This window comes from Cydia splendana, chromosome 6 (genome assembly GCF_910591565.1).
Source record: "Cydia splendana chromosome 6, ilCydSple1.2, whole genome shotgun sequence".
Taxonomy (NCBI): Eukaryota; Metazoa; Arthropoda; class Insecta; order Lepidoptera; family Tortricidae; genus Cydia; species Cydia splendana.
In genome coordinates, this window is record NC_085965.1 from 4,583,525 (window position 1) to 4,655,613 (window position 72,089).

Consider the following 72,089-nt stretch of genomic DNA (forward strand, 5'->3'; position numbering starts at 1 on the left):
TTATGTAATTAGTTCTATGTTTAAGTGTTAAACTTGGGTAGGGATGGCTTGAATAAATAGCAATTCTCGATTTATCAAACGATACTTTCACTTTACAGAAGTATTTGGATATTTTGATACGGTAAATGTGCAGTTTCAGCTTAAAATAGGTCAAATGCGGTTGTACCAATTTTATTACTATACCATGGCTATTAAAATGTAAATCTAGCAGTGGAAGCATCTCCCTATAACGATATTTGTCTATTTTATCGTTATTAGTTTTGATTGTGATATTGAAAAAAGTGCAGGAACAAGTTGCCCCCTGCATTGTTTTAATTATGGGTGGCTGCTAGTCTAGTCTATTTCTGACTTGACTTAAATAAAGTAGGTATAAACTACAAGTTTAATATTATGACGTGAAATAAACGAATACAAGATTATGATAAAAAATGATACAAATTACTAATATTTCTTTTATATGTTATAAAATAGTTTTTTAAGAAGTCTGGGAAAACAGGGATTTATTAACTTTACTGATCAGAGTGATAACTAGAGGGCGAAATTTCACACAAAAGGTATGGAGTCGTTTTTATAATTATTATTTTAGGCTTGAATAATAAAATTATTCATTTACCTAATGTACTTAGTATGGTACCTACTCGTAAATTGGAAGTAAGTACTTAACATTTATTTTCATAAATCGATTTCAGGAACACCTAAATGTTATGTCGTTAATGTTTTGGGTTATATTTCAATTTCTTTTAACAAAGTCACCATTCATCGATATAATATTTTTTACCATATGCAACCTTTCTTTTCAAAAAGTTACTAATTTACAAATTTATGACACATTTAGAAACTAATTATTTGACATTGTCAATTTAGACAGCTGCTTTACATCTATATTATCTGAATTATTATTGCGTCGGCTAAATATTTAAAACCGAAAAATATCAAGATGAATAAGCCATGTGAAGCAACAATTCTGCGGATGATAGAACCGTACGAAAATCTTATATATAATGAAGAAGAATGTAGCATTCACTGTATTTCTTGCTCAGTGGATTTAAAGCAGTTGAAAAAATATAATGTCGAAAAACACGTTAACAGTAAACAACACCAAATTAACTGTGGAAACCAAAATGGCACCTTTGCCTATGATTTATGCGTTTTCCTTATAGCGTGTAACATCCCATGGAAAAGAGTTAACCATCCAGAATTTAAAAAGTTCTTTGGAAAATACTTAGATAAAGACATAAAACTTCCCGAAGAAAGTGTTTTGAGAAAATACTATCTTACCAGAATATACAATGCGACCGTCAAGCAAATACGAAATATATTTTTCGATTCCAATTTATGGCTTGCGGTGGATGAGACTCTTGATAATTTCGGTAATTGCGTAGTAAATGTAATTATAAAATCACTTGATGATGCTTTACAAAGGCCATATTTGTTAGCGTGTAAAGTCGTTAGTACTGTAAACGCGAACTCAATTGCAGCGGTGGTTGACGAAAGCTTGATTTTTTTGTGGGAGGATCATTTTACAGATAAGGGGCTGTCCATAAATTACGTCATCGATTTTTGACGATTTTTGACCCCCCCCCCCCCCCCCCCCCTATAATCATCCAAAAATCATGCTTCAAATGACCCCATTTCCTCCTACTTCATGCTACCGTCATCCGATGTCCAGACCCCCCCCCCCCCTAATTTGAAATGACGTAATTTATGAATAGCCCCTAATATGAACAAGTTTTTAATATTCTGTTCGGATAGCGCAGCGTACATGCTTGCTGCCGGCAAGATTTTGAAGAAAAAGTACACTAAAGTACGCCACGTAACTTGTTTCGCTCATGGACTACACAGAGTCGCGGAGCAGATAAGATCTGAACATAAATTGGTCAATTCTTTAATATCTAATGTCAAGAAGATTTTTTTTAAATCACCACACCGCGTCCGATTTTTCAGGGACCATGCGCAGAATGTGCCTTTACCGCCGGAACCCATTATCACTCGTTGGGGCACCTGGTTAAATGCAAGTTTTTACTACGATAGATATTTTGACGTGATTAAAAATGTTGTGATGCAATTGAACAGTAAAGAAGCTATTGCCATTAGAAAAGCCCAGAAGTTGTTTGAAAATGAAAATTTAAAAAACGAGTTAAGCTTTATAAAAAATTGTTACAAAATTATACCTGAATCGATAGAAAAATTAGAATGCACTAAAATTCCGATAGAAGAAAGTTTTCTGGTAATAGATATAGTTAGGAGTATTTCAAGCCTCCAAGGAAGTGAAACCGTGCGAAATAAACTCGAATTGGTTCTAGATAGAAACCCAGATGCTGACGAATTAAGGAATATGATTACAATGGAAAATTATAAACAAGTCCTTAAACATGCAACCATGACATCGGTAGATGTAGAGCGATCGTTTTCCACTCATAAATGGATCTTCAATAAATTAAGAAACCGATTCACTCCGAAAAACCAGGAACATGTGGCCATAGTCCAGTCATTTTATAACATGGATACGCACTTAAGTGTAGATTGTGAGGAGGACCTCGAACACATAATTCCAGTCCTCAATTGTAATTGAATGGTCTTGAAAATAATATATCGTTTGGCAGGTATAACTTCTTAGTCTATAGTATTTAGTACCTAATGATAATGTTTTGATAAGAAAACATATTATTATGTATTATAGATATTAACAACATATTACATTATATTTGTATGCTCGTAAGATAATTTCTATAAGTTCCTAAAAATTATTATGCAAAATTAATTTTTGATAACACATTTATTACGTTAAATAATACAATTTTAAGCTTATTTCAATACAGTTGTGTGGTAGCAAGAAGAGAAATCTAATCTTCAAGGATGGGTATTCCACAGCCGTCTTCAGATCCAAATCTTTCTATCCTTCTTCTCGTTCCTCTAATTCTTAGAGAGACAGCTCTGATGATTGATATTTGTATTTTGACTTTTATGCAAAATTAATCATTTATTCGTTATTTATTTAATCATAAGAATACTTAGGCGACTCCATACCTTTTGCGTGAAATTTGCCACCGGTACTCCGCCCTCTAGTGATAACCCTATATTCTAGCGGCTTACCACACACACTTCTATTCAGTTTATTTAATGTCCCACTGCTAGGCAAAGACTTCTTTTTATTTATTTTTTATTTTTTTATTTCTACACGTACAACTATTTTACAAGCTTTTATTTAGTTTCACCTTGTCTGTCTGTCTGTAATGAAATCTTGCAAGTTAAATTTGATCCACTTCCCGGTTTCCGATTGAGCTGAAATTTTGCATGCATGTATAAATCGGATGACAATGCAATATTATGGTACCATCGAGCTGATCTGATGATGGAGACAGGAGGTGGCCATAGGAACTCTGTGATGAAACAACGCAACCTAATTGTGTAAGGGGTTTTTAGAATTGTCTTGCTCCACCTCCCATCATCTCAGAAACAAAAGTTTTGGAAATAGAAAGAAAGAAAATACATTTATTTATGACAAACAAACACAGATGACAAATATACAATGTATACCATTTACCTGAGTATATGGTTTAAATTTCAACTCGATACCTGACGAGATTAAGGGTCTTGACAGACAGACGGACGGACAGGCGGACAGACAGACGAACAACAAAGTGATCCTATAAAAGGTTCCGTTTTTTCCCTGTTGAGGCAGGCGTGGCTCATACCGCGATTTCGTCGCGTCGCTACAAGTTCATGCGATCCACACCAATTTTGGTGTCTAGCAGTAGTGGTTGCACCCCTCACCCCTACGGAACGGACGCCTGCTCACGCTTGCATCTCGTAATAGACGCGTTTTGTTAGAGAGTGAACCTTCTGTACTAGTACTATTATTTATTCTGTGGTTGAGGTACGGAAACCTAAAAAACAATTAAAGACCGCAGAATGCGGCCATGTCCGACGTAAGTTGATAATAAGAGTACGGTATCGAGTGACTACCCTTGGAATGCTCCTTCAGCCCGCTCCCGACAGGGTAACTGACACCTACACTTAGCCGAGTGCTTCCAGTAGTGACGTGCCCTTTTACGGGAACATTCCCGAGAAAATGTTAGGAGACATAAAAAAAGATTCCATTTTGGAAATTTGTTTATTTATTTAACCTTTATTGCACAATAAAATAAATAACCCGTGCGTAGCCGGGTGGGCCGCTAGTTTAAACTATAAATCGGTTTGGGCGTGGGCATAAATTGCGCTACAATAATCATTTGTCAGTCTCCATAACAGTTCTGGCAAGCAGCACTTGATCGTTGACAACAATTATAATATCGAGAACTAATTTACTGTACCTACTGTGCATCTACCTAATATATATTATAGTGACCGTGCGCGTTGGTGGGTCTGCCATCTTGTGGATTGAATCGGAAACATATGTGCACATGTACATTGCCAAAGCGAGTGCTACATCTACCGTTCTCGTTGGTACATTTCCTTCTGCATAGTAGGTTCTGCCATCTTGTGGGTTACATCGGAAGCATAAACGTCACATTTACGCCTCGCGCCAAAAATCTGACGGCTCCTATGCTGCCCCCTATAGTTCATGCACGCCCCCTATAATGGCATAGTTACTATCAAAAGAATTTAAAACTATAACTACAATCACCATGCATTTTACGCTAATTACGTAAATTAGCAATCATAATATTATTATATCCGTATGTTAAGAAAAATGTCCCTTGACCAAACATATGACAACACACATATATTGCATAATGTAATGTTAATGTAAAAACAACATATATGCTTGGGAATATTCCAGGAACTAACGGCGCTAAAAAGTTAATATATTTTGTTATTCTAACCTCCTAAGGCCCATATAAACGAAAAATTCAAAATTTGCCACTGAAATTTAAACCTTTTGTGAAAACGGTTGAGGGAGGCAACGGGCGACCCCCGCGCGGGCAGCTTTCTCGAACAGAGAATTTCAATCGCAATCCAGCGCGGGAACGCTGCCTGCGTGTTGGGCACCCTCCCGAGGGCACCAAATTTTAATAGGTATTTTTAATTATTAGATTTAGTTATTTAAATTTTAGTTTTATATTCCTGTTTATGTCTTAGTAATGTATATTTAATAAATACCTTTTGTGAAAGAAATAGAGTTGATTTTGCGTTGTTGGAATTGAACGAAACAAAGCAAAAGCGACTGTTCCAATCCTACTCAGGTGGCTCTTTGAGCTGTAAACCTAAGTGTTGTGAGATTTAACACTCATAAAAACATTTTAAAGAAATAAATAAAACCTACATTTAATTTGTACATTCCCTTAAATGAGCAAATCGTGGCACATCACTATTGCAGAGATGGCAGTGTGAAAAAGAGAATTCTAATAATTAACTCGAAATAAAATATCTTGAAGTTCATTGTGAATTTAAATACAATTTGATATTTACCAGTAGCTTTTCGGTGATCCTTTCATTGTGATGAAACTGGCATAATACTAAGGGCTCATTTAGACGGTGCGAGAACTCGCATGCGAGTTTCATTACATTGCGTTATTTGATCGGTCGGCTGAATTGTTGTAACCTCAATGGTCCGCAATGTAACTAAAATCGCATGCGAGTTCACGCGTGCTCGCATGTGATTTTAGTAATTTAGGGCTCATTTAGACGGCGCGTGAACTCGCATGCTATTTAAGTTACATTGCGGACCATTGAGGTTACATCAATTCAGCCGACCGATCAAATAACGCAATGTAATGGCTGTGCAAATAACTTACAATTAAACATAAACTAATAACTAACTGTGTGATAAAAAAAAGATATATGATTTAAAAATATGACATATTAGTTATAATATATTTTTATGCCTGACATGTAAAATTCTGTGACTTTTACCAATAAATTTCTAATTCTGATTCTGATTCTGAATGAAACTCGCATGCGAGTTCTCGCACCGTCTAAATGAGCCCTTAGACTCTACATGAATGAGTCCTATTCAGGTTTCCTCTGCTTTTTGGAGGGTCGCTTTCATACTTACGCCAGTTCTTGAGATTAGGTCTTTTAGATAAGACTGGTTAAAATGAAACTTAAGAAAGTTAACAGCAGGAAATAAAATTAAAAACAACTTACACGAAATAGCGATTTGTTCGCATTGTGTCGTACGCACCGGAGCAGAGGGCATGGATAACATCCTACGTCCACACAGATATGCCACTCGAAACTAAATATAAAGCGCCCTAAGTGCCTTCAGACAAGGTTTATTTTTCCAACCCTATCGGTCCATTACCATCCTACCTTATCATCGTAAGCTTTTTGACAAATCGTCTTTTAATGTCACCACACACCACATTGCAAGACGATTTGTCAACCACCACCGCAACCGCACTGTTGTTTGCCACCGCTAATTTCAAAGGATCTGGTGTTGTGCACTCTTAACTGTCCATTGGTGGATCTTATGCCTTTTGTAATAAGGTCTACCGATGGACAGTTAAGATGTTGCTGTTTGTAATACTGTGGATATTCACTCAAAAGTTTGATCTTCCCAACGATAGTCCATCTTACACTGCCAATCCATACTTTCTAAATTCGATATCCTTCACCGCACCTAAAAGTTTTGTGACTCGACCATTCCACTCATTCCTAATGAACCGACTAGCGTAGCTCTGAGCTCGACGCTCTTTGTGTACATGCACCTACTATTTAATTATAGTGACGTATCTACTGTTTTAAACATATTATGTAATCTGTGACGCGGGCTAGAGACAACCGACACGTACTTTAGTCATTAATCCAGGCACGGGGAAATTTTTCACCCTTTCGAGGATACGAGAAAAACCTTTTTATATTTTCGACCCTTCTCAATTTAGATTTGGGTAGGTTGTCATATTAGTCATGAAAAAATAATAATAATAAAATATGTTTGATTGGGGAAGGCAACTGTCACATTATTTGTCCATGGCATTGTTGAGTTCCATACAATAATAAACGTAACATCCTCAAGAGTACCATCTACGTCTAACCACTCCGACTCGAGTACTCTGCGGTCTTTAATTGTTTTATTTTCTTTGACGAGTCGGAGTCCGAAAACTTTTCGACCTGCCCCAATGTAATTAATCTTCTAGTGGCAGATAATATCAAACACTTTGTTGGTTAAACCACGTCGGGTGCAAAGAAGCATACAATCCGCCTGAAGGTAAGCAGACACTGTGGCATATGAACGCCTGTGTGACTTCAGTGAACATGCGCGTAGCGGTCCCTTTTAAAAACCTACATATCTTTTTTAACCAATAGACTCCAGGTGTTTGTAAAAAAGTGTTTGCGGCGAATCGTAGGAGTCTACTGGGCACGGACCATCTCCAATATTAAATTATGAGAATTGACCGGACAAAACCCTTTAGCTAAGGAGATGTTGGCCCACGATGTTGGCCTGTCCATAAACTATAGTAAAACTAAAGTAATGCATATTCATTCTCCTTATGTTAAAATTTATGACACACCCAGGATCGTGGCCCATGCGCATGCATGCATGCAGCGCAGTCCTGCTGCAGTGATAACTGCGAGTCTTTGGAAGTTGTCAACAACCATACTTAGTTGGGATTAAAAATTGACACCGCATTTAATTGGGGTCCGCATAATAATAATGCATACAATGCATACGCATATAATGTGTGTAATAGGCTAAGGGCTATTCTCAGCAATCTTTGTACAATTAAACAAAAAATGCCTTATAACATACTCCGTTTATTGTATATTGCTATGGCCGACTCCATAATTAAGTACGGCATATCCAGCTATGGGCGAACCTATAAAACTTACTTACAACGAATACATAAACTACAGATTAGAATATTAAAAACTATAGTTCCGCTAAAAATAAAACAACAATTCAGATATAATTATGAAAACTTGTTTAGTTATTGCAGGGTGCTAAATGTATATGATAAGGCTAAACTGGCTGTAATCTTAGAATATAAGCATTGTCTGGGAGAGCTGAAGAGATATAATAGACCAAATAACCTTCGCAGTCTACCCAATGAACCTAATTTTATGACTACTAAAAATAATAACGAATATGGTAATAGAACCTGGTCCTCTTATGTCCCTAAAGCTCTAAACAGCTTTCCCAGTCATGTAATTGAAAATATAGATAAGAAACCTAATAATATTAAGGCTATTGTTAAAAAGGCACTGATAGAGATAAATGTAAAAAGACTCAGTAGCATGTAAAAACACTTAATGGTAATGTTCAATAATTTTGATAGGGGTTGCTCCCCATGTCCCTTAGTTCTAATAATCTTAAAAATGTAAGATTAGTTCTAAGTTAATTGTATGTAAATTCTATTTTAAAAATAAACAGTTTAAATTTTTTTTTTCTTTTAGATACTTCTGCGGAAATGGCGCTGGATAGGACATGTTTTACGAAGGCCAAACAACCACCTATCCAAGCAAGGGCTGACCTGGAAAATTCCCGGAAAAAGAGGGCAAGGTCGCCCACGTACCACCTGGAGGCGCACAATGGAAAAAGAGGCGACGTCAGTTGACCTCGGCTGGGCGGAGCTGGAGGAGGCCGCTCTGGACCGCGAATAATGGAAATCCTTTCTGAGAGCCCTATGTCCCTGATGAGGGATAACAGGATGTCATCAAACAAATTATATATTTTCGGGTAGTTATAACATTTATTCATTAACCAACCAAATACAAAACCACCTGGATCTGTCACTGAACGAACTGAATTTAACCTACATTATTTGATCATCTAATGCAGCGGTCGGCAACCTTTTAGCAGCCAAGGGCCACATAGCAGTTAGGGGACGCGGGCAGCACGTTGTCAATATTTATGACTTTATCAGACATTGTCATTTGTCAATATTATATACAAAATAGCCAGGGAGGCTCGCGGGCCGCTGGTTGCCGACCGCTGATGTAATGTGCAAACATTGGTAGATGAAAATCTACCCTCAACTGACTTAAGAAGCCATTTGAGGGTAGATTTTGTTTACTCTTTTTTAAATACCTAAAGATACAGACTATAGGTACAGGAGAAACAAACAAAGCAATAATTAAAATCAAATATTTACAGTTTACACATGAAACTTGTATACCTACTTTGACATACCTACCCGTGAATGCGAAATCACAGTCCGATTAAGTAGTATAAGGTCTGTCACCTTGTGTCTAAAATTGGAATCATTACTTTTTGCTCAAACATCATCAACAATTATTCAGCAAATAGGCCAAAAGGCCACTTTTACACGTCAACATGGAATTTACTTACATTCAATAAAAAAAAAACATACCAAAAATTATAAAAGACATCTAATCGCAAATATCAATTCAAACTAAAGTATGTATTACAATTGACATTGACAATTTGACCATTAATATAAATGTTATTGTTATTACAGTATCGCCAACCCCGTCATCCGTGAGCGCATCCCCGGAGCATGCGAACCAGTCGAACCCTGAGCTGTCCCGCTACCTGGACCGCAGCTACTGGGAGCAGCGCATCTCCAGCCAGAGCGCGCCCACCGCGCCCATCTCACACACCACCAGCGACACCTCCGAGGTACAGGGGCCTTACCATGATGTCCATATTGCGATTCTGCTTAGGACCTAAACTGAATCGCTAAAGGACGAAGGTACATAAGTTCACCAGTCGAATCCTGAGCTGTCCCGCTACCTGGACCGCGGCTACTGGGAGCAGCGCATCTCCAGCCAGAGCGCGCCCACCGCGCCCATCTCATACACCACCAGCGACACCTCCGAGGTAATACAGGGGCCTTACCATGATGTCCATATTGCGATTCTGCTTAGGACCTAAACTGAATCGCTAAAGGACGAAGGTACATAAGTTCACCAGTCGAATCCTGAGCTGTCCCGCTACCTGGACCGCGGCTACTGGGAGCAGCGCATCTTCAGCCAGAGCGCGCCCACCGCGCCCATCTCACACACCACCAGCGACACCTCCGAGGTACAGGGGCCTTACCATGATGTCTTTATTGCGATTCTGCTTAGGACCTAAACTGAATCGCTAAAGGACGAAGGTACATAAGTTCACCAGTCGAATCCTGAGCTGTCCCGCTACCTGGACCGCGGCTACTGGGAGCAGCGCATCTCCAGCCAGAGCGCGCCCACCGCGCCCATCTCTCACACCACCAGCGACACCTCCGAGGTACAGGGGCCTTACCATGATGTCCATATTGCGATTCTGCTTAGGACCTAAACTGAATCGCTAAAGGACGAAGGTACATAAGTTCACCAGTCGAATCCTGAGCTGTCCCGCTACCTGGACCGCGGCTACTGGGAGCAGCGCATCTCCAGCCAGAGCGCGCCCACCGCGCCCATCTCATACACCACCAGCGACACCTCCGAGGTACAGGGGCCTTACCATGATGTCCATATTGCGATTCTGCTTAGGACCTAAACTGAATCGCTAAAGGACGAAGGTACATAAGTTCACCAGTCGAACCCTGAGCTGTCCCGCTACCTGGACCGCGGCTACTGGGAGCAGCGCATCTCCAGCCAGAGCGCGCCCACCGCGCCCATCTCTCACACCACCAGCGACACCTCCGAGGTACAGGGGCCTTACCATGATGTCCATATTGCGATTCTGCTTAGGACCTAAACTGAATCGCTAAAGGACGAAGGTACATAAGTTCACCAGTCGAACCCTGAGCTGTCCCGCTACCTGGACCGCGGCTACTGGGAGCAGCGCATCTCCAGCCAGAGCGCGCCCACCGCGCCCATCTCACACACCACCAGCGACACCTCCGAGGTACAGGGGCCTTACCATGATGTCCATATTGCGATTCTGCTTAGGACCTAAACTGAATCGCTAAAGGACGAAGGTACATAAGTTCACCAGTCGAACCCTGAGCTGTCCCGCTACCTGGACCGCGGCTACTGGGAGCAGCGCATCTCCAGCCAGAGCGCGCCCACCGCGCCCATCTCTCACACCACCAGCGACACCTCCGAGGTACAGGGGCCTTACCATGATGTCCATATTGCGATTCTGCTTAGGACCTAAACTGAATCGCTAAAGGACGAAGGTACATAAGTTCACCAGTCGAACCCTGAGCTGTCCCGCTACCTGGACCGCGGCTACTGGGAGCAGCGCATCTCCAGCCAGAGCGCGCCCACCGCGCCCATCTCACACACCACCAGCGACACCTCCGCGGTATAGGTCGATTCACAAGAGCTGGCATGAACGGAATGAATAAGCAGTGGCGGATTTGCCATAAGGCCCAGTAGGCCCGGGCCTAGGGCGGAAAATTGTGACAAAAAATTCGCTGATGAGAACAAGAAATATTTAACTCAAAATGTAGTCAATATGATGGGTGATGAGAAAGTGGCGGCTACAGGGCCTGGGGCCTAGGGCGACAAAGACTGCAAATCCGCCACTGTGAATAAGTGAATGCTTGAATGAAAATATTGTCTATCACATTCTCTCTCTCTCTCTCTCTCTCTCTCTCTCTTTAGCCTTTTTCTACCCTTCGGGTGTAGGCCTCCTTCATTTTATGCCATTCGTCACGGTCCTGTGCAACCTGGAGCCACTTCTTCCCCGCAGTCCTTTTGATGTCGTCGTCCCAACGCATCTTGGGTCTACTTTGAGGACGCTCTTCCCCCCATGGTCGTATATCACATTATAGTTCGTTTTTTTATTAGCATTAGAAAAAGACAACGCGATCTTGACGTGTCTTTTAATTGAAAATGGCTTTTTAGAAATCAGTAACTATTACTTATGAAAGCAAAAGAATGTAAATAATCGTATATGGTTCATGATTGTTACATACATATTTGCCGTGACCTATTTTTCAATTAAAAGATACTTCAAAATTGTTTCCCTTTATTCTAATGCTAAAAAAACGAACTATAATCAATAACATGGTGGCTCTGACTGTGTACCTATACAAGTGTCACTCATACAGTTAAAGTTTCATTCATTCCACGATGATGTACAGTCAAGTTTGACGACTTCCGGGTCGCGCGCCATCTTGATAGTCACGCGTCGTGATTAATTCCTCTGTTTTTTGCTCATTAATATTGTTTAAAGTGTAATATCGATAGCTTATTATACAGTAAACTAATGTGGTAGTGTGCAGTGAATGGAGAATGAATCTTGAAATGCGTTTAACTACCATTTTGGAGTCAACGGCCGGTAGTCGACGTGCTACTTGTAAAGTCTAGCTATCGCTTTACAAGAGCTAATAAAATCACCGTACACTGTCTTGTACTAACCGTACATATTTAGTCGTCGTATTTAGCTCCTAATACCTTGATACTGGCGAAATAGTCCCACTGGACTGAAGCCATAATTTTAAAAGAATGAATGAATGAATGAAAATCGTTTTGACAGTTCTAAAAAAGAAACTGATTTGACTAGTAGGAGAATACCCTATTGATGGACTGATCTACGTCCTCCTGTAAACTATGAAACTTCCCATAAAATAAAATTTTGCGGACGAATGGTTATACAGACGTTTTGGTGATATGTACCATGTAACCTTATAGTAATGTCTTTAAATATATAGCAAAGATATATAGTCTGAGACGTTTTTTTTTTTTCAGGAATATGTCAAGCCGGCCACAAGCAAGGCGCAAGAGAGAGACGACAATGAGGACAAAGAAATTGACGAGTTCGTGGAAAAACTCAAGTCTCAAGTCGAGATTTTTGTTAACCGAATGAAGAGTAACTCTTCCCGGTACGTTATATTAATGTGGGGGTCTTGAATACAAAATTTGAATTTTGCGCTTTTTTGTACTTACAAATTGGGTTTGCCAGAGTATACAGGGTGGCTAAAAATAACTGCATTCCCATTGCCAGGGAGGTTTTGGGATTATACTGAGCAACTTTTACTACGGGACAAACCCCGAAATCGCGAAGAAAAAAATTGGCTGTTTTAGACATTTTGGCTGGTCCATTTTGTATGGGAGGGTAATTCTTTGTTCGCGATTTCGGGGTTGGTCCCATACTGGTAGTAAAAGTTGCTCAGTATAATCTCAAAACCTCTCTGGCAACGGGAATGCAGTTATTTTTTAGCCACCGTGTATAATCGTGTGAAATGTATATACATACTAGCTATTTTTTTTATATACTTACTAGCTGTATTTTTTGTTATTTTTGGTACGTTCCACGGTCCCGCATACCATATAGGTACAGACCTAGATAAAATACCCCTAAATTAGTAACAATTACACAAGTCAATACAACGTTGGCTTTCTTAAAAACAAGTTATGTATACCTACTCATTAGGACTATTTGCGTATTATCTTTTAAAGTGTCATTCTATGGAAATTGCTAACTATGTAAACAAAAATCACTAGTAAATTTATAATTCAGAGACAATTTCAATATGGCGGTTTGTTTACATAGTTAGCAAGTTCCATAGAATGACACTTTAGTTGTTAATATTTTATTGTGTTATTTTTATACAGAGGCCGATCCATCGCGAACGACACATCCGTACAGTCCCTGTTCATGAACATAACCGCGATGCACTCCCAGCTACTGCGCTACATTCAACAGCAGGATGACAAGCGAGTGTATCTCAAAGCCTTCAGGTATTAAGGGGTCCACAGATTACCAGTTCGCCGGACGATATCAGCCTGTGAGCTAATCGCAAAAGGTAACACTGGTAACAGTGGCGAATAACTGACAGGCTGATATCGTCCGGCGAACTGGTAATCTGTGGGACCCTTTAAATAGTGTTGAGTCGCTCGCTCACTCGTGAGGCACCTCATTTGTACCACTCATTTTGTTAATTTGTCGCAGTACTTCATACCGCAAAAATGTCTTACATCACTCCTCTATTCATTTTACTCATTTACTCGCGCGCATCACAAACACCTCTTGCCACACAAATCATTCACACACTTCAAATTAAAAAAAACTCTTATCCTTTCAATTTCACTCGCGACCTTCAAAACTCATACGCTCCTCATAACCTCGCAAGAGAGTCCCTGGATCGCGCGAGGCGCTCGAGGTGCTCGCCCGCTCGCCGACACTCAAAACTCAAATGAAGAAACGAGTAATGGACGTAATGGTCCACACTGTCAACTGCCGAACTACAAACCTTATTGCAACGACAAAAGGTCCACCGAGAAAAGCATTGAGTTTGTACCGCTCACCGCCTCTCTGTGACATGAACACCTCAATCCTTTCAAAATGAAACAATGAATTAGAAATACCCAAAGAGGGAGTGTGACAGACACGCGCCGTACTTCAATATCGCCTCGCGTCACCACCGAAAATACGTTAAAAATTAAACACGAAAGACAACAAGCGTAAGCGCTGCAAGCTTTCATACATCTTACGCCTTTTTGATCCTAACTTACGTGTCAAAATGGCGCGAGAAATCAGTCTCAAAACGAATTTCGACGTGTTGCTTCTCTGTCGCACTTGTAAATTCGTACGTAAGTGTGACAGGAAGGCAACATGACGAACTTGGTTCGCGGTACGCCCTCTGTATACCAGGCGGGCATTTACGAAGCTTGCTTAGAAACAGAAATCCCTTAAGTAACTTAAATATTATTGAAATATAATACGGTAGCGTACACAATTTATGATAATTTCAATAAGTTTCAAGTTTATTAAATAAAAAGTAAGTATAATTTTCATAGGTAAAATAAAAATGTAGATGTAAATTATACCGATTTGAATTTGCAATACTTTTTATTAACATTCTTTGTAAACGTCGAACTGTCAAGTTATGATTATGACATATTTATATTTATTTTGTTCGTACTTCGTTCACTACCTAGTTAATTTTAGTTCTCTAATACCTAATACCTAGTGATAATTCTTATAATCATAACAAAATATGGACATAGTTTTTGCCAGTAAATATACCCGCGGATCTTCCTTGGTGCCTTTTGCATGAAAAAATGAAGTGTAAATGTAGCCGGTGCGGCAGGCGCGAATGGTGCTTTGTTTATTATCATATTGATGATATTACTGTTAAATTATCTGAGGTGGTAAGTTAGTCACTTCTATATAATAATGACTAGTGAAAATATTGAATTTGTTCTCCTTAGTTTGTTAAAAATGTGGTAGTTTTATGGTTAATAGGTACTTATGAAATATATCACTACATATTATAAAACAAAGTCCCCCGCCGCGTCTGTCTGTTTGTGGGTTTGTTTGTATGTTCGCGATAGACTTAAAAACTACTGGACGGATTTTCATGTGGTTTTCACCTATCAAAAGAGTGATTCTTGAGGAAGGATTTGCTAACCCGTGCGAAGCCGGGGCGGGTCGCTAGTGATTATTATACTTAAAATTATATCAAGTAGCAAGGAGGAGGTCTCAACAATCTAACAATAAAAAAGAGCTACATTAGAACAAGTTTCATAAAAGCAGCAAATTAAGTTAGGTACTTTATGTTCTTAGTTTGATTCTAAAATTATCTTTCTCCTAAAAGTTCTATTCTTAACCTCCAGAATTGCACTCCAATTAAATATTACTACTTATTTATTTATAAAGGAAGTGATGAATACATAAATATGTATATACATTAAATATTTTTGTCGCCGTTGGAGTTAATGGAATAGTCGACGCTGAATATATGCTAGTACCTCACCTCATTTGAAGTAAGACATTGTAACACCTCATTTTAGAAAATGAGGTACTCATACAAACTCATTTTAAATTGATGTCCTACCCATCACTACCTTTAAACATTCTTCAGTTAAATAATGGTAAAAATGAGCTTTGCTTTTCAGGCTTAGTTGTCATATTGAGAAGCCGACATATTTAGACTTCTGATTCTAAATAGTTTTGTAAAGTTCTTTTGTCCACACGACTGTCACTGACATTTGAATCTTTCACTGGATTTTTTTCTAAAAATCTAACTTACAGTTAGACCAAGCTAAGTATTAGCAGCGAGTTTGATAGCTCAGACTATGCGAGTGTTATAACGACATAATTTCATAGAAGTTTGACTTCTAAAATAACCCTTGCACAGTTTGGGCTATCATAATCGCTGCTAACTTAGCTTGGTCTAACTACGATTCTTGCAATTTTGTTCGTAATTACTTTCCTAATAATTAATATCGTGTTACAGTGTTTTTCACAACACTTCCCAAAAATCCAATTGTTTGGAGTCATAGCTCCGTCGCTTAGTCATTTTAAACGATATAAGTTGGAAATCGATTCGGCATACATCATGAGCGAAAATAGTGTAATTAAATCATGTACGTACGATATACTCTTTCAGGACAAAATAAACCAGATCCGCGACAGCCGCGCAGCGCTCGACACGCTCCGCGCCGAGCACGCGGCGCGCTTAGCCGCGCAGGCCGAGGCCGCCGAGCGACAGAGACAGATGCAAATGGCCGCCAAACTGCAGGCCATGCGCAAGAAGAAGCACGAGTATTTGCAGTACCAACGCCAGCTCGCGCTTCAGAGGGTGCAGGTATAGGAGAATTCCATTCGTGTTAGGTACAGCGACAGCGAATATGTATAGACGAAGCTGTAAGAGCTTCGTCTATAGTTGTCTTAGTACATTTTTGACTTCAAAAAACGGTCGATATGACTGATACTTTTCTGACTAATATCTCTTCTATAGCTTCCGAATCCCCGTAGCTTTGAATTACGCAATACACAATGTGAATATTTAAAAAAAGTTGTGATTGGTCAATAAAACGTGGGGTCATTTTTGAGCTCTGGTCAGAGTTCTATAGTTATTCTAGTTGGTTGGTGTTGCATACAATCACTGCTGTTTAGGGTGGTATTCCGCCTGTCCAATGTGCATTGCGTCTCACTCTCTCATTAAGCAAGATGTGAGATGCAAATACACATTGGACCAAGATTTTGGATAGATGGAATACCACCCTTAAGGGGCCCACTGATTAACAGTCCGCCGGACGGTATCGGATCGGCCTGTCAGTTAGAACAAAATTTTGACAGTTCCGAACAACTGACAGGCCGATACCGTCCGGCGGACTGTTAATCAGTGGGCCCCTTAGCTAGCAGTCGTTAAAGCATTGGCGTCGTTACTATGTCGGAGTTAATAAATAATAATATAAATTTTAATGAACTATTCTAGAATGTGCAGTGTTTTTATTAAGTCTTTTCTCCTTTCAGGAACAAGAGAGAGATGCAAATGAGACAGGAACAACAGAAACACCAATACATGATGGCATCAGGCACCGGTTTCTTCATGCCAGGAGTCACCATGCAGCAGTACCAGCCCGGCTTCCCCAACCAGCCCATCTACGCCAACCCACAGTTCCACCAGATGATCCCGCAGACCACAGACGGTACTATCCCCCCAACCGGTCAACCTCAGATATCCCAAGCCATGGCTCTCAACGCCAACCAAATTGCAGCAATGTCACAGTCCCTGCCTCAACACAGCAATGCCTTCGCCATGCCCACCTCAGCTATGACCATGAGCCAAGCTCCAATGACTTCCCACATCCGACCAAACATGACCCCGCAGCAAATACAGCAAATGATGATGCATCAACATCAGATGAGAATGGCCCAACCTGGGCAGAGCGTCCCACAAATGTTCCCAGGGCAAGTACAGCAAAATGGACAGGCACAGCCAAAGAACCAACCGCCAACATCCATGATGGCTTCTATGTCTCTCGGACAACCAAACCAGCCTCAACTACACTGTTAAAAATTATGTAATTTTACATGCAAAAATATGACATTTTACGTAATTCTCGTAAATTTTTACGAGAATTACGTAAAATGTCATATTTTTCCGTAAATTTCCCAGATTTTTCGGGAATTTTACAGGATTATGTAATTTTTTTGCATGTAAAATTACATAATTTTTAACAGTGTAACACAGGCTAACCCGATGCTCGGAATGCAATTGTCAAACATGAGAATGCCCATGATGCAAGGCCAAAACCCACAGTTTCCGATGAACCAACCAAATAGTCAGCAACCTCATATGCAGCAACCCCATATGCAGCAACCCCAATTGCCCGGGCAACCCATGTCGTTACCGGGACAGCAAGCACCAAACCAAAGTATGCCGCAACCTAATAATAATCAGAATATACAGCAGATACCACAAAACATGCAGTCTATGTCAATGCACGGGCAACCTGTGCCAGGACAGCAAATGAACATTCAAGGCCAGCAACCACAGAGCCTTCCTCAACAGCCAATGATGAACGCGGGACAAACGCCCATCCACATGGGCCAGCTAGGACAAAATCCGCAGATGATACAGCAAATGGGTCAAATGCCTCAACAAATGTCTCAAGGGCAACAAATGCCTCCAAATCCGACGATGCCTCAAAATCCGACCATGCCTCAAAACCCGGCCATGCAAATGGCGCCCGGTCAGCAAGTACCGCCTCAACAAATGCCAAACAACCAAGGCCAACCGGTGTACCCTTGTTTTGCCGACAAACTTTTCATCGAATATTATTTCATCGACAACGATTCATCGAAACGTTAGTACTAGTAATTTTGTTTGGCGTTATTTTGTTTCATATACTATTTATTTAAATTTTTCTTACTGCGTAGAAATACTATTTAACGAATATTACTTGATCGCTAATTCGTTTCAAATTATTGTAATTGGCACAACTACTAAACATTGCAATTCATTTGTTGGACGTATTACTTTAAGACATTTTTATATGTCGTACTACACATTTATACATTTTTCTGTTGTAAGAATTTTAGATTTAGGTTAGGTTAGAACTGCGACCCCACACAGAAACGAACGGCTATCAAAGTCGGTTTAGGTTAGGTTAGAACTGCGACCCCACACAGAAACGAACGGCTATCAAAATCGGTTTAGGTTAGGTTAGAACTGCGACCCCACACAGAAACGAACGGCTTTCAAAGTAGGTTTAGGTTAGGTTAGAACTGCGACCCCACATAGAAACGAACGGCTTTTAAAGTAGGTTTAGGTTAGGTTAGAATTGCGACCCCACACAGAAACGAACTGCTTTCAAAGTAGGTTTAGGTTAGGTTAGAACTGCGAACCCACACAGAAACAAACGGCATTCAAAGTAGGTTTAGGTTAGGTTAGAATTGCGACCCCACACAGAAACGAACGGCTTTCAAAGTAGGTTTAGGTTAGGTTAGAACTGCAACCCCACACAGAAACAAACGGCTTTCAAAGTAGGTTTAGGTTAGGTTAGAACTGCGACCCCACACAGAAACGAACGGCTATCAAAGTAGGTTTAGGTTAGGTTAGAACTGCGACCCCACACAGAAACGAACGGCTTTCAAAGTAGGTTTAGGTTAGGTTAGAACTGCGACCCTACACATAAATGAACGGCTTAAATTATTGTTACCAACCTATTTATAATTTGGCAAAATGAAAATTTCAGCCTTGTTAAATTATATCTTCAAAATTAGAGCGCAAACTTAAAATTGCCGCTTTCTCAAAATTATGTAATGTCCAGATAAACAATTTTATATCTTAAACTCCCACATAGCTATAATCGCGCAGAGTGAGCCGACTGACGTGACTGCTTTTAGTTTCGATTACGAAATATTACAAATTGAAATAATTTTACGCGTAATAAATTTTATTAAATACAATCCAAAATGAAATAAGAAAACCCGTAAGAAAATACCACGATATAAACTATATACAAAATAATTCAAGTACTAATTAAAAGTCCCCCATTTAAATTTACTAGTGTCGATTCTTCGACGGAATAACTTGTCGATGAAATGAAAATACTTGAAACGTTGTCTTCGAAATAACATTCGATGAAATGTCTGTCGGCAATTCAAGGGTAAACCAGGCCAACCAATTAAAGTGCCGTCACAAAACTTCACCAATGGCCAGCCGGCGCCGCCGCCCAATCAGCTGCCGCCCAATCAGAACCAACCACCGACTCAACCACAAACGCCTGTCAAGTCGGAGAGCAACAACAACACAGCGGAACTCATCAGCTTTGATTAACACTGCTAATGAAGTGCTAGGGCCCATAGACAACACTTGGAAGTTTTATTCACTTGCTAAGGTTTAATCATATAGAGAGATAGGGACACACTTGTATATTAGAATGAGAAATTATTGCTATCTCATTTTAAATGCTTATGGAAGTAAAACTTCCAAGTGTGAAGACGGAGCATTATTGACAATATTGTCTACCTGACTCATTTTATGCAGCCTGGCTGTCAATAGTTGAATCTATAAAATTCGATTAGGCAGGAACATATATGTTTTATGTTTTGACATACGGGGCCTAAATATGCATGCAAGTTGCAAATCGGCGTGCGGCCCTCTCACTATTTTTATTGCCCTACCTACAAGTTGATTTCGGCCTCATAATAGCAGTGTAGTCGGTAGATTATATTGTGCAATAAAATTGATCGTATATGAGAGGCCTGTATAGGAGATTATTAAAATGACTAGCGATCATCTGTACGTAACGTAAAATTAATACGCAATAATAAAAAGCACTTAGAATTCACAGTAAGATATAGCGTTTCTGAAATTATAATACTGATAGTATAATAAATGTTTTTATATTATAACTTACTATAATATAATATGATATATTCACGCTTTTCATTTTCATCAATATTTCAAGTTTATTGTATTTACCGATCAAACATTACAATTTATGTTTCATAATTGATAGGCAAATTATTAGTCTTCATTTTAAATTCACCTTTCATTTGGTGTAGTTCTTTAAATAAACCATTCTTATGGCCTTTGTAACGTATGTAAATGTGTAACATGTAAAATATTTGTCATTTTATAGGTTTAGATAATACAAGAATTATATTTAGAAATTGAAAATATTTTTGTTTACCGATTTTTTTATTTGCTGATAGATGTTTTGTTATTTATCTAAGTTATGATTTATGATGTATAAATACAATAAAACATTTAAAATATTTATTTTTTGTACTGTTTTTTTAATACCCAAAATCATATCCCATTCATACCCTATCTAACAGAAATTATTTACTTAAGGTAAATCAGTCTGTAAAATTCCGTACACGAGCGAGTGTTTCAAACAACATATATAGTTTGTCATAGGACTGTCTCATTTCAATCATAGACAGAGAGAATCATACTATCTTTGTCTTACACTAGTACTAGGACCCAAAAGAAAAGGATGAGTATAGTTCTCCTGGTTCTTATTGATTGACAAATTGGTTTGACCAACTATACCTACTTATCTTCATCGGTAGGTACCTACACTTTAATAAACTTCAACGATAAAGAAGTAATTGTTTTTAGTCAAAGTAGGTAAATAAATAAACCTATACCTACTAGCTTTGACCTTGCACTCGTAAATTGTGTCGCTTAACTTCAAACTCGGAAAAATCCATTCGACCCTCAGCAAATATCTATCTACCATATTACCAGCTATTACCTTTTCTTATTAAGTTAATACCAAAAATTCACGTTCGGCATTCGTATTTTGATTCGGAGAAATGCGGATACGGAAGTGATGGTGGGTCATATTTTATAAAACGATTAAAACTGCTTGGAACCTAGAAGCTATAACAGACGGGCATACCGGACCGCGACATTGGTCCGGTCAGCATATCTTTTTCTTGTTCTCAGTTATAGCTGCGTCCTTAACGGACGTACGGCGGACTACCTTCTACCTACTCGATCGAACACACCTCGGACTGAATCAAAAAAATGATAATGTTGAGAAATAAATAATTGATGTATTAGTAAATGATACTTATCAATAAATAAAGAATAATATTAATTAACGCTTGCACAAACAGAATAAAAAACCGATAATATTTTAATGGTACATGACATCCCTATGTATTTAAATGGCGGGAAATGAAAATCACTTGACAGTTGATAAAGCAAGCGAGTTGTGACTTGTGATTGAATGTGAGGAAATAAAAGCAACTGTTTATTTAAAATTTCATGGGTTTAATTATTAATATTCAATTATTTTATTAGAACCAGCGCCAATCGTGTCGTGTCGGAGGTGTCGTAAACTTTACAAATATGGATGAAGAGGGCCAAGACGGGCCCTTCACGGTATGGCAAATGTTCAATGCGCCGACTATGGTGCTCTTCAACAACTTGGAAAACGCAGCTGACGGTCTTGAAAGACTGTTAAATTCAATACTCAAGCTATCAGGGTAAATACATGTAATTTTTTTTATTGTAGAGTTTGCTTGATTATCATAGAATAAAGTAATACCTACCTATATATTTTGTTGTTGAAATTGTATTTTGTTGTTGGAATTGGCTAAAGAAGACAATTTTGAAATGTATATATTTTCAGTGTTTCAGAAGTCCTAGTGCCTCGGCCAGGATCGACAAAGTATCCTGATGTGTATTACAGCGCCTTTAATACCTGGTTGATAGGACGGCTGTTCTATGTGTGGTCAGTAAAGGAGCTAAACAGGTTAATAATAAATAAACAGATGTCAGATTTAATTAAATACCTCAAGGCATTTCCATAAATATGAAGTTCAAGTTAGTACAATACAAGCTTTAGTTCAAAATATAAAACAGATAAACATTAATATTTTAGATCTATCTATTTTTTCAAATGGTTACCTATAGCAAATTCTATACTAATAACAATGTAAAAACACTAATACTAGGTTCAATTGGTACTTTGCTATTTTACTCGTACTTATATATTGACAATGAATGAATGCAACTTATTTTCAGAATAAATAAATTAAGTAAAGATGCACAGTTGAAAATTCTACATATTCTGAGTATGAATGACGCATCATTTTATGACAAATTGCATTCTGAATATTTTTCAATATTAAATAAACTTACTCAGTGTTATACTGATGCTGCAAATAATCAGCCTGTAGAGATATGCTTACAGCATTTTACTCCAGACAAAGTTACAATTCCAAATGTGGAATTGAAGTTAGAACCAATTTATGTTCAAATAAAGGATCTAAAGACATGTAAATCAATGATAGATCTGACATTGCAACTGTTGTCCGAGAGCATTACATTTAAAGCAATAGCCATTGATCAGTATAAGGAAGAATATGAGAAAATCTTTGAGCAAGTGCTGTATGTACTTGACAATTTTAGTGCAGACCTAAAACTTGAATCATTGAAGTTTTTCACCAATCTCTTTAGAAACTATGAGCAAATGGCTATAAGCAAGTTCCACCAAATATTTCCAGAGGTTTACAATGAAATGTTGAAGAGCTTTGAAGCTGTAGTAAAGTCTTTGCATGTGTACTATGAAAAAGGTGAAGTGGACAAATTAGATTTGGAGAATTTCAAATCTATATCTTTGACATTGATGAAGTTCATAGATGTAAATATAGAGCAAGAATATACAGAAATATTAACTACAATATGCACAGTTATTCTTCAAACTAAGAGTAATGATGTTTTTGGGAAAGAGTTAAAACTATATTGCCTCTTGATGAGCAGCAAAATTGAGCTACCGGAAGATTTGATGGACATAAAAAAACGAGATGCTTCTGAAGTAAATATGCTAGCGGAATGCTATTGCAGTAACATCATAACTCATGTTCAGAGCAACATAGAGAATAAGCAACCTGTTAATTTACCAGAAAACTGGTATTATAATCAATTAATGTCAGTTTTTCAAGAGTTACGAAAACATGACAGCATACATGGTGAAAAGGTGCTCTATGATTACACTTTACATAAATGCCGAGCAGTTCTGAGGATATTATACCAAGTTTTTATACAAGGAATGAAAAGTAATAAAAGACAAGAATACATAAGCTACTTTTCATTGTTGAGTAAAGAAACAGCAAAAGGAATATGGTCATTACAACTGCGAAATGTAAAAGTATTTAGAGATGAACTATTACATCTTCAAGATATCCTGGATACAATGCTAAATATGATATTAGACGTAATTGGTCTTTTAGACAAATCTACATTGGCAGTTGATGATACCAATGAACTACTCCGGTTGATATGTCTGCAAACTTCTTCAGGGTTTTCATCATTTTCATCCAATTTTGATCAAAAGACAACGGCAGTTATTTTAAAACATGTGCTAGCTGCATTGACCATTATGAAGAAAAATAAAATAAATGAGGCTTGGTCCAGATTTGTGACACTCATGTTCAACTACCTGATCAAAGTTAAAAATGAATTGATGTATTTAGAGGTAAGTTTCTAATTGTTATTTTTGGATGATTTATTTTCAAAGTAATGGTACTGCAAAATTGTGTGGACACATTATGAATAAGTTTCTTCATAAAGTGGCCATGTAATCTTGTAGAAAATGTACCATAAGAAATTTTTTATTTACTATTATGGAGTTATTTTGTTTTACTATCCAGTGCTACATAACACCAAAGAGTTATTGACTGTAGAAGAGTTGTAAAGCCTAAGAAAAATACGTGCCCGCGTGTTTGACAGCTGAACTAGATGGCGCAATAAGACGCTAAATCTCAACTTATGACAACCAGAGTTACTGCATTTATACCTACTAATAACGCTATGGATCAATGATCTGAAATAAACGATTTTTATTTTATTTATTTTTTTGCACCCATATTCTTATACTTTTTTATCATTTCAGGTCATATCCATGAGCGGTCTCCTTCTCATCAACAAAGTTCTATCCGCCAGCAAACTCATTGGCGATATACTCATGCCTGCATTCCTGACCAAAAACAAAGACATACAAAAACTCTTAACCAAAGAACTACCCGCAATCTCTTGTATAGCATTGGGCACATACCATGTTGTCTTAGACAATGCCGATGGCACTGAAGGCCATTCAATATTCAATAATGGCACTATAAATGTGTCTATAATTTGTTCTAATTGTCATAAAACAAATGTAACCAGTTCTGAACGTCTGACTCTTCATTCAGAAAGTACCAATACAACAGAGAACCAAACCACAACATTAGGCTTGAGAAACCTTTTTAGCAAATTCTTGAATGCTAATCAATATATAAACCTGAAAAATACATGCTATTGGGATCTTGTTAGGAGATTATGTGGGCACTATTATGTGTTTAATGGTGGTGTGCCGAATGAACTAGTGTGTGAAGAGAATTGCCATCATATTTTGGAAGCTCTCAAGTCCCTATTGGGAAATGAAACGGTAAATATAAAATCATTCATTATTACTTCAGATGGCAGAGCATTGGGCTAGTGATCCAGCGGTCATGAGTTCAAATCCCACCCAAGACAGTAAATTTTCCGCTTTTAAATTTGACCTGTTCCTTTGTTTTCCAGGAGAACACAGAGTTACATGCCCATAAAGATGACGCCCTAAATTTGTGTGTGAATCTACTTGTTAAGTCGACAAGATCTTGCCTAGAAGACAACTCTTATAACAGACAGACACAAACCCTTAACAATATAAAAGTGTTTGGTATTCACGGCAGTGAAAAAGTGATTTTACCAGTGACAAAGTTGTTGGTATATTTTATCATGCATCCACAATGTTCCCTTGGGCCCAAAGCGGTTCTCTATCTAAGAGAAATATGCGAAGTACATGGATATACACCGAACCAAGTATACCACAGATATAAGAAGGACTACTGCAAACTGTTTGTTGAATGTAGCTTATACAGTGGGAAAGAATTCACTGTGTCACTTCTAAAGGTTGTAAGAGCGTTTGGCTTTGTTGGATATAGAGATTTCATCTCAAAAGATGTCCATCATTTTCTTCCGTATCTCATGCCATATTCGGTCATAGTGAAGCAAGTACCAGCCATGATTGAGGAGATAGCATCGTTAGTCCAATGCTCAGTTTCAGATTTTCTAATCGACAGATTTCCACACGTTTACGTGCATGTATATTTGAACGAAACTAAAGAAGTTGCCCAGAAATGCAATAACACTATAGAAAAGCTGACAAAAACGTCAACGTTGAGCCTTATTAAGAAGCATTTTAGGGTTATTCTAACAGAATTCCTGTTGCAGTACTGCTGCAATCCTGAAAAAGTTTTGAATGCGTGCAGATATTTGGCCTGTCACGATCCTGACGTGTCCACACCAGATGGAAGTATGAGCATGAGTACGTCACAAATAGCAGACTTCCTAAATCCTAAATTCTTAGGAGTGCTGGCATATTTTGATCACAAGCTAGTCAATGCTAAAGTAGCTTTATCCGTAAAACGGAAAGCGTTGAAAAGCTTTCCAGATATTATGCAACTGATGGGTGAAAAGTACTTAACACCGTTAAGGTTTAAGGTGTTAGCTACGTTGAGATCGGCCCTTCCTTTAGCGAAGGAATTTCCGAAAATTTTGGCTGATGCGTGGGGTGCTTTCATACACAACATAGACAGCATGTCACTAGGGCCATTGCTGACAAATCTAGCCGTGTCTCTGTTACAACAGTTCGAACACGCGCCTCAAGAGATCAACAAGATATTCCAGTATCTCGTTATAAACAACGAGAACTTATTAAGCTCTCACATCCCTGAGCTCTTTTTTTTGGAAGACACAAAACTGTCAGAAAAAATCAAGATGGTAATAAAGAGACACGTGAAACGAACACAGCCCGAATCTTTCCTAGATAAAGTGAAATGGTACTTGCACCATTTGGATCAGGATATACCGAGTATAAAGGCATACGCTTTCAGCCAGTTGGATAGGCTGCTGAAGAAGAATAGAACTGAGATTCATAAGTCTATATTTGGTGGGAAAAACATAGATTCGGCTATTGTTGAGCTGATAGATGCGTTACTGCAAGGTGAGTGATATCCGTTCATAAAATATGTAGTGAATGCAGTATCGATTACACTAAAAATCATACCTATAATGCTTCAGGGACTTGCATCATGAAGCCTCATGAATGTCAGCTGTAATTCCGTGTGCAGGTTGAGTAGCCTCACAATAATTAATTTCCTCTCGATTGAGGATTTTTTGACGCAAACCAAATTGACAACCGGGGTTGTAAAACTTCTCATTCACACTCGCGTGGTCGTAGCTAGAGTGAGAGTAGTGACTATAAGGGTTCCCCCAAATATGTCGACGCGGAATCGGCAAAACCCGATAGGAAAAAGCTTTATGTCTACGCAATAAGAGCGAAAAAGTCGTTGTTCGGCTCGGCTCGCATCGGCCGGCACCTGCCGACGTGTTACGGCTTTTTCGCGCTTACATAAAGCTGTTTCCTATCGGATTTTGCCGAATGCGCGTCGATATATCTGGGGAGACCCTAACGCATATAGGAGTTCCGTAGACTTGTCGAGGTTGGTCCACTATCTGAAACATCATGCCAATGAGTGCATGTTCTCTATTATTATTATTATTATAAGCCTATACGGTGTCCCACTGCTGGGCAAAGGCCTCCCCCTTCGATTTAGATTCGTCTCGGTTTTGAGCCATCTCCGGCCAGTCATTAAGATATGCGTCCAGATCATCCCGCCATCTCCGTCTGGGCCTACCAGATCCTCGCCGTCTTGTTGCACCCGTACCGTGGTTATTTTGGCCCACCTCTGTGGGTGCATGCGGCATATATATACGAGTCTGAAATTTATAAAGCGTTTAATCTCTCCAGGTTGCAAGCACCCAGACCCCCAAGTAAGCGCAGCCAGCGGCGCCTGTCTAGGCCAACTAGGCGCCATAGAAGCCGGTCACCTACCCCGCCAATACGTACAACCTGATAGGTCGCCATTCGCTTTCTCTATTGGAGACAACTGCTTTGCTGCCACAGCTCTCATGGAGCTAGCTAGAGCTTTTCAATATGAGAAGGATACTATGGTAAGTCACCTATTTTTATGACTTTGTATATTTTTGAAGACTGTCTAGGCCAACTAGGCGCCATAGAAGCCGGTCATCTACCCCGACAATACGTACAACCTGACAGGTCGCCATTCGCTTTCTCTATTGGAGACAACTGTTTTGCTGCCACAGCGTTGATCGAGCTAGCTAGTGCTTTTCAATATGAGAAGGATACCTACTATGGTAAGTGACATGTATTTTTGAAGTCACTTACCATAGTATCCTTCACTACACCTTGTAAAACAAAGTCATCCGCCGCGTCTGTCTGTTTGTATGTATGTTCGCTAGAAACTCAAAACTACTGAACGGATGTTAATGCGGTTTTCACCTATCAATAGAGTGATTCTTGGGGAAGGTTTAGGTGTATAATTTGTTAAGGTTTTGTGAAACCCGTGCGAAGTCAGGGCGGGTCGCTAGAGGTATAAACGGGTTAGCACTGATCGACTTAGCACGTTATTATTTCGCGAATTAGCAAAGCAATACATTTGTTTTAATTAGTGAGCGCATTCAGATTCAGTTATTTGTTATTGTTTCAGAATATGGACAGTTATGCTCTGACGATTCAAGAGATCCTGAAGATATACGACATTTCGCCGACCGGTAGCAAGAGAGATGTGTGGGACAGCTTTCCAGAGCACATGCACCAGATCATGTTTCCTCTGCTAAGTTCGAGGTTTGTATCATTTGTATGGAATAATGGGAAATGTAGAAATAAAGACAAACTCCACGAAAGCCAGCTCCGATGGTACGGGCATGTAATGCGTCGAGAAAAACATCACCCGGTAAAAATTGCTCTTGAAATTGACATAGGCAAACAACCACCAGGACACCCAAAAGCCACCGTGGGGAAACCTGGTGAAATAGTCGCTAAAAATACCAGCAACCTACTATGATAGAGCCAAATGGCGGAAGCATAATTCAGAGGGCCGACCCCAAATGAAATGGGAAGAGGCACGGAGAAAGAAGAGTAGAAATAAAGACAAACTTTGTGACATACATACATAATTATGCATTATGATAACCTTTAACATTTAATTTTTTATTTTGTCTCAATAATCGTTAAATCTGTATTCCAAATATTATAATTATATTATGTGTATTATATCGATTTTATTCTGTTAATCTTTGTTTGACGGTAGAAAATGATTTAAAAAGAGACTCACAAAAATAACCTGCAATAATATCTTGCACAACAAAGCGTGAAAGAAACAACGGGTTGAACTCCGGGAGTGCCGGCAGAAGTAAAAACTCAATGACATTGTAACAGTTTTTCGATCAGGTCACGTGTCCGTCTTACGAAGCGTCTTACGTCTTACGCTGTCACGAGTTTAACATTTTTTCCCCATCACAAAAAGTGCACAGCGCCGCTAAAGAAGTTTTCACTTCAAAAATACACATACGCGCATCCATTGATTATCTTTTTGTTGGCAGGTATACCTTGGCCTATCCGTCTCAACCCAAGAAAGCTCATCCTCTGTTTGGAAGTACGTTCGCCACAACTTTCTTGGAATGGGCGCACAAGTAAGTCAACAAATACTCTTACTTCGATAATATTTAATATTTCTTTTATGTATCAGCATGAAATGCTGCTGCTCATATTTCTTCGTCATCTCTGGGGCTCTGGGCCTTTGAATGTATTGACGACCTTGGAAGAATAAGGTCCATTATTCTTCTGCATGTCTCAAAATTTAAATATTTTTCGCATGAGTGTTCCGATGCCTAAATAGCATAAAAGTAAAGTAAATCTTGAAATGTTTCTGTTGCGCTATTTCTTTGCCACTGAAATGCCAAAATATATTTTCGTTTACAGCTGGGCCGGTCAACTGATCCCTCTAATAGAGTCAGAGAACATTCGCGAACTATTACGCACCGTGCACCCGAGTATGCGCCGTGACGTCAGAACCCTGTTCCTGTTCCTACCGTACGTGTTGTTGCACGCCGTCATGGCCAACAACAACACGCAGTACATACAGGAGGAGATACTGGCTGTTATAGGTACGATATAAACACTTGTGATTCCTTGCTTATGCCACCGTGCACCAGAGCATGCGCCGTGACGTCAGACCCCTGTTCCTGTTCCTACCATACGTGTTGTTGCACGCCGTCATGTCCAACAACAACACTCAGTACATACAGGAGGAGATACTGGCTGTTATAGGTACGATATGAACACTTGTGATTCCTTGCTTATGCCACCGTGCACCAGAGCATGCGCCGTGACGCCAGAACTCTGTTCCTGTTTCTACTGTAGGTACCTACGTATTGCACGCGGTCATGTCCAACAACAACACGCAGTACATACAGGAGGAAATACTGGTTGCAGGTAGTTCCGCCTTATTTATAACGACCACAATTAAATACATAATAGCTTTTTATTATAATACAGATTGCCTTTAGATTGACAAAATCTCAGTTTGAATAACATTACTAACGGAAAGTTCATAATTCCCGATATAATCTGTCATGTAGGTATAGGGGTGTACGCTAATTTCTATACACCGTGTTTTTTTTTATTTCCGTTAATTTCAAGGGTGCATTCCTGAGCTTAAATCAAGTAACTTTCTCAAAGACACCGATGTTCTAATTAAGTCCATTTCGGAGATAATCCATAATTTATTTTTTTCTTATAAGGCCTCTACAAGCGTGTACACTTGCCTTAGGGCCGGCTTACATATTGATTAGTGTTTAGAATGAGTTCATACATTTGCTACTAAACTTAAGAGCGCTATTACATTTCGGCGTTGAGCGAGTTTAGGTATTTTACGCGCTGCGGCAGGCCGTGCGAGCTCAGTACGCCGATCCCTTCTACCACACTCGCACTACAATGATGGATTAAACATTCTTGATCCTTCGCGAAGCATATTGAAATCAACCATAACAACACTAACTGTACTTAACTTTTAAAGTTCTAAAACTGTTATTTGGTAAGTACGAAAATACTAAATGCAGTGCAAATGTACATAGGGGCTGTTCATAAATTACGTCATCTATTTTTGACGATTTTTGACCCCCCCCCCACCCCTCAAATCATCCAAAAATCAAGCTTCGGATGAATCTGTTTCCTCCTACGTCATGTTACCATCATCCGATGTCCAGACCCCCCCCCCCCCACTCCTCCCATTTGAAACGACGTAATTTATGAATAGCCCCATACTCGTACTTATGAAGGTATATTACTCGAAAGAAATTATAGGTACCTACTCGCTTATTTACATGTTTCGTCATTGCATTTGGTACCTATAGGTTGTAAAGTTTGTATCAACGAGGGTTTAAAAACGAACTGGTACTGAGGATCTGATGATGATTAAGGTGGTCACGGATACCAATCAACCATGTAGTAACATGATTAGGCTCGTTTGATTCGTCTCAACAAGATCTTTGACACTGAAGATACACAGGGTCTGATGATGGAGCTGGAAGGTGGCCACGGGTACCAGTCTATCATGTAACTAAACAACTTCGTGTTTGGGCTCGATTGATTCGTCTCAACAAGATCTTTGACACAAGACAGTACTCAGGGTCTGATGATGGAGCTGGAAGGTACCATTACCAATCAACCATGCAACTAAATCACATCGTGTTTAGGATCGTTTGATTCGTCTCAACAAGATCTTTGACACTAGGTGATACTCAGAGTCTGATGATGGAGCTGGAAGGTGGTCACCGGTATCAATGAACCATGCAACTAAACCACTTCGTGTTTAGGCTCGTTTTATTCGTTTCAACAAGATCTTTGACTCAAGATAGTACTCAGGGTCTGATGTTGGAGCCGGAAGGTGGTCACCGGTACCAATCAACCATGCAACTAAGCCACTTCGTGTTTAGGCACGTTTTATTCATCTCAACAAGATCTTTGACACAAGGTAGTACTCAGGGTCTGATGATGGAGCGCGAAGGTGGCGACGGGTACCTGTCTATCATCATCAGCTCCATCATCAGACCCTGAGTAGTATCTTGTGTCAAACATCTTATTGCGACGAATCAAACGAGCCCAAACACGAAGTGGTTCAGTTACATGGTAGACTGGTACCCGTGGCCACAGTCCAGCTCCATCATCAGACCCTGAGTACTAACTTGTGTCAAAGATCTTGTTGCGACGAATCGAACGAAGCCAAACACGAAGTGGTGTAGTTACATGGTAGACTGGTACCCGTGGCCACCTTCCAGCTCCATCATCAGATCCTGAGTACTATCTTGTGTCAAAGGTCTTGTTGAGACGAATCAAACGAGCCTAAACACGAAGTGGTTTAGTTGCATGGTTGATTGGTACCGGTGACCACCTTCCGGCTCCAACATCAGACCCTGAGTACTATCTTGTGTCAAAGATCTTATAGAAACGAATAAAACGAGCCTAAACACGAAGTGGTTTAGTGGCATGGTTGATTGGTACCGGTGACCACCTTCCGGCTCCAACATCAGACCCTGAGTACTATCTTGTGTCAAAGATCTTATAGAAACGAATAAAACGAGCCTAAACACGAAGTGGTTTAGTGGCATGGTTGATTGGTACCGGTGACCACCTGCCGGCTCCATCATCAGACCCTGAGTATTATCTTGTGCCAAAGATCTTGTTGAGACGAATCAAACGAGCCCAAACACGAAGTGGTTTAGTTGCATGGTTGATTGGTACCGGTGACTACCTTCCGGCTCCATCATCAGACCCTGAGTACTATCTTAAGTCAAAGATCTTGTTGAGACGAATAAAACGAGCCTAAACACGAAGTGGTTTAGTTGCATTGTTGATTTGTACTGGTGACCACCTTCCGGCTCCATCATCAGACCCTGAGTACTATCTTAAGTCAAAGATCTTGTTGAGCCGAATCAAACGAGCCCAAACACGAAGTGGTTTAGTTGCATGGTTGATTGGTACCGGTGACCACCTTCCGGCTCCATCATCAGACCCTGAGTACTATCTTGAGTCAAATAAATACATATAGAATGTCAGGTCGTTTCAAATATTTTTAATCCTGTCCGGTAGTTTATTAAACTGTACCATTATAAATTATAATACTATAAAAACAGTGCTAGGATCAAAGTCTCTCGTTGCGGTTTACACGCACACAGTATAGCGTTTTACACGGCGCCCGCCGCACACAATGATAAAAAACCTCGTCGTCGCCGTTGAAAATGTGCGGAGCCGACCGACACACGTCCTGCCTCTACAAGCTCTGCCGCGGCACTGAGCTGGCGCAGCGCGCGTCATCGGTAATATAGAGTAGTTTTCAAAAAATTGCCAAAAAATTATAGTAGAATTTCATAAACACTAATGTATACCAACAGTATAAGCAAACGTTGCAGATTGCTTGAGTATGAAAATGACTTCGATATTAAGTAGATTTTCGTAGGAATTGACACTTGTTTCGGAGAGAAAATCGAGTTCGTTTTACTTTGATTTTCTCTTTCTCAAAGGTATGTAGGAAAAATATAGTTTGATATGCCTAAAGTACAGGGTATTAGTAATACAAAATAGCCAGGTTTAGCAGAGTAAAATTCTCAACATTTCCAAATAAGAGCTCGCCATTCAGTGCTTCACGGGGTTTTTCGGAAACGACCATCAGAAAAAAAATCATTACTAATTTAATAAGTCCTTTTTCTAATATTTACAACGATATTTATAAAGATAAGAAGACGCTTTTACTGGAACAAGTACTCATTGTTTCTAATAATGAGCGCAAAGTCCTGAATTTCGTCGACTAGTATCATCAATTTTGCATTATTTCGACTTTTCTTGTAAGAGCGCTCTTAAGTACAATCTCGGTCGATTGATGTACGAAATGACATTGATATGTCACAGATTTCAATTATTTGGTTGAGTTAAATGTAATGCCCGTGTTACAACAACGCTATATGCTACATTTAATTACTTTGTAAACAAAAAAAAAAACAAAAAAGAAAACAAAAAAAATTTTTTTTTTTGAAAATTAACTATGCCATTTAGTTCTTATAAACGTACTTAACTATACCCCGAAGTTAACGGAATTAAAAAAAAACACGGTGTATAAAATAACTTTTTCTTGCTACACGTACTACACGTTCAGATACTGTGAACACAATACCTACGGTTTTATTTGTTAAAACAGGTTTTCTTTTACAACAAACACTAATGGAAATATGACAAATGTTTTTGATCAGATACAATTTTCAGGGTCCGAGAGCGCTAGAACCGAAAGCGGGATATCAGATGGAAACCGATATAAAATGCTTCGAGACGTACGCTTGACACCTAACATTAATACCGTTCAAGCAGAGGAAGGCAACCAGGTAAGCCTACACTAAGTATATTTTTAGATACTGCTAACTTAGTTCTGCAGGTGGTGTGGAAGTTTGAATTTACTCTAGAACCCTAGTCTAGAGTAAATTCAAACTTCCACACCACAAGCATACTTTACATGCACATGATACAAACTGATCCCGCAGATCAAACCGTGGACACAGCGGGTAATACTTATGTATGGAACCTTAAGTTTACTCTATTAAGATCTGTGAAAATTGTCGATAAAGATAATGATAAAGATGTATTCTAATTTCAGAGCAAATGTAGTAAAACTATCTATACCCTGCTGGACTTCTTGAATAGATGGATGTTGGAATGGTGCCATTCAAAACAGCGGCCTTTGGAGAATGAGAATTACAAGTAATGTTATTTACAATATTGAAATTCTTTGTAAAAGCTTGTGTTTTACGATCGATTAATGTTTCAAACAGCCCATCTGTCCATTATCACTGGGTTTAGCCAAGTGACAATCATTTATAGAAAACGCCAAACGAAACTTTAATTATATACCTATGTAGGTAAATGATCACGTGACTTTTCGTCGCGTTTGTCATCCCGTTACTTTGTACTTTTCGATTGGCGTTTGTTAATAAAAGATTGCTATCTTGGCTATGGTCCCTGATTTATCTAAAAAGTTTTAAATTTTAGGGCGATATCAATGTTCATGGACAAATTCGACAAGCTTCTAATAGCTCGCGGCAACTTCGCTTGCGGCGAACTAGAGCGCGCCCTGCAATACCTAGAACTATACATGGGAGAGAAGAAACACAATATGCAGGAACAACTGCCGCTGCTGGCCGAGATATACGCGCTGCTGGATGAACCGGACTCGGTCGCTGGTAAGATATTAATCATTCAAGGATATTTTATTCATATTCGTATATTCATAAAAATTCATATTACATGTCGTTTTTCATAATTACATTAAAAATAAAAATAGAACAAAAATTAACAATTAAAATAAAATTAGCATAATAAATATTTCACCATGAGTTCACCACATTAACTCTTACCTTATTATATTGTCATTTTTGGACGGTTAGCCCAGTGTTCATTCAGTACTATCGAAGTTATTCTGATTATGGAGGCAGGAGGTAGATAGAAGACCTTATCCGCAGCTACTATCCTAGTATACCGCCCGAGTGTAGGTTGACGAAGCCCAATACTTTCAACGTGCGAAGTACAGTAGGCATTAGTGTGTAGTGAAAACATAGTTGTTTTTGATAATGACTTTTTTATAACTGTAAATTTTCAGGCATATTATCCATCAAGAGGTCAGAACCATCTCTGAACGAGCTAATACTGACGCAAGTGGTGACAGGCCGGTTGCAGGATGCAGCTCTTTGCTACGAACGACTGGCGCAAGAGGGCCAACTAGATAGGCACAGTTTGCGGGTACTTGTTTTCTATTGGAAGTTTAATTATTGTTGTAAATGTTTTTAAGTATTTACTTGTATTTGGTAATTAAAGTGCGTGTCACTGTGACACATACTTTACACTTTTGTAAACCAACACTATACGTTCGTCGAGGTTACAGATCATCTATGTGCCAAATATTATCAATCACGACTTTAATCTCATCCTAAACCCTGTCTTTTTAGGGCATGGTAGACTGCTACCTAGGTCTAGACCAGCCTTTCACAGCGTACCGCTTGCTAAGCGAGCACGAGGCCGAAGGTTCTGCCGCAGAGTTAGCCGCAGAACCACTGTGGAGGCTCGGCCGGTTCGAGCAGCTAGACGAGTTGATAAACAAGCCACAGGTAAGACATAGGACCTAGGTCTAGACCAGTCGTTCACAGCATACCGCTTGCTAAGCGAGCACGAGGCCGAAGGTTCTGCCGCAGAGTTAGCCGCAGAGTCACTGTGGAGGCTCGGCCGGTTCGAGCAGCTAGACGAGTTGATAAACAAGCCACTGGTAAGACATAGGACCTAGGTATACTAAGACTAGTTCACATTGTATTAATTAAGTGAGCACAATAAAGGGTCTGCTGTAGTTAGCCTCCGAACCACTATGGAGGCTCGGCCGGTTCAGTAGATAAGCAGACAGACGGTTGTGCAGCTAAAGTCACGTGAAAAGCACATGTTAATTGACTTACGGCGCGAATGGCGCGATTCGGGAAATAAATTAGAGATTCGCTAGATATGAAATAGTAAAGATATGTGACGTTCCACGGCAAAAGGTACCTTATGGCGGCTGGTGCTTGTACTTAACACACAAGACAAGGTACCTTTTGCCGTGGAACGTCACATATCTTTACTATTTCATATCTAGTGTATCTCTAATTCATTTCCCGAATCGCGCGGTTAGATTCGTTTACCAAAATAATGTATCTCAGACTGATCAAAGGTCACAGGAGGCAGCGTGTCCACCCGCCGTTTAACGACCTTAGGGTCGACTTCCATTAACTGCTCCAATGTTGACGATTTTTCACAATTGCTCCTCTAAATCCTCTAAATTAAATCTTGTTATACCAAGGAGTCATCTTAGATTAGTAAATATCTCGTCGCTTGACACATCTATGTATAGGGGAACCCCATGACATCGCACATAGGGCCACGGGGGTTTATTAGGCTTCCCTTCTGCTACTTGCACTAACTTACATCCATAGTTAAGCAATAATTTATTGTTCCAGCCAAGTTCCCGAGAAAACTGGGGAGTCCTAATGGGCCGCATTCTCCTCTCGTACCGCAGTCAAGACAACACTCTTTTGCACCTCTCATGCAAAAACGCTACAGCCAAGCTATTAGCACAAATGGATGGAGAGGCGAAGGGAGAAAGTGCTTTAAGGAGTGGATATCAAAGCGTGCTGGGCTTGCATGTTATTACTGAGGCGGGTCATGTTGAAGAAGTCTTGCAAAGGTAGGATTATATCATCTTTTGTTCTAGAAAACTACGACAAAACTGCCATAGCCAAGCTATTGGCTCATATAGATGGAGAGGCAAAGGGAGAAAGTGCTTTAAGGAGTGGATATCAAAGCGTGCTGGGCTTGCATGTTATTACTGAGGCGGCACATGTTGAAGAAGTCTTGCAAAGGTAGGATTATGTCATCTTTAGTTCTAGAAAACTACGACAAAACTGCCATAGCCAAGCTATTGGCTCATATGGATGGGGTGGCGAAGGGAGACAGTGCTTTAAGGGAGTGGATATAAAAGCGTGTTGGGCTTGCATGTTATTACTGAGGCGGCAAATATTGAAGAAGTCTTGCAAAGGTAGGATTATGTCATCTTTAGTTCTAGAAAACTACGACAAAACTGCCATAGCCAAGCTATTGGCTCATATGGATGGAGAGGCGAAAGGAGAAAGTGCTTTAAGGAGTGGATATCAAAGCGAGCCAAGCTATTGGCTCATGTGGATCGAGAGACGAAGGGAGAAAGTGCTTAAGGAGTGGATATGTGGCATGTTGAAGAAGTCTTGCAAAGGTAGGATTATGTCATCTTAAGTTCTAGAAAACTACGACAAAACTGCCATAGCCAAGCTATTGGCTCATATGGATGGACACGCTAAGGGAGAAAGTGCTTTAAGGAGTGGATATCAAAGCGTGCTGGGCTTGCATGTTATTACTGAGGCGGGGCATGTAGAAGAAGTCTTGCAAAGGTAGGATTATGTCATCCTTAGTTCTAGAAAACTACGACAAAACTGCCATAGCAAAGCTATTGGCTCATATGAATGGAGAGGCGAAAGGAGAAAGTGTTTTAAGGAGTGGATATCAAAGCGTGCTGGGCTTGCATGTTATTACTGAGTCGGAAGTCTTGCAAAGGTAGGATTATGTCATCTTTAGTTCTAGAAAACTACGACAAAACTGCCATAGCCAAGCTATTAGCGCAAATGGATGGGGAGGCGAAGGGAGAAAGTGCTTTAAGGAGTGGATATCAAAGCGTGCTGGGCTTGCATGTTATTACTGAGGCGAGACATGTTGAAGAAGTCTTGCAAGGGTACCAAATTTGTAATGCTAAGTTGTACTAGTTACGCCTACACCGCGCGTTTGAATTTTTGCACTTTATGAGTAGGAGAGAGAGGGAGATCACTTGTCGATCGCTGCCGTATGAGATCATACCATGGACGAGCCGTTAAGCTCTGTTTTCCTAGGATAGCGGTGCCGTTATATAGCTGCCGTCTCCATACAAGATATTACGGCTAAATATGGATGAGTAGTATTTTTTATGGAGACGGCCGCTGTATGACGGCACCGCTATCCTAGGAAACCAGACCTTAACAGTTGAATTAAATTGGCACTCATTACAGTAATAACATATAAGGTAAACGTACTAGTGCTCGACATGCTAATGCCCAATAGATGACACCTCTATTGACAATGGCTTAAGTTTCAAGACGACACGTACTGGGACCGCGTCGAGCGCGAGCGGAGCTGCGGGCCCGTCTAGTACTAGTATAAGAAGCAGACAGTATGTTTCTTTATACCTATGCTTCACTGAAAAACTGACTCTTATCAAACTCACATGAGTTTGATAAGAGTCAGTTTGTCAGTGAAGCATAGGAATGTATGTACTTTGCCTTGTTTTTAACATAATTACCTAACCAAACTTTCTTTTCAGACTAAAATCCCTAAACGATGGGGACAGACAGGCCGCTGACGTATTAAACAAGTTGTTAGACGAGTGGCGCCGACGCCTCTCCGTAGTACAGTCGGACGTCCGGACCGTGGAGCCTTTGTTGAGGCTTCGGCGGATATTGCTGCAACAGACACAGGTATAAATCTAGGCTACTCAATCTACGGTCAACACAGACCAACCCCTATAGACCGAGCTTATAGGACGACTCGCGGTCACCGCCCGTATGGTGTATAGGTCAAATCTATGATTGTTCGCGCGCCGCTCCGATCAGTTGCGCCCGAAGGTTACGACCTGTTAGCAGTGTGCACGAGTCTAAGAAAATAAATCGTAAACTATTGAATTCATTGGGAAATCATGGGATATTGCAGCGTAAAATGGTGTGGCAAGTCATCTAAGACATCTACTTACGAAACAGATGGAATAACATCCCACAGGAAAGTCAAAATCATTATTTCATTGAATAATGTTTCTTGTCCGCGGGGTTCATTTTATACTGGTCAGTAAAGCAGATGCGAAGTATGTCCGTCCCTTTTCGTCAACTTGAAAATGCAATGCGCTATCCCTTTCCCTTTCGACTAGTGATGTGACGATGATGGTTTTTCAGTTGCGGAAACTTCGTGCTTCGTCATACCGTATTGTACCATTTTAGACATAATATATAGGTAATATGTTGTGTAAGTTTTTTAGAATCCTCTAGGCCAGCGGAGCAGTTAGGCCGCATGTCACGAGATGGACCTGATGATGAACTTCAAAGAAGTGCGAGGGAACTCGGTGTTGGTTTGTGATAGACATATGTTGTATGGGTTTTTTAGAATCCTCTAGGTGAGCAGTTAGGTCTCATGTCACGAGATGCACCTGATGATGAACTTCAAAGAAGTGCGAGAGAACTCGAAGTTGATTTGTAATAGGCATATGTTATTGGTCAATTTGAATATGTTTTCAATACAACCTTCTATGACCTTAATAAAACGGACAAAAGAAAATAATTGTATGAGATTTTGGTGACACTTTTTTCTCGTATCGAAAGAGATTGCGATTCTGAGTGGAAATAATATAAAAAACCAGCCAAGTGCGAGTCGGACTCGAACTTTAAATTTCATGTTCTGGGTACTTTAAACAGAAATGCCCTAAAGGCCCCAGTACACAATGGGCCATCGCCAAGGGACGCATTTATGCGTTAGAGGGAGCAAGTGATATTGCTATCTCATTCTGCCGCATGGCTGCGTCCCTTGGAGTGGCCGGCGATGGCCCATTGTGTACTGGGGCCTTAATATGTTAAGTAAAAAATTCAGGTACATTGTTAAATTACTTACTTAATGAAATATTAAATTAATCAATATAATTATTAAGTAAGTTTAAGTTTATTCTAAAGTCTAAGTATACTAAATTAGTAATAATTTTACCACAATGTATTTCGGTATCACTGGTAGCAGTACCCACTACCTGTAATGAACATGTCCCATCCCTACGCTTACACGTGCCAGCGCGCCATGTTTGGAACGACCAATCGCAACGCCGTGAGCACCCCTCCCGCACCTCACAGTTTGGTGATTTGCGTCGGGAACAAAATGGCCAATATTAGGTTTCTAGAGGCGGTGTTCTGTGGGTCAAGGATACATAGGTACTAGCCCGGCATTTTAAGCTCTGTGAGTAAGGACTCATAAAGCTTAAAATGCCTGTAAAGTTTTGTCTCTTTAGGTATAACAATCACAAAATTATATTTGACAGAATTTTAATTTTGACATCATTTTATGAACACCTAACGCTATTATTTGGTCCCAGTTTGCTCATGGTTACTGTCGGATTATTGGCGAAAACACCTATCAAATCAGCCGCGACCAGGAGTGGCTCACTCGGCGATTTCGTCGCGTCGCTGCAAGTACATGCGGCCCACACCAGTTTTGGTGTCTAGCCCTATGGCTGCCGCTACTATTAGTTGCCTCGCACCGCCACCGAACGGACACCTGCTCGCGCGTGCGCCACCTAGCGGTCATATCTGTCGTAATAGACTGTTTTGTTAGAGTGAACCTTCAGTACCTATTCTGTGCCGCGACTTAGATTAACAGTGCCTGTAAATGAGCTGTAGCGTACTGTATTATTTAATTCTTTAAAGAAACGATTTATATTGAAATAACCTTGTATGTTTGTAGGAGTTATTGGAGCCAACACACCCAACGACGGCGGGCATCTTCAAAGCTTGCATAGGCGACCTCTGGCTGCAAAGCGCGAAGCATGCTAGAAAAGCTGGCATCTTTCAACAGGTGAAACTTAATAATAATTTATGATTATAGTATTAAAAAACTATAAAGGTTTCCGATGTTTCATCAACATCGAATCCTTCCATTTGATTTTCATAGTCTCGCTGTTCTGTGACAAAATATGGATCTACACTAAAAAAAACCGGGCAAGTGCGAGTCGGACTCGCGCACGAAGGGTTCCGTACCATAATGCAAAAAAAGGCAAAAAAAGACGGTCACCCATCCAAGTACTGACCCGAGTTTTGTTTTGACCGTCACCGAGGTCGGACGCGTCCCGGGAAGGTTTTTCAATGGTGTACGGTGCAATACCATTATGTCGCCAGATGTGCGGGCCGGACCGTGTTTCTTTTTTTCTATTTAACTGACCGCGCGGGTTTGTTTTGTTTCGGTTTCAATTCTATTAAAATATCTTATCCCGAGATTCCCGAGAAATGCCGGTTTGACGTATATTGATTTTAAAACGTGTAAAATCCCTGGGCATACGCCGAAGTTAAACCTCAGCGAAGTCAAGACAAGAGTACAAGTTACCTGGTGAGAGCTTTCCATTTTACCTCTAAATAACATGCTCATGTGGTTTGAGTCTGCATAATTGCATATGTTTGTTTTTAGCAGGTAGTAGAAGCAGAGTTTGAACTATGTTGAGTACCTATAGTATGCTGTCTTTCAACGAGAAAATGTAGATAACTATCTTTACCCTTGCCCAAAAACAGGCAACTATTAGTCTACCGAAAGACGCAGATTTATAAACGAACTCTATGTTAATTTCGTCGTTACAATACCATCCCAATTTTATTCTAAATTAACGATTTATAGGGCTCTCACGAGGCACGAGGGACGCTGCATATCTGGGACAAGCTCGGTGGGTTCAGTACACAAATTATTTTCCTTCGCACAAGTTTGGTTGGTGGAAGTTGTTACTTTAGATACTGTCGTGACGGTCTCATGTGCGTGTATATAGCGGCAACCTTATTTTATTCCTACCTACTCGTACTTGACTGGGTTAGGATAGAGGTCATTGAGTAAGAAATATGTTTACGCCTGAAGGTGGCTGCAACAAGGGAAAGAAGGGACCTCTTACGGAACCCACTGATCTCAATGTACAACGAGTGTGAGGCGTATTGGGCGATTGTAAAGGGTTGTAAAAGGCGAGTAAAATACGGAAGAGAGTCGGCTCAAACAAACGAATCAAAATACAAAAGCCCCGCAAAAGTCAAAGCGGTCACCGCTTAAAGGGACTTACTAAGCCCATCAGTCCCATCACAACATGTGGAGTTGCAATAAATGCAAAAAAAGGGTACGCGGCGCGGCTACTTTCACCACGCCGGGGCGCAAGGAATATAATAGAGATGCTGGTAGAGACTTCAAATAATACCAAACAATTGTTTTATAATATCGATACGAGTTGCAAACAAAGAGATACCAAGTATGGTATAGTAAATGGATAAGATAGGTACCGGAACGGGAAGAGGGTGTCATGGGTCTTTAGCCCTAACTACCAAATCACATTCTTTAACAGTCAATCCAAGTGAAACTCTATTAACATATTTTTCTATACTTATTATTGAATTCGTGTTTTTTAAATTAAAGTGATAGTGCAAGTTTCTTATGCTCGAAGTAAATTTGTATGTTGGTGTGCAAACTCTATGTGTTTTTGCGGTTTTCTTGTGCTAGAAGTGTCTGTGTTGTGCAGTGCTAAAATCCAATTTTGTATATCCTAGCGTGCCCTAGCGTGATTAAACTACTGTCGACATCTGATGCTGTAATTGTCTAAAATAATGTAAAAAATTTAATGTGTTAATTGCTAAAAAGTTGAAAGTGTTGAGTGCGTGTGTATACTCTTTATTATTATTTTACATTAAGTTTATTGTGTCGAGTGCTATTAATGCATTCACTGCCAGTGGCCTAGGAACAAACTTGTATGACGGTGGACGCACATGTGAATGGATCAACATGGCAGACGACAAAGGCGATTTCATCAAAGCAGCAGGAGAAATATATCTACTGGACGAAACCGACAGCGAATCAGACGAAGAAGAACCAACACCTCGAATCGACGAGCAAACGACACCTCAAGACGACATCGACCCTACTTGATACAAGATATCTCGAAGACCGAAGCGGAAACGACGAGCAGCATGTCACCAACGCTCTCCTTCGACGACACAACCTACCCCTCCTACATTCCAATATTGGCTTGAGGCTGCATAGCCGGCTGATTCTATCCCTCTCCTATCCCAGAGCGTGTCACTCCTCACAAATTTCGTCCCCTGGTATGCCGGTTAGACCGGAGCGGGCATGTCCCCGGCTGGGTGTGGCGCATTCTTGTCTTGTCTTGTCTTGTCTTGTCACCCATCCAAGTACTGACCCCGCCCGACGTTGCTTAACTTCGGTCAAAAATCACGTTTGTTGTATGGGAGCCCCACTTGAATCTTTATTTTATTCTGTTTTTAGTATTTGTTGTTATAGCGGCAACAGAAATACATCATCTGTGAAAATTTCAACTGTCTAGTTATCACGGTTCGTGAGATACAGCCTGGTGACAGACAGACGGACGGACGGTTTTACCCTTTGGGTACGGAACCCTAAAAAAACTATCTTACTAAAACGTGCATCCACGAAGTGGTAATTATTGTATAAACCTATAAACTGTTTATTGTATGAGTGTATCAACAAAGAAATCTTGCCTCAAAATTGTTCTAACACATTTTTTTTTCAGTCATACATGTACATACTGAATGCCGAAGAATACCGGCCAGAAGAGTTGTTTATAGAGAAATCCAAAATGTACTGGGCTCGCGGCCAGCACGAACACGCCTTTACGACGCTCAGGAGAGGGTTGGAAGATGCGTATCCACAGCTGGACAAACTTACTAGTGAGCAGAGGTAATGTCTGTTCATATAAAAAAATGTCCTATCATATTTATTTATTTATATGCAGAGAAGTTACGTTTTTAGGGTTCCGTACCCAAAGGGTAAAACGGGACCCTATTACTAAGACTTCGCTGTCCGTCCGTCCGTCCGTCCGTCCGTCCGTCCGTCTGTCACCAGGCTGTATCTCACGAACCGTGATAGCTAGACAGTTGAAATTTTCACAGATGATGTATTTCTGTTGCCGCTATAACAACAAATACTAAAAACAGAATAAAATAAAGATTTAAATGGGGCTCCCATACAACAAACGTGATTTTTGACCAAAGTTAAGCAACGTCGGGAGTGGTCAGTATTTGGATGGGTGACCGTTTTTTTTTTTTGCTTTTTTTTTGTTTTTTTTTTTTGCATTATGGTACGGAACCCTTCGTGCGCGAGTCCGACTCGCACTTGCCCGGTTTTTATATATTAAGAGCTCATCAACGTGCACACTAGCGCCACTGCTAAATAATCGTGATTATTTAAATTTAACGTTGCTGGATTCGTCGATCCATGGTATAATAATATACTCCGCCTGGTACTCCATTCCGAGATTCGCGTATGACCTAACTGACACGCGCCTACGTCATCATGCTGTTTACAGGTTCTCAAACTTTGAAATGTGGGAGAATTTTAACCAACGGTGAAAATTATTTTAACGGCATTAATTTTAAGTTATTCATGTAGAAACATAGTAAAATAAAACAAATCTAATGTATTAAATTAAACTTTATTTATCTATACAAGACAAACGTTTAAAAAACTAATTCACAGTTACACATTAATTACCAAGCTTACGACGTGAAAAGTTTGGAAAACACCGCGACTGCTGACACTGAGCGAGAAGGAAATAACAATTAACACGCGTTCGACAAGGATGACGGTCAGGGCATGAAGTTATCTAGATCCGAATTGTCAAATGTGCACAGCGCTATCCTGTGTTGCCAGTAGTATAAACAGAATTACCCGAAAGTCTGAAATTTCTTTCGTGAATCGGAAGATATTGCTAACGAGTAATTAAAAATGACGTGTTATTGTAAAATTTAAGCTAAAATACATATAAATGAAAATTATAAAATTATAAAGAAATATTTTAACTTATTAACCATAGGTATAATGTACCCATGTAACATGTTATGTTGAAATAAAGTGGCAATGTTATTGTGACGTAGGCCCGTGTCACTCTGGGAATGGAAGACCATGCGTCGATCTATGGACTCAAAACAAAAACGGCCGTTTTAACTTTGGATTGGACGCATAGATTGACGAATCCAGCAACATAAAAACTAGTTTGATGTATTCAAAAGGTACTTAACCCGTGGAGCGCCCTAAACAGACACGTGTGCTGGTAACTAGTATAGGAGTTCCATACTACGGTAATTCTGGGGCGCTCCAGGGGTTAAATACAAAATACAGAACGTAGCGGCCCCCTTTTTTCAAATATCTTTCGTTAAATTTAAATAATCACGATTAAAGCTGTGGCGCTAGTGTTCACGTTGATGGGCTCTTAAGTAAGTGAATGTAGGAAAGACCTTAGTATCATATTTACAACCAAAAACCCAGGCCCGTTACCACAGTGTAAAAAGTAACAGTGGACCGACGCTTTTGATGTTTGCGTAAATGCCGACACCGTACAAGAACACAGTAGGGTTGTCACTGACTTTCACACAACTGCCCAAAAACTGCACATTTCAAATAAAACACGCTAGCCCTGTAAGTAGTACCGAGCTACTAACAATGGCGATGTATTCACTATGCAGCTCGGGTGCGCGCATGATTTGCATGACAGGGGTGAGCGCTACATTTTCTACCGACTTCCAAAAATGAGTAGGTACAAAAATGTGCTTGGTGGGGTGATTTATTTTTAATATCATATTTGTTTCAGAAAAACATGTGCCAAAGCAAAGCTGCTCATAGCTAAGTATAATGATGAAACTACGAACGTTGATGTAGACGTCAATATCGGGTATTACAAAGAAGCCGTCGATGTGTTCAAGCAGTGGGAAAAGAGCTTGGTAAACACTAAGATACATATTTTGGATATATTAATATTTTGTTATGGATATGATTCATTATTGAGACTTTAACGATAAGTAAAATGAGCGCGTAAATAAAGATTCTTGGATGTACTAAGAAACTTATAAAATAACTGGATGTTGCATGGAATCAGTATGTATTTGAGCATTCACTAGGTATTTGCCGTTACTTTCTAGTAGGTAGTTACTTTCAAGAGAATATATAATATATACTTTTTATCTTGAAGAAAGAGGCGGCAATAGTAAGTGACGAATTCCAACATCATATTTTTGGCCACAAAGCTTTAATGCAGATTTAACATCGTGTTTGTTTAAACTTCTTAGCATGTAAAAAATGCATGGCCAAAATATAAAACAATCTGATGGAAAATCCTTTTTTCTCCAGGTTTGTTTAGGCGCGTACTACGAGAAAGTAAGCGAGACGCCAGGCAGCGGCAGCCCCAACTGGTCTCGGAAGTTATACGCTCTGAACAGCTATGGGAAAGCGCTTCAGTACGGCCACAAGTATCTGTACCAGAGTATGCCTCGGATGCTGTCTATATGGTAAATACATTACTTATTAGTATCAATAATAAAAACATTATTCACACAAACATTATTCTTGACATTATTTTTAAATCTTATCATTTCATTTTTAAGTTGATATTTTATTGATTATATTCTTGTGACATCCTTGTTTATTCTTGTAAATTGACATGCCTGCAATTTATAATGTAATCTGTATTATGAAATAAATAAATCTATCTATCTATCTAACTATCATTAAAAACACTATTGTTGATGACAAACATTCTTTGATAATAACATAATTAATAACAAGATACTGGTTTGTAAGTTAGTCTGATGAATACACTGGGGGCATGGCATGGTATGGCAGTGCCCCCGTTAAGACAAGACAATGGCACTACCTACCTTATCTCTAAGCGTTTCGTCGTATTTTGGGTAATTTTCACACATTGCGTTTCACACATGTCCAATAATGTAGTAGAACTAGTAGAAGAATTAAACTTTGAAAACATAGTTTGCTTTAATTCATAATATTTTTATGATTCATACCCTCGTTATAGTTCGTAGCTTTCTAATAGATCCCGACGGCTAATCCTATTGTCTATTGTTAAGTAAAACCGCACGTGCTACTTACCTGCAAAAAGGGTCTTAATTATTCTATTTGGCACCTGAGCGCGGGCTAGTCCAACGCTCAAAAAACCAGTGTAGGTGCGCTCTCCGATAACGCGCCTTTGTTACGCATCTCGATGACACATTTTAGACTGGTTCTGTAGCGTTCGACTCGCCGGCACTCAGTAACCGAAGTACTGAGTGCAAGCGAGTTGAACGGACCACACACATCGTAACAAAATATTTATCCATTAGTTCATTTTGAATCTTATTGCAATTTCCATAGGAGTTGTAATTCAATTACCTGGGTAAAGTGAACGAACGATTTTTTATGCAGGTGGTTGTGGCACGTGGCACGAGCGGTTTTACTTAACAATAGACAAAGGATTAGCCGTCGGGGTTTATTAGAAAGCTACGAACTATACCTCAATTTAGCGCTTTCCCGATGACATTCCAAGTAGATGTCGCTTTTGCTCCTATAACTGTAATCTGTTCTCATTTCACAGGTTGGACGTAGAAGTGACGTCATCCGACACGAGCATCCACTCAGTGTTGGCGCAGATGACGGAGGTCATCAAGACGTACTCGGAGAGACTGCCCCTCTACTTGTATCTGACTGCCTTCTCGCAAATTGTGTCGAGGATTTGCCATCCTGTGAAAGAAGTAAGTTATTTGTATAATGAGTTGATTATATCACTTCCTATTGCCTTGCCACTTAGTGCAAAAGATTGATGAAGTAGGTGAGTGATGGTTAGAGTCTGTGCGGAAAGAGAAGAGTCGTGAAATGTATGGGATACGATACTACTTGTTGGAGTCTCGCAAACCGTTTGAGCAAGTGGTAGATCTATAATTTTACTCCTTTCTTACCTTATGATGCACAAGAAAGGCATATGCCGTCATTTTGGCATTCCTTCATAATTAAAAACATTTTATGTGTTATTATTACAACTAAAGTAAATATAGTTGTTTTTTTTAGCCTATTTGAGTGTCCCACTGCTGAGCAAAATAAGCTAAAATTAGACAATTCGGGATATTGTACTTCTAGAAATCACTACAACATAGTCCATTATTTTAACCGCAATGTGGTCTCGCGCTTGTTGGTTCACAGTAAATTTGAAAAATTGCTATTTGTCCTGTATTTTCGTACATTTGTATTGTAGATAGACGTAAAAATTCAATCAACATTTTTTTCCAGGTATACCTCCAACTAAAAGCAATAATCGTAAAGCTAATAATCGCGTACCCGCAACACACCCTCTGGATGATGATGTCGGTGATCAAATCCGCGTATCCCCAGCGCATCAAGCGCTGCAGCGACGTGTTCACCGACCCGAGACTCAAGGAGCCGCACATGCTCAAGCTGCTCAACGACTTCACTCAGCTGGCCGAGAAGCTGATCGAGCTGTGTAACAAACCTATAGTCGGCAGTGGATCGGTAACATTCTTTAGATTAGTAAATAGTGACAGAGATAGCACTACACACACTCTTGATGATGTCGGTGATCAAATCCGCATATCCCCAGCGCATCAAGCGCTGCAGCGACGTGTTCACCGACCCGAGACTCAAGGAGCCGCACATGCTCAAGCTGCTCAACGACTTCACCCAGCTGGCCGAGAAGCTGATCGAGCTGTGTAACAAACATATAGTTGGCAGTGGATCGGTAACATTCTTTAGATAATAGTAAACAGAGATAGCACTACACACCCTCTGGACGATGATATCGGTGATCAAATCCGCATATCCGCAGCGCATCAAGCGCTGCAGCGACGTGTTCACCGACCCGAGACTCAAGGAGCCGCACATGCTCAAGCTGCTCAACGACTTCACTCAGCTGGTCGAGAAGCTGATCGAGCTGTGTAACAAACCTATAGTTGGCAGTGGATCGGTAACATTCTTTAGATAATAATAAACAGAGATAGCACTACACACCCTCTGGATGATGATGTCTGTCATCAAATCCGCATATCCGCAGCGCATCAAGCGCTGCAGCGACGTGTTCACCGACCCGAGGCTCAAGGAGCCGCACATGCTCAAGCTGCTCAACGACTTCACTCAGCTGGTCGAGAAGCTGATCGAGCTGTGTAACAAACCTATAGTTGGCAGTGGATCGGTAACATTCTTTAGATTAGTAAATAGTGACAGAGATAGCACTACACATACTCTTGATGATGTCGGTGATCAAATCCGCATATCCCCAGCGCATCAAGCGCTGCAGCGACGTGTTCACCGACCCGAGACTCAAGGAGCCGCACATGCTCAAGCTGCTCAACGGCTTCACTCAGCTGGCCGAGAAGCTGATCGAGCTGTGTAACAAACATGTAGTTGGCAGTGGATCGGTAACATTCTTTAGATTAGTAAATAGTGACAGAGATAGCACTACACATACTCTTGATGATGTCGGTGATCAAATCCGCATATCCCCAGCGCATCAAGCGCTGCAGCGACGTGTTCACCGACCCGAGACTCAAGGAGCCGCACATGCTCAAGCTGCTCAACGGCTTCACTCAGCTGGCCGAGAAGCTGATCGAGCTGTGTAACAAACATGTAGTTGGCAGTGGATCGGTAACATTCTTTAGATAATAGTAAACAGAGATAGCACTACACACCCTCTGGGCGATGATATCGGTGATCAAATCCGCATATCCGCAGCGCATCAAGCGCTGCAGCGACGTGTTCACCGACCCGAGACTCAAGGAGCCGCACATGCTCAAGCTGCTCGACGACTTCACTCAGCTGGTCGAGAAGCTGATCGAGCTGTGTAACAGTGGCGGCGCGTGGAATTTTTCGCTAGACAACTCGGAGCAAAAAAAAAACACCTACATGAAACACCTACATTATGTACTTATTTTTTCATGATAAGCGAAGGTAAAGTAAAGCGCTAGGTGTGTCCTTGAGTTCGTTCTTTTGCAGTTAGTGTATAACCACCTTTGCCATACTTGTCATCACTGACGTCACATAAACAGTGTATGTCGTGTATGACAAAAGCGGATTCCTACTCCTAAATTCCTAACAATCCTAACTAATAAGTTTTTTGCAAAAATTTCATTTTTGGTACTTACAAGCTTTTATCGCTGACTATACTTTTCTTACGACAGACAACTAATACTCATCGAGACAATTCTAAAAACCCCTAACACAATTAGGTTGCGTTGTTTCATCACAGAGTTCTTATGGCGACCTCCTGTCTCCATCATCAGATCAGTTCGACAGTATGATATTATTGTATTGTCAGCAGAACTACATACAGCTGTCAATTTTCATGACGCTACGATCCTTGGAAGATGTTTAAATTAGTTACCTTAGATTCCATTACATTAGTTACATACAGATCGACCTAATAAAAGCTTGTTAAAAACAAGGACTGACCTTGAAACACCTGCACGAACAATACGCAACACTAATAACACTCAAAATCACTGCTTTAGTCTTTATATATAAATATATGCACACAACTAAGTAAAATCTCATTAAAACCTATAAAACTCTAATAAAAACAACAATAACAACAAATCTTGGCAATAACCGGAACGGAAGTGTTGTCATAATATTATTCCATTTTCACCCACGACACGACCTACGGACTTCCAAAACCTATTACTACAAATTTATAAACAGTACTTTCTTCGAAGAAACCCTCGTTATCAAATTACCTTAACTAAACTTGCGACTCCATAATATTCTTAGATTTTGTAATAAAATTTCTTTTTTTAAAGATTTTTTGAAAATTTGGTATTAATGATAGCAAAATACAAAAAAAAATTACCCATTAATTCAATTCAATGTTTTGGTACGGCAACATTAACCACACGAGCGGCAAACGCGACTTGATTCAAAATTGTGAAACATTACACTCCAATATAAATCTTACCTATTTGTATTTAAGGTTTAAATTCAAATGAAGCATGGTGTACAGCACTCACGCCACTCGCGGACTTTGACTGTGTGCGTGCATTTTTCCAATATAAACCTTATCATGTTACGTTTAAGGTTTTTATTTAAATGAATAACTCGATACAAAACCGTGTTATTTTGATGCGTAAATACGCGGACTTTCTTTAGCGAACTTTATGAGCGTGTGCGTGAGTTTTCGTATGTGTGTGGTGGCTCATGAATGAATACTCAAGCTTAAACTTAGTCGCCCGCGCGCCCGCTATGATTAGTTGAAATTTAATCAATAGTGAAGCTTTAGTAAATCGTGTTATCGATTACAAGGTAATACGTAGTGTTTTCGTTATGGATATATATGTAGCAATAAATTTTAGGCAAGCCGGTGGGAATCGGGTTGTATGAAGCCGCCGCTACTGCTGTGTAACAAACCTATAGTTGGCAGTGGATCGGTAACATTCTTTAGATAATAATAAACAGAGATAGCACTACACACCCTCTGGATGATGATGTCGGTGATCAAATCCGCATATCCGCAGCGCATCAAGCGCTGCAGCGACGTGTTCACCGACCCGAGGCTCAAGGAGCCGCACATGCTCAAGCTGCTCAACGACTTCACTCAGCTGGCCGAGAAGCTGATCGAGCTGTGTAACAAACCTATAGTTGGCAGTGGACCGGTATCATTCTTTAGATAATAGTAAACAGAGATAGCACTACACACCCTCTGGATGATGATGTCGGTGATCAAATCTGCATATCTCCAACGCATCAAGTGGCAAGTTGCCAGTGGATCGGTAACATTCTTCTTTAGATGTCTCTAGTTACCCATCACAGGAGCTCTGAGCAATCATTGGGGAATCCTCCCACTCCCCCGCGCTTTTAGTCAGGTCCCTGACATAAAAGTAATTTCGAATGTATGGCGGCTTTGGTCCTGTGATTTAGTTGCCAACTTGCCAGTTCACTGTATAAGGCAACGGTTGCATACTAAAAATTGAAGCGCAGCCGCAAGTGCTTATAGGCTTTTAGGCACATTGTTTCTACGGTAACCAAAGGTATTTATTTCAGACGACAACGGTATCGGCTCTAGTCCGCACCCTGCCCCGTCTGCTAGCCAGCGAAAACTTCAGCCACATAATGATGCCCTTCCAAGAGTTCTGCAAAATAGTCTTACCATCCAAGGCGGCGCGACAAGAAAGGATCGACTTTAACATTCCCGCTACACCGCCCGTGTATCTCGCGGGTATAGAGGAACATATCACCATTCTACCGTCGCTGCAGAAGCCGAGAAAAGTCACGTTGAAAGGTGATTAACAATTTTAACATTAGACTCAGTTCTACAAGTTCGTCCTACGATCCAATGCGGCGCGACAAGAAAGGATCGACTTCAACATTCCCGCTACACCGCCCGTGTACGTGGCGGGTATAGAGGAACATATCACCGTTCTACCGTCGCTGCAGAAGCCGAGAAAAGTCACGTTGAACGGTAATTAACATTAGACTCAGTTCTGCAAGTTCGTCCTACCTTCCAATGCGGCTCGGCAAGAAAGGATCGACTTTAACATTCCCGCTACATCGCCCGTGTACCTGGCGGGTATAGAGGAACACATCACCATTCTACCGTCGCTGCAGAAGCCGAGAAAAGTCACGTTGAAAGGTAATTAACATTAGACTCAGTTCTGCAAGTTCGTCCTACCTTTCAAGGCTGCTCGGTAAGAAAGGATCGACTTCAACATTCCCGCTACACCGCCCGTGTACCTCGCGGGTATAGAGGAACACATCACCATTCTACCGTCGCTGCAGAAGCCGAGAAAAGTCACGCTGAAAGGTAATTAAATTTATACATACTAATTTCTACAAGTTCCTGCCATCTAAGACAGGCAAGAGAATCGACTTTAACCATTCAACTTGACATTTACATTGAACTAACGTATAGAACCGGCACAGAGAACCAGTATTTCGCGCCATGAGTTGCTGTCGTTTTGGCAACAAACCATTGAAGCAGAGCGTGAATCGCGACCTAAACGCGTAAGCGCCATGAATTTTACGGCGCTTACGACGTTTTGGTCGCGTGGTACAGGTTGCGATTGCGACAATATCATTGTTTAGTTTTTTTAGTAAGTAATAATAACTCAATGACTTTAACATACCGCTACTCCACCCGTGTATCTCTAGAAGCATAAAGATTGATTCAAATATTTGTGTAACTCTATATCTTTTTTAGGCTCAGACGGAAAGGCCTACATCATCATGCTGAAGCCACGAGACGATCTCAGAAAAGACTACCGTTTGATGGAGTTCAATGTGGTAGTCAATAGATTCCTACAGGTATGCCTGATATTTTTATCTAAGCTATAGAATAAAGAATAAAGAATAGTACTACCGTACAGAAAGGAAACCTCCTACAAAACCGAAGTTTGACAGCGGTTCAGGGACGAATCATGCTGTCCCTTTCTAATATATGGCACTATCCCTTTCGGTTATTTAGGGTTGTCAAAATTCAAGCCATTATCTTATCTGTGGTCGTGCACGCAAAGGGACGTCAAGTGGTGTCAATGCCAACCCTAATAATTGCTCGGAGCAATGCTGAGCCGAACGGAGCCGAGTTAGCCCGAAGGGAGGAGTTTCGCGCCCCTGGTAGTACCTATAAAGATAACTGGGTTATCCTAACTTTACTACTTACTTACTCCTCAGGCGCAGTGACTCATAGTGTGTCTTGGCCTCCAACACGACTGCTCGCCACTGATCCCAGTCCTGTGCCGTTTCTCGCCAGTTTTCAACCCGGAGCTCGCGCAGATCAGCGTTCACCACATCCGCCCATCGATACCTAGGTCGACCGACCGGGCGGCGTCCTATCGGTCTTCCCTATCGGTTTTCCCTCAAACGCTCTTTTGACCGCCCGATCCCCTCCCAACTTTCCTAACTGCATGTGTAATATTCGATATAATTTTAGGATGCACCAGAGACGCGCCGTCGCCGACTATACATTAGAACATACTCGGTTCTCCCCCTAAACGAGGAATGCGGCGTCATCGAGTGGGTGCCTAACCTGGTCGGACTGAGGCCTATCTTGCTTCATATTTATAAACAAAAAGGTATCCATATAATCATATATTCGAGAAAACTGTAGCTTTAAGTATATTGTTCGAACCGCATTAATGATTGACAACTTCAACAACATTCACTGCCAGCGACTCGCTAGGCTGGTTCTCTCTTCGTAGGCGCTTTTCGCTACAAAGCAGATACACCACACGAGATAATGAGCGTAGCTCGCACTGGCAGTGAATACGTTAATGTACAGCGTACAAAAATAAGTCTCAATTGGTTATAATGATTTTTATTTAAATAGTGAATAGAATCAGGCGTTACTTTGCGGAAATCCATATTAATTAAAACCAAAATATTACTTTGCTAATCAGCGAAAAGATAACGTGCTAGTCAATCAGTGCTAACTCGTTATACTTACTTGCGTATTTTTACATGCAATGAATGTTCCCACCCTCCCACCGCAGAAATAATGAACACGCAAATAAATATAACAAACCACCACCAAAATTTAATTAAATATATTATATATAATATATTTAATTTAATTTTGTATGTTTAATTTTATATTTAATTTTATTTTTAATTTAACACGATCTATTTATATTTCTAACATTTGAAATATTCTTATTAAACTTTATATTATCAAGGTATTCATACAAGTAACCGCGAGCTGAAAGAGATGATGTGTGCCAAAAACGACCCGTTCGACAAAAAGAGACGCATGTACGAAGAGAAACTGCTGCCGCGACATCCGCCCGTCTTCCAAGAGTGGTTCCGAAGGGTGTTCTCAGATCCGTACGGCTGGTAAGACCATCTTTACATGATACGTTAGATTGTGGCTTTAATAGTATCGAATGAGACTGCGTCAAAAGTACTATAATAGATTTACAAAAAAAATATTTTAATGTAAAAAAAAGTTTGGCAGATACTTTTGAAAGCGGACTGTAGAGAAATATATATTGTGCATGTGCATTATATACTAGGTATTACCAAAGACATATGTAACTTCGTATAAAGCCGCGTATCCATTAGAGGCAGCCTCGGGTCGAGCGGCTGCCTCGCCCCGAGGCCGCGCAAGTGGAGACGCTTGCTCAACCTGAGGCTCGCCGCGACACGAAGCAAATTCGTGGCCCCGAGCCGAGCCATATTTTGTCGGTTTTTTTACCGTGCTCAAAGGAGCCTCAGTCCGAGCCGTGCATTTGATGGAGACGATCGACGCGTTTTGGCTTTAAACTTGCGTTGCGGATCAAGCTGAGGCGATTCGCCTCGAGCTGATCACAACGTGCCTCGAGCCTTTGCCTCAGAGCGAGCAGCCTCAAACTGAGGCTGTTTGCTTCAAGTTGAGGCTGCTCGACCCGAGGCTGCCTCTAATGGATACGCGGCTTAAGACGAATAAAGTCTAAGGAAAAAACGTGCCTCGGAATTCAAGTAAAAGTCATTCTCGAATAGATGCCGCACACACTTTTAGCCTATCCTCGGCTAGATGGCGTGACGACACCGTTTCATATTTAACAATTTTAACACATAGATATCAGTGAATGAACATGGATCAAAATGATATAAAAATAATAAAATCATTTATCCATATATATACATTATTTGATAACTTTATACGTTTTCATTTTGAGTTTTAGCCGTGTGTCGATAGATGGCAGTAAATTTACAGTGACTGCAAAATTTACAATGACAGGACCCCTCTATAATATCTATTCTTTTTGGTATTACCAAAGACATATGTAACTTCGTATAAGACGAATAAAGTCTAAGGAAAAAACGTGCCTCGGAATTCAAGTAAAAGTCATTCTCGAATAGATGGCGCACACACCTTTAGCCTATCCTCGGCTAGATGGCGTGACGACACCGTTTCATATTTAACAATTTTAACACATAGATATCAGTGAATGAACATGGATCAAAATGATATAAAAATAATAAAATCATTTATCCATATATATACATTTTTTGATAACTTTATACGTTTTCATTTTGAGTTTTAGTCGTGTGTCGATAGATGGCAGTAAATTTACAGTGACTACAAAATTTACAATGACAGGACCCCTCTATACTATCTATTCTTTTTGGTATTACTAATAACAGTATTTGTTTCAAACGCTTTTCATTGTATCATATTTTTATGTTTTAGGTATCAAGCACGATCGGCTTACATAAGGACGACTGCAGTTATGTCAATGGTTGGATATATCTTGGGTAAATACAATAATTAAAATTGTAATTTTGTTTATGGAACAATTAAAAAACGTGTGATTAGTAGTTATAGTACGCTCGATATGGTACAGAGCTTTATCGAAATTCTATAATGGGTTTGCTTCCCACTCCCAGGCCTCGGCGATAGACACGGCGAGAACATATCCTTCGACTCAACGAACGGCGACTCCGTCCACGTGGACTTCAACTGCCTGTTCAACAAGGGCGAGTCCTTCGAGTGGCCTGAACGGGTGCCCTTCAGGCTCACGCACAATATGGAGGCCGCTATGGGGCCGCTGAAGCATGAGGGCATGTTCAGGTAAGTCTTTTAACGAGACTATGATGCATCTGTGCATCAGTAGACATCTTTCGGCTGGTATGATGATGATTTGTAAAAAAAGAAGGTCTATATACCTACCGACTGATGATTTATTTTCTTTTGCGACTGTATTGGGCGTACGGCGCCCTTAAAAATACAAAAACAAATCAAAATACTCCATAAAATTTCGATTTGTATGTGTTGTAATATTTACTGCCGTTGGAAACCGCGTTTTAAACAACCTACTTTACTCTTGTTTACACACAACCCTTGTACAATCCAATGAATACATGATTTATCCCCCCCATATTCAAAAACTTGGCGCTCCATATCCGATCCAATATACACAAGTTGCGAACACCCATTTGTTTAGTAATTCATCAATCACTTTTGCTATTTCCGTTCAGGAAAAGTTGCGAGCACAGATCATTGCTCACTAATAGATAGAGCATTATATGACACACGCATGAATCTAGTATTAAACTGGATTGGGCATGAGTGGTGGGGATAACTGACAGAACGGGATAGTCTTACGTATCTTTCAGTAGGAGTAGTAGAGAAAGCGCTATTATTGTTTGTCCTTATCACAGTCTCACATATTTTTTGTTCCCCACCAATTTTTTAGTATGGATAATGGTGGGCAACAAATAAATTCGACCAATCACAGTGTCCTATGTCGAGCAGTGGACGTCCTATGGCTGATATGATGATGATGATGATGATGATGATGATGATGAATCACAGTGTCGCATTTGCGTATGTTTTGTCCCTCACGGAGGCACGCGTATACCACTTCTATACGATCCTACCTTCTATGGACACACATGTTTTAGCACAGAATAAGTAACAGGCGGACTCGGTGCGGGGTGGACCCCGAATGGAATTACCTCGCCCCGCGGCGGGAAATTATGCATTACGTTCAGTCAAATTATTAGCTTAGCACCCAAATGTGCATGCAGATTGACAGAATCTTAGTTCGATTAGCAACGCGATGACGGAGAGTTCAAAATGCCAGTGTATTGGGCTGGGCTATGTACGGGTACGGGTGCGTGTCAAGTCGTGTAGTTGGGATACCTACCCTTTCACACCATTGATTTTGCTATGAAGATATGAACTGGACATGTATTATATTTATATCATTGATGACATGATGACCGAGGGGGCATTTATTAAGATAACATAATCATTAATCAGCGTTTGTGATTGTGTCGTCTTCGTCTCTGATGTCCCTTAATTAATATCGAAAGCGTATACGGTCGGTGAGCGACTGAGCGTGAGATACAGTATCTAATGTTAGGTAATCCATGGTCGCGAAGTGCCATGGGGCTATACCGCCCTCACATACCCTTTCATCTGCGCCCCCTAAGAAGTCAATTACGTGAGTGATCTCGGTTTGGCTTACGACGCAAAATATTAGGATGAGGACGTAAAATTTCTTTTTGGGATACATTTTTCATACGGTGATATCGTGTAGGCATCTGACTTAATTAACCTCCTAAGTCCCTGCGTACATTTTTTTGTACATATTACAAAATCTATTTTGAACTTTTGTTGTGTAACTAAGGGTTCCAATTTCAAAAACAAAACAATTGCTTCTGGGTCTCAGGAGGTTAATTCGCTGTACCTTTTGATATTTACGTGAATGCATATATAATAATAAAAATATAGTTAGACCAAGACAAGTCTGCAACGATTTTGATAGCACACGCAGTGCAAGTGTTATTTTGCACTGCGTGCAAACGTCAAACTTCTATGAAATTATGATGTAGGTATAAATAACACTTGCACTGCGCTATACTGCTGCTATAATTTAATTTATTCACTCATAATATTCTCATAATTTATGAGAAGTCATCATAAACCTGCTAGATCAGTTTTTGCCGAGAAGAATGATTAAGTTATTTAATCTTAGCATGCAAATGTGCGACCACTTAAGTAAATTCGCGATGTAATGTAACTTTTATTTTATTTATTTCCCATTATTGCAAAAAATCTTACAAAAGGCAGACTTAGGATACTTAGTAACGAGCAAAGCAGTTAATTCAATTATTTGGGAGTCGGCTTCGACTGAATACTGACACAAGTTAACTAAATCTATCCTGTTATCTTGTACCATCACGCTCCGCGATTGTTGCGCCATTTAGGGTCCTAGCTAAATTAGTTGTTCAATACTTACGCTATAGAATTTCCAATTTAGCAAGCACTCTAAATGGCATAACAATCCCGTGTGGTGACTGTACCTTACGTATTCTGTAGGCCTAGCACATGATTGGCGCGACAGTATCCTGCAGCGAGATAGACTACCCGTCGTTTTCTAACTATGTTAATAAAAGAGGGACGGGTGGCGAAAAAAGAAAACGATTCTCTTTTGTAATTGACGTTCATCTTGCTACAGGAAAAGCTGCGAAGCAGTGATGCGAGCGCTCAGAGCTCAGACCGCCGCCCTAATGTCTGTGATTGGTCCATTCGTGTACGATCCGCTGGTGTCATGGGGTCGCGCGCGACCCATGGACTGTGGAGAACGGACTAATGAGCAGGCCTTACAGCATCTTATACATATAAGACAGCGGCTGAATGGACTGGTGAGTACAGTTTAGTGACAGGTATATTACAGGCAGCCCTGATGACAATGATTGGTATTTTTTTAAGTCGACTATGCCGAGTCGCTTGTAGCTCGATTGATCGGTTGACTTGTACGATATGTACATTATTTGTTTGACGTCAGCGAAGCAACTTGTGTAAATAAAACCAATATAAAAACGTACAACATCCGGCCCCGACAACTAGGGTTGCCAGATCGAAAGGCGCTATTATCGGGAAAAAATATCAATTTTTCGGGATTTTGGGATTTAAGTCGGGAAAAAAAAAACATTCAGATTAAAGTAATTGTATTAAAAACAAGGATATTTTACATTATTGGCAGATTGGCACTACGTCAGCCGCTCTTCGCCACGTGCGCGCTGACGCGCTCGACGAGGGTCGCTCGCTCGCTCAACGACAGTTCGGAACTTGAAATAATTGTTTATTAACGTGAAGCTGTTTTTCGGGACAGTTTTCACTTTGTCGGGAATCGGGAACACATGCTAGAAATCGGGAGAATCCCGGCAAATCCCGACCATCTGGCAACCCTACCGACAACGGAACCGTAGTTCATTAAGCTCGGTCTCTGCGATGTTTTCCTCGTGTTTGGTCTTTGCATCGATGGCGACATTTTTTTTATATTAAACCATAAAGAAGGAGGAAAAGGTCTAGCAGACATGAATTGGGGCCGACAATAGAAAATAAATAAAATAAGGCCATTTATACACTGGTTTAGAACAGCGGTCGGCAATCTTTTAGCAGCCAAGGTAGTTAACGAAGTTGACGCGGCCCGCACTTTAGTAATATTTGTTATTTTAGCAGACATTGTCGTTTGTCAATATTACATACAAAATAGCCAGGGAGGCTCGCGGGCCGCTTGTTGCCGACCGCTGGTTTAGAAGGTCTGCCTTCATATTTACTACACGAGCTGAATATGACTGACGGTTCAAAACATAGTATACCTATTAGACATCTGACAAGTGACATCATACAAAAATGCAGCAGTAAGGTGGTGTTACTAGTGCTCGACATGCCAATGCCCAATAGATGACACCCTACTGTCACCTCTACTGACAATGACTTAAGTTTCGAGACGATATGTACTGGGACCGCGTTGAGCACCAGTACCACCACCTTATGTAAATCGAAAACAACCTGCGGCGGTAGCACGGTCGCATTTTTGTCGCTTGTCACCATGCCTGTCACGTTCTAACAAGTATGTAAGTGCGAAAGTGACGGACATTGTAGTAGTTTTATTAACAAGTGATCAGAGAAAACAAAATTGTTGCTTATGACAACATCTATTAATAAAATTATTCGTTATTTTCAGGTAAAAACGAAGAATATGCAGCTGTCCCTGTCACTCTCTCCCGAAGGACAAGTGGAACACCTCATAGTCGAGGCGACTAGTGTTGTGAATCTGTGCCAAATGTACATAGGGTGGGGACCCTTCTTGTGATCGGTCTCATTAAAGTGCCTTAATATGTGATAATAAATATATTAGATACATTAATTATACTGTCTTCTTGTTTTATTTAGCTACTACCACCCTATCCATATCCCGTTACCACAGAATAAATAATATGGTAATAGGTACAGAAGACTCACTCTCTAACAAAACGCGTCTGTTACGATCAGCACAGATACGGCCGCTAGGTGGCGACAGCGCCACGCGCGGCTTATGGCAAACCCCAAAATTGGGGCCGAACGGATGTACTTTTATCGCTCGAGCGGCATTTAGATTTTTAAAACTTCTCTTCTGTTCCGAGTATCAGTAACTACACTTATATTTTAAAATCTAGTACATAGTTGCATAGGTATATGCAGTTTATATGCAAATTATTTCCCTTCCGGCTTGGCGTGCTTTTTTGTAAAATTGTCTACTTTTTTGACATATTTTTTTATACTAGTGGCTCTGTGAGCTGTAGACCTCGCGAGCAGAGTTTAAAACTGAATAAATGCATGGTTCCGTTGTTTTGAAGAATTTAGAGAATCTAATTTGACCATAAAAACTTAACTATCAATTGCTTACAAAATTCGGGAATTGGTTTAGATATGCGACCTGTAGAGTAGAACATATGGACATACGAAACAATTTTTGGCTAACAGACCAATTCAAACTTACACAGATATCAGAAAGACATCTAACTGATGTCATTTAGTTATCGTGCATTTCACTCGTTCTTGTCCGTACATGTATTGGCGCAAGCGAGACGCACGATGACTACTAAATAACATGATAAAAATATCATCCCGATGTCAGTGTACGGTCGATGCCCCTTAAGTATACACGTCGCCATACTAATTGTATAGAAAAGTGGATGAAGTTAGACCAAGAAAAGTCTGCAGAGATTTTGACAGCACACACGCAGTGCCAATGTTATTTGTGCCAGTGTCAAAATCTCTGCAGACTTTTCTTGGTCTAACTCTACTTATGTTAGGAAACCAACATTACCTTTGAATTAACCTGTAAACTGCAACTAAGAAGCTTCGTGCGCGAGTGTGGCCCATAATTTCCGAAAATCATTTTTTCTTCGAGGCAATTACTCCGTTCTCATATTTTGCGTTGCCCATAATTTCCCGAAATCATTCATTCTCGGTAGCAATTACTCCGTTCCCATATTTTCCCAATGGTTTTCTTCCGCAATCGCCTATTTTTAATATTTTTAAATTAATCTTTTCCTTATAGTTTTCGTTCTTTTAAATATCTAGGATAATATTTTCTTGTTACTGTATGTTAATAGTGTAGTAATTATATTTGTTACTTGTAGGTATTTCACATACAACAAATATCAAAAACACTAAAATTAAAGCATAATCTAAAAAACTACAAGTAAAAAACCAAACGCTGTCAGCCAATAACTCTAACCTACCTATCTCTGGGAGCAGTTTCGTTTTTAGGGTCATAAAAAAAAATTACCCTAACCTACCTATCTCTGGGAGCAGTTTCGTTTTTAGGGTCATCAAAAAAAATAACCCTAACCTACCTATTTGAAAAAAAACCTGGTTATTTTTACCACTAGCATTAAAAAAAAGAGAAAATATGGAGATGGAGAATATTTAGTTAGTGAAAAAAAAACCTACTGGTTATTTTAACTACTAGGATTAAAAAGAAAAGGGAATAAATTGAGAAAAGGAAAATTTTGTTTATGAAAAAATGTACACGAAAAATTAAATAAAGCGAAGAAATTCCACTGGGAAAAAATGAGAACGGAGTAATTACCTCGAAGAAAAAATGATTTGCGGAAATTATGGGCCATTTTAGCGAGGCGATCCAAATTAAAAGGCTCAAAGTCTAACTAACATTATTGTTAGTTAGACTTTGAGCCCGGGAAAGCGCAACGTACGAGCAACCTACAGCTAGTTCCCTGAGCCCAAGGTCGACCACTACCCTAGGCAATGTTAACCCCTGCGATTTATGGATGGTGACCGCCCATGCTATAAACGTAAGTGGAAATTGACTCCTGGAACAGCCATGCCCTTGAACTAAAACCGCTAAAAAATGTTCAAACAAAAACTCAAACGAATACGCTTACCTCGCGCTTCGCGCTCGCTTGATCAATCGGCAGTACGATGTTTAAGTGCAAAAAATATATAAAAAAAATTGCATTTACTGGGGATCGAACCGGGTACCTATCCCATATCCTTGCTTGTAAGCGTCTTTCCAACTGCGCTATGATAGCATTTAGATGAGCTGACGAAATTTGGTTACTTATTCTCGAGTAAGAATTTAAATATCTAATCTAAAGAGAATAAAGTGTATGCACTATAGGGGGCAGCACAGGAGCCGTCAGATCTTTGGCGCGAAGCGTAGATGAGTAGTTTATGATTCCGATGTAGCCCACGAGATGGCAGAACCTACTATGCACAAGGAAACGTACTTACGAGAACGGTAGATGGTAGCACTTGCTTTGGCAATGTACATGTGCACATATGTTTCCGATTCAGGCCACAAGATGGCAGGCCCTCCAACGCGCACGGTCCCTATATATAGTGGGCGTGCGTGAACTATAGGGGGTAGCATAGGAGCCGTCAGATTTTTGGCGTGAGGCGTAAATGTGACGTTTATGCTTCCGATGTAGCCCACAAGATGACAGAACCTACTATGCATAAGGAAACGTACCTACAAGAACGGTAGATGGTAGAACTTGTTTTGGCAATGTACATGTTTCCGATTCAGGCCACAAGATGGCAGACCCTCCAACGCGCACGGTCCCTATATGTAGTAGAGGGTTATTGTCATACTAAATTTTGTAGTCACAGTAAATTTACTGCCATCTTTCGATACAGGATTAAAATGAAAATGAAAAAAAAATATCAATAAATGTATATATGTATGGATAAATGATTTTTTTTATTTTTAGAACGCCATATGATTTTGACCCATGTTCTTTTACTGATATGAGTAAAAATTGTTAAATATAAAATGGTGTCGCCATCTAGACGAGCATAGGCCAAAGGTATGGCGCCGTATATTAAAGAATCAAATTTTCTTTAAAGCGCAAAAAGCCATCATCTCTTGCAAAAAATAAACGAATGCGCTTAGCCCACGCTTGATAAATAAAAAATACGATTTTTTTCATTTTTTCAAAATAAAAAAATAAAATAAAAAACAACAATTGATACGAAATTTATGTGTAAAAAAATACAAAAAGTTATAATATCCCAGCATACAATTACTGGGGATCGAACCCAGACCCTCTGTGCAAACAGAAAAAGCGAACGTTTACAAACTGAGCCAAATAGTTCTTAGATGGGTTGACGAAATTTAGCTACTCCTTCTCAAATTAAAATTAGTTAAAATTAAATATCTAAATACCGCCTAAACCAGCGATAATTTTTTTCTGCATTTTTTGCTATTAACTCTGTAAACATGTTTCAAAAAGAAAAAAGTCTTATGATATCGATACGACTATTTGTTTAGGCGCCAGGTATCACGACTCCGCCATTTTTTTAAATTTCCAAAAACCGGATTGACAAAAAAATTTTATTTAGTCATAAAATTCGGTCACAAAATTTCACGAGAATCGGTTAAGAATTGCGACCTGTAGAGGAGAACATCCGGACATACGAAAGCAAAATGCCCGAGTCAAAACGTAGACCTTCGCTTCGCTTCGGTCAATTAAGTAGATTTGATGCAAGTTACTTTTCGAGCAATGCAGAACAATATAACAAATGATCGGATAGGTACAGTCGAGTGAATAAATATGTATACATTTCTTCATCTTAACCCATTGCAATAAGGTGAAAAAATGTATACATATTTATGCACTCGACTGTACGCCTCAAATGAACTCCTTATGATGGAATTATTGACGATTTTCGAAATAACCCAACTTATTTGACCCGAATATACCTTGCCGAGTAAAAGTACCTATAAGTAGATACGTATATATATAGTATGTTTTATAAAAATTCCAATTATTCATAATGCAAAGTAACGCTAACGCTACTTTTATTATTTCCGAATGGCCTGCGGCATTAGAGAAAACATAAATCAAAGATTCCCCGCAATGCAATATCAGAGTGCATAGTATTCCGCGAAAGAGTTCAACTAGATAACAAAAGAGCTCGGGTCATTCTTTATGTGTGTTCCTGGCCAAAGCTAGTATCGGAGTCCTCGCGAGCCATCCTCGGTGGCGCGGTTGACAGGCAATATCCGGATGATCCATTGTTCGCCTCATTGCGGATTCTGTCCGGCGATGTGCTTTCATTCAGCCCTTGCCTTCCCGAGATAAGGTAAATGTAAATAGCAGGAAACGATTCACGCTCGTTTAGAGAGGATAAGTAGTGCTTTAAAGGAGCTTTTTCAAGTCCTAAGAATACCTAAATAGCGATAGCGGTACAACCTGAAATTCGTGAATCAGCTGCAAATGGTGTTAAAGGTATGAAAATCGCCACGATTAATCTTTAGGCCATTTGAATCAATTTGACCCGTAGCACCAGAAAAAAAACAAACGGAAAGGAGTTATGACGTCATCTTTTTTTTGTATGGAAAAATAAAAAAAATTGTTCAGAAACCTATCGTGTGTGGTATTAAATGAAAGGGCATTTTGAGCCGGCTCTAAAAATATATCACATTATTATATTTCCGTCACTTGCATTCAATTAAAATTAAAGTAATTTTCAAAACATACCAAACCATACACAATTTTTAAATTAATTTCTTGGGGTTAGATATGAGGATATTGGGTATTACTTGAAGTATAGTTTACAAAAAATAATTTAACGGTTTCGTATCTGGAGGAGCCCAAACTTGGTATGTTTTGAATTAGATTTAGGCGCATTTCAAAGCTTTTGACGGCACCAATCTCTGAAGAGGCGAAGGAGATATGTATCATATGTATATTTATTTGTGTATAATTATACATATTAGTCGGTATACTTTAGGCCGTACGAAACGGGAGCTGAGCTAAAAGTCAATTTTGAGATTTCAAGCTGAATATACCCGTCGCTCTGACGGGGCGTGAGAGACTGTATTTGTGTGTGTAATGCACGCACACAGATGCGTACGCTTGCACCCGCGCGCGCCTCATTGCCGACAATTTGCAATGTTATTTTTCGTGCGTTACTGCCACGAGGCGTTCACTTATTACTTACTGTATTGCGATTGAATTTTTTGACCCGGCTTACGTTTACGGAACTCGATAATCTTTCTACTACTGTGACTTGGCTTTGTTTACTTGACTTTGCTGATCAGCTTATTGTTTTGGACTCCGTGAGTTGTGGTTACCTATTGGACCGCACGCAATTCATCTACCTTTATTCAAGTAATTAAGCGTAATTAGCCGAAACCTTTATAAGAGTGTAATTCATAAGAAGTACATAAGATATAATTTATGTACTGGTTTGCTGTTAGCTTTTAATTGTATCACTTTACATATATGTTACTCAAATAAGTAACACGGTTACACTGTTGTAAGAACATTATTTTTCAGGTAGGCCTTATTATACCTACTATAGGCCTTATTACCTCCTAGTACCTTAGTAGTAGTAGTACTACTACGGCAAGCTAAGCTTATTTTTTATACTTAGCGCACAGAACCACTAGTTTAACAGTATCAGCTCTAACCACATGTCACCATTTTGTCCTTTACGTAACAAACTCAGGGGCCCAGAATATCCGATGTACCTATCAAATCAAGGTTCTGTACCAAATAAGGCCCGGTTATTATAGTTCGTTATTTTTTAGCATTAGAAAGAAGGTAAACAATCATGACGTGTCTTTTTATTAATAATTATTGAAAAACGCTTTCAAAAATTAGTTTATATTACTTATGAAAGCAAAAGAATATAAAAAAGTATATGATTAATACATACATACATACATACATGCAATCACGCCTATTTCCCGGAGGGGTAGGCAGAGACCACGGATTTCCACTTGCTACGATCCTGACATACCACTTTCGCTTCCTTCACATTCATAACATTCCTCATACACGCTCGCCGGTTTAGGGTGCTCTTGCTCATTAATATGATTAATATGATTTATAATTCTAACATATTTGCTATGACTTATTTTTCAATGGTAATTTTTAATAAGACATGTCAAAATCTGTTACCTTAATGCAAAAAAAACAAACTTTAAGCGTGCTAACTTTCAAAATTTCATTTTTTATAAGATAGTATAAGTAGATGGGCAAAAATTTTGCGTCCATGTCCACCAGTGAGTAAGTGATTGAGATACCTAAACATTTAACTTTATAATGTAAAATGATATAATTTACTAACCTACTCGTTTAATTTCAGGTCGGTTGAATAAGGAACCAAGTAACCATGGGGAGGAGCAGTATTTACTAACATTTTCTTTTTGGGTCTTCAGAGTGTATCGTTTCCTTTTTTTTGCACATATTACACTTAAATATATATTCTCTGTGTAAACCCTTACGTCTTTCAATGACAAAGGCAAGATCAGCAAATGTACAATTTGTATGATCGTGCCTGATATTTGAGATCACAGAAAATAAATATTTTAAATCCACTATTCTGCGACCTTCTAAAATTTTGTTTTATCATGATTCATGATCAAAAAGCTCGGATTCAATAGTCATATCAAACGTCGATTATGCAGTTGATGATGAGCTTGCATTTTCTACCATTGGTGCTGCAAATGCATCAACCGGTGGCGATAAACTTTGCCCTCTTGTAAAACAAATTACTATTGTGATTGTGTCCAGCAAAAGGCCAAAATTCGGTTTACTTTCCTGTTTAAAATATTACTAATTTATTCATATTTCAGATTAGGTACATAGGTAACTGTCTGAATGTTACAATGCCAGCTGGCAAATTCTATCACATTTGTTTGTTTGGTAGTCATGGTAACATTCACTTACATTGATATCCTTATTAAGATCTGTATCTTATTATCCAGACCTTAAAATATTGCCACCGTTGCCCTTTAAAAAAATACTGTTTAAATAATTGGCTACTCAAACAATGCTTCTATAGTATAAATAATGACTACACAAAAATGGGTAGTATTGTATATAATGCACGAAATAAGGCCCGATTCTTAAGCGGGTTTAAATTTTGAGGCCATGTCCGCTAATACTATAGACAAAATATCAAGTTTAATAAACACAAAAAAAAAAAACATTGATGGGCCTTATTTTATAATTTAGGCCTTACTTTGTAATTTAAAGTAGAGTTAGGCCAAGAAAAATCTATAGCGATTTTGATAGAACACGCAGTGCAAGTATTATTTCAAACGTCGCTTCTATGAAATTATGACATATAAATAACACTTGCACTGCGTGTGCTATCAAAATTGCTGTAGACTTTTCTTGGTCTGACTCTAAAATATTCTTTATTACACCACAAACATAAAAACAAATTTAAAAAAAACCGGCGAAGTGCAAGTCGGACTCGCACACGAAGGGTTCCGTACCATTATTTATAAAAACGGTCACCCATCCAAGTACTGACCCCGCCCGACGTTGCTTAACTTCGGTCAAAAATCACGTTTGTTGTATGGGAGGCCCCACTAAAATTTTTATTTTATCCTGTTTTTAGTATTTGTTGTTATAGCGGCAACAGAAATAAATCATCTGTGAAAATTTCAACTGTCTAGCTATCACGGTTCGTGAGATACAGCCTGGTGACAGACGGACGGACGGACAGCGGAATCTTAGTAATAGGGTCCCGTGTTTTACCCTTTGGGTACGGAACCCTAAAACCGATTTACAATGTAGATAAAGGTAGCAACAGGCGGTCTTATCGCTGTTAGTTCTTATTCTTCGTTTGTTTAGCATTAGAGTGAAGGTGACGTGTCTTTTTTAAGCATGCAATCGTATAATTATTTAGCTTTTTTTGTAATAGTTATGTACTTAGTGGTTAATATTAGTATTTACTATTTTTTTTTTCAATAATGCTTAAAAACGAAGTATAGACATGACAACCAAATATTAACGCCATTGTAGGGCAGGATATACAGAACATGAATCATTTGTACTGTCACGCTCCGTGATTGTTGAGCCATTTAGGGTTCTAGCTAAATTGGACATTCCATAGAGTACGAGTAAGTATGGAACAACCAATTCAGCTAGGACCCTAAATTGCTCGACAATTACGAAGCGTGCCTGTAGGTACCTAAAAATTTTGTTAACCCATTTTAACCATGCAATAAAATATTTTTGATTTTGATTTCTAATTTGAAATATTAGAATCAAAAAGTTCATAATAGATTGTATATCATAACTACAAAAATGTGTTCCCTACTCTCAACCCAAAACCCCTTGTATCTTAGGATCTAGATATTTTCACACAAGACGGTTTATCGATAACTTCTTACATCACTAGATTATCGACATTAAATGTCGACTATTGCCCATCACTTTTCTGGCTGTGTACGTATTTAGAAACTTGACTCCGCCCCTAAAATTAGTGCGATAGGGACAACTGCAGCTGAGGCGAAAAATCCTGCGTAAAAATGTCAAAAATCGAGGTTTCGTAGTCCTCTTTTTCCTCCCCCAAAACTTAACCAATCGTAACCAAATTTGGAAATCTAAATGATTATGAAATTATCTGTGTCGGACCGTTTTGCTTTTTTGGCTAATTGATATCAGTTTTGAATACCACGCCTCTCATTGCGGCATAGTCTATTAGGCCATTTTGGCCGTTTTTGAAGGGCTCTAGCGCCTTAAAAAACAAAAATATCAAAAAAAGCAAAACGGTCCGACACAGATATTGACAATATTAATCTGTGTTGAAAAAATCATTGCTCTAGCTTCAAAAACCACGGAGGAAAACGAGGACTACGTTTGTATGGAGGAATGACCACTCCTGTTGGCTCTTAAGGTCCGATGGGACTGGCGTACCCAAACTTAAGATTAAAAGTCCCTAAATAAATAAATGATTGAAAAATAAGTTACACTCTGGCGGGCGTGGCTTACATTAGCACGACCTTATTGCCAGTGTCTACGAGGCGTGTGAATATATTTTTGGACCGTTGGCTTGTGAAGATGTTTGTAAATTCGACTTTCCAAGTTCTGTTAGTGGAGGGAGTGCCAATGAAATCACAATCCACTTGGTATTGCAGTGTTCTCGCGCGCTTATTTGAAATTGGCACCGCAGACCCTGGCAGGTGAGATAGCTTTGGCAAACGATTCGCTTTCTAAAGTTTTATGCTGCTATAAATCGCTTTTCGGTGTGGTTTATTCCTAGAATAACTACGTTTTTGTTGTAAACGTACCTAATACAAAAAAAAAAATTCTTAAGCTTTTTTAAATTTTCACGATTTTTACACATTATTATTTACTAAAATCAGACTTATTCGCTAAATTATGTTATTATATTACCTCCGACGTTACGACGACGTGGGATTATACGCGATTTAGTCCCGATTTAGTAAATAATAAAGAATAAAATAATTCTTGTATTTGTCTTTACTTGTATTCAGTAACAAAGGACAGTCGAAACCAATATGGTAAATGGTAATGGCAATATGGTAAAATTTGGAGTAAAATTTCTACCGCTGTTTTCGATATGTTTAATGAAAAAATACTGCAAGTGATTTTACATACCTAATTAACAAATTAAAACTGTGCTTTTTTCCCCAATCATTCGCCCCATTTCTATTTTTCAGGGGTCAAATTTGGATTTCAGAATACCCCAACTATTATGTCAATTGAGCAAGTGCTTTAGGGTGGTATTCCATTCCATCTGTACAATAGCTTTGTCCAATGTGTATTGCGTGAATTGCGTCTTACATTTTGCTTTAATGAGAGAGTGAGACGCAATGACATTGGACAAAGAAATTGGATAGGTGGAATACCACCCTTATAGGGAAATTGCGCGCGTGCCTACTCTAGAATGCAGAATATACGTATTTTTTCTAGACTTTTTTCCAGTAAATGGAGGCTCAAATACAAAAAACCAATTGACTTTGCTTTTTGCAATATTTATCTTTAAATAAATCTTGAATAAGATTGCAGCCATGCTGTCTACACAGCTTTGAATACCATTTCACCTATGTGTAGTTATCTCTGATTCTGTTCAAAGGAGTACCAGATTGAAAGGTTTAAGCTAAGCGCTATTCCGCTAGCGAGTGCAGGAGCCGAATAAAAGTTTACATACATCGTTTGGGATAACAACCAACGCGACGTAAGGTAAACGTACTGGGTGCTCGACGCGGTACCTACATGTCATCTTGAAATTTAAGTCATTGTCAATAGAGGTGACAGCAAGGTTTCATCTATTGGGCATTAGCATGTCGAGCACTAGTACGTTTACCTTACCTAATGTTTGTTAAAAAACTTAAATGTCTACTTCTAGACCAAGCAAGAAAGAAATTGTTTGAAAATTTTATGTTAATAAACAGTTTTGTATGTGTTCTTAGGAAACGTAAATATTGACATTTAATTTAATTTATTTAATTTTTTTTCGTACCTAATTAGCTTATGGCTACAAATATAATGACCACCAAAAAATACTTTGAAAACCTAAATAAAAAAATCATGCTTACCAAAAAAAATTACTGAACACCAAAAAAATAAGGCCTAAAAATACAAAAGTACCACCACTTTAATTACGACTGCACTTCAAATTGTATTCAAATACCAAATATGTTGAATGATCACCAAAAATCATTAATGATCACCAAATCTTGAAGACCAAATTAATGCGATATTTTCACCTAAATAAACCACTATGATTACCAAAAAATGTATACATATTACCAAATAAAGTAAACTGATGCCAAAATTACTAGCCCCTCCCGCTCAACCCCCCGTAGCCCGCACCGCATACCTACCTAACCTAATCTACTTTTCTAGTAGCATTTCGTTATGCTACTAGAAAAGTAAGTTAAACTGCTATCAGATAAGTGGGATAGGTTAGGTTAGCACTGCGACCCTTACAGAAACGAAATGGTACTAGAAAAGTAGGTTAGGTTAAGTTTCAACTGCTACCCATACATATACGAAACGCTACTAGAAAAGTGGGTTAGGTTAGGTTTGAACTGCGACCCTTACAGAAAAGAAATGCTACTAGAAAAGTGGGTTAGGTTAGGTTTGAACTGCGATCCATACAGAAACGAAATGCTACTAGAAAAGTGGGTTAGGTTAGGTTTGAACTGCGACCCTTGCAGAAAAGAAATGCTACTAGAAAAGTGGGTTAGGTTAGGTTTGAACTGCGACCCTTACAGAAACAAAATGCTACTAGAAAAGTGGGTTAGGTTAGGTTAGAACTGCGACTGTTACAGAAATAAAATGCTACTAGAAAAAGGTGACGAAGTGGATTAATTAATTTAATAGTATAACGATATATTAAATGTTTGCATATTTTTAATTAAAATGTGGTTAAAATTTTTGTGATCATTTACTATTTTTGCGTTTACAATGATTATTTTGATAGCAAGATTTAAAAATTTGGTTATCATTTTACATTAAAATGGAGTTCTAATTTTGGTGGTAATTTACTATTTTTGGGTTTACAATGATTATTTTGGTGTCATTTTCTTTAATAGGATAGCAAGATGTAAAAATTTGGTTATCATTTCACATTAAAATGGGGTTTGAAATTTGGTAATTATTGACTATTTTTGGGTTAATAATGATTAGTTTGGTGTCATTTCCTTTAAAAGGATAGTAAAATGTAATAAAATTGGTAATCATTTCACATTAAAATGGTGTTATAATTTTGGTGATCATTCATGACTTTAGGGTGGTAAAATAGATTTTTTTGGTATTAAATTTTACTAAATCTGGTGATCAGTTAAATAGCAGCCTTAGCTTATAATTATGTAAAAATGTATGACCTGTAAAATATATATAATAGCCGGTCAAACAAG

At 39.5% G+C, this 72,089-nt stretch overlaps 2 protein-coding genes across 2 annotated transcripts; both read left to right on the top strand.

Moving 5' to 3' along the window:
- The first annotated feature begins 16,124 nt into the window (after positions 1 to 16,124).
- Positions 16,125 to 17,588, top strand: LOC134791547 (hepatocyte growth factor-regulated tyrosine kinase substrate-like). The gene is made up of 2 exons (XM_063762596.1): positions 16,125 to 16,339; positions 17,045 to 17,588. Exons 1-2 carry the CDS (start codon positions 16,125 to 16,127, stop codon positions 17,586 to 17,588), a joined length of 759 nt encoding a protein of 252 aa, XP_063618666.1.
- Positions 17,589 to 21,838: 4,250 nt separating this feature from the next.
- LOC134791271 (serine/threonine-protein kinase ATR-like) lies at positions 21,839 to 60,300 on the top strand. The gene is made up of 30 exons (XM_063762256.1): positions 21,839 to 22,024; positions 22,171 to 22,293; positions 22,566 to 24,018; positions 24,436 to 24,969; positions 25,104 to 26,568; positions 27,376 to 27,578; positions 28,136 to 28,272; positions 29,031 to 29,120; positions 29,410 to 29,594; positions 33,745 to 33,860; positions 34,130 to 34,233; positions 34,522 to 34,712; positions 35,129 to 35,268; positions 35,475 to 35,633; positions 36,507 to 36,733; positions 38,429 to 38,582; positions 40,597 to 40,707; positions 43,421 to 43,587; positions 45,497 to 45,626; positions 46,033 to 46,190; positions 47,270 to 47,426; positions 47,959 to 48,198; positions 51,715 to 51,952; positions 52,871 to 52,974; positions 53,600 to 53,741; positions 54,342 to 54,498; positions 55,838 to 55,902; positions 56,035 to 56,218; positions 58,614 to 58,800; positions 60,129 to 60,300. The coding sequence occupies exons 1-30, from the start codon at positions 21,888 to 21,890 to the stop codon at positions 60,255 to 60,257; spliced, it is 7,587 nt and encodes a 2,528-aa protein (XP_063618326.1). The 5' UTR covers positions 21,839 to 21,887; the 3' UTR covers positions 60,258 to 60,300.
- The last annotated feature ends 11,789 nt before the right edge of the window (positions 60,301 to 72,089 follow it).

Bases quoted from the DNA above. Each gene is read 5' to 3' on its own strand.
- LOC134791547 (XM_063762596.1), top strand. From the start codon at position 16,125: ATGAGCGAAAATAGTGTAATTAAATCATGTACGTACGATATACTCTTT. The intron at 16,340-17,044 runs GTACCAACGCCA...TTCTCCTTTCAG, and splicing joins AAGAAGCACGAGTATTTGCA to GAACAAGAGAGAGATGCAAA.
- LOC134791271 (XM_063762256.1), top strand. From the start codon at position 21,888: ATGGATGAAGAGGGCCAAGACGGGCCCTTCACGGTATGGCAAATGTTC. The intron at 26,569-27,375 runs GTGAGTGATATC...TAATCTCTCCAG, and splicing joins GATAGATGCGTTACTGCAAG to GTTGCAAGCACCCAGACCCC. The intron at 29,595-33,744 runs GTACGATATAAA...TACAATTTTCAG, and splicing joins GGAGATACTGGCTGTTATAG to GGTCCGAGAGCGCTAGAACC.